The sequence below is a fragment of the Larus michahellis genome, chromosome 2, assembly GCF_964199755.1.
Source record: "Larus michahellis chromosome 2, bLarMic1.1, whole genome shotgun sequence".
Taxonomy (NCBI): Eukaryota; Metazoa; Chordata; class Aves; order Charadriiformes; family Laridae; genus Larus; species Larus michahellis.
In genome coordinates, this window is record NC_133897.1 from 106366910 (window position 1) to 106428443 (window position 61534).

At 45.1% G+C, this 61534-nt stretch overlaps 2 protein-coding genes across 3 annotated transcripts in view; one reads left to right on the forward strand and one right to left on the reverse strand.

Moving 5' to 3' along the window:
- The window catches only part of CNDP2 (carnosine dipeptidase 2), a 16620-nt gene extending 198 nt beyond the window's left edge, over positions 1–16422 (reverse strand). The window contains exons 1-12 of the mRNA XM_074576528.1: positions 16328–16422; positions 14031–14120; positions 12929–13072; positions 10238–10400; positions 8550–8638; positions 7150–7350; positions 6530–6614; positions 5796–5956; positions 3666–3830; positions 1716–1857; positions 925–1072; positions 1–490 (exon numbers count right to left, since the gene is read on the reverse strand). The exon at positions 1–490 is cut by the window's left edge and continues 198 nt beyond it. Coding sequence (XP_074432629.1) covers positions 421–490; positions 925–1072; positions 1716–1857; positions 3666–3830; positions 5796–5956; positions 6530–6614; positions 7150–7350; positions 8550–8638; positions 10238–10400; positions 12929–13072; positions 14031–14090 — 1428 coding nt within the window. The 5' untranslated portion in view covers positions 14091–14120; positions 16328–16422 and the 3' untranslated portion in view covers positions 1–420. The remainder of the gene's footprint in view (positions 491–924; positions 1073–1715; positions 1858–3665; positions 3831–5795; positions 5957–6529; positions 6615–7149; positions 7351–8549; positions 8639–10237; positions 10401–12928; positions 13073–14030; positions 14121–16327) is intronic.
- Positions 16423–34201: 17779 nt separating this feature from the next.
- Positions 34202–54639, forward strand: DIPK1C (divergent protein kinase domain 1C). Of its 2 annotated transcripts, XR_012585694.1 has the most exons (5): positions 34223–34567; positions 39889–40566; positions 44389–44553; positions 45260–45878; positions 46533–54639. XR_012585694.1 is itself a non-coding variant. In XM_074576529.1 (4 exons), the coding sequence occupies exons 1-4, from the start codon at positions 34385–34387 to the stop codon at positions 45473–45475; spliced, it is 1242 nt and encodes a 413-aa protein (XP_074432630.1). In that variant the 5' UTR covers positions 34202–34384; the 3' UTR covers positions 45476–54639. The 2 variants fall into 2 exon arrangements, 1 of the variants encoding a protein (XP_074432630.1); XM_074576529.1 differs by having other exon boundaries at positions 34202–34567; positions 45260–54639.
- Positions 54640–61534: the final 6895 nt, after the last annotated feature.

Below are 61534 nucleotides of genomic sequence, written 5' to 3' on the forward strand. Positions count from 1 at the left end.
CATAATCTGTCACTTTGACTACTTCCAGGACATATCCAGGAATAAGAACCTTAAACCTCGTTCAGCAGTTCTGCAACTGATGTGGCTGCTTAAACAGTTGAGAACAAACCTGTTCTTCCTGCTTTACAGGAAAAGTGGATGAATACAGCAAACCACAACTCTGAAGTGATACAGAAGGGACAAAGATGCAGTTGAGGACTGCTGGCCAGATAAAGAATAGTCTGTGTCATTTGAAGTAAGCATTTAAAGTATTTTTGGTATACAGTGTTCTTTGTCAAGTGGAACCGCATGCTTCCCTCTTCCCCACCAAAGGGGTGGAGTGTTGGTGGAAAAGGGGAGCCACGTAAGACTTGGTAATTGGTGACATTTTATAAGAAAATTAGACTTCTGATATGTAAGCCAGAAGGTAAGGTGTCTAAATTAGTCCTTCAGCTGGGAGACTTCATAGAGGTATGCACCAAGCATCTTCACTCCCTGGATGTAGTTGTACCTGGAAAGAAGATAGCTTCCGTTAGCATGGTCTTAGTTTGAGCTGTTATTCCTAGCAGCCGGGCTTTCTGCAGTATCACTCCTATGCACAGAACAGACACTACAGGCATTACTGCTGCAGGCAACAGCCACCACTCCGAAGCTCCCTGCGTCCCCCTGAGCAAGAGAGAAATGCTGCCCTTAGGGTAGGGGGTAGCCAAGCTTGGCTATAAGAAGTATAAAAACTGCTTCTGGTTTCAAGTGTACAAAACCAGCAGCAGTAATGAGATCAAGATCCAGCTACAGACTAGTTACCCAACCAGTCAATTCTCTGCTAGGGAGAAGTGGCACTTTGCCTTCTAGAGAAAAGAGACCTGAATTCTTCTTGGTTCTTTTCATAATACATGCCAAGACCCACAGTATAGCTCAGCCTGGCACAGGGATAAATATTCTTACCTATTTAGCTTCTCATTTTGAGAGTGGGCGCCATCATCTGCAGCTCCAACAGGAAGCAGCATGACATTCTTGCCTGTTGCTTCTTGAAAAGTAAGGGTAACAGGAATGCTTCCTCCCTCCCTCGTCAGGTCTGGTTCAACTCCAAAAACTAGAACAAAGTGATACTCTGGTCAGTTTGGGACTGCATTTGTTTTCTTTCCAACACAGATCCCTACTGCTGCTCAAGCAATCAAGTACCAACCACTTCCGTACCCTGTGCTGACCAAGCCTTGCTCTGTTTTAATCAGGCTGACTGCAGAGGTTGTAGAATTGTGGCATTTGCCCCCCAGACAGAGTACCGGAGTACCATCACTTTCAGAGTTCAGTTACACAAATAACACTTCTTCTGAAAGCCTGTTTGTACTCCAACACAGAAGTTCAATTTGCCATAGTTGCCCTGTGCAATCTAGTTGCCCTAGCATAACTGATTAAGTATGCTAGGATGACTAAGCCTTGAGGGCTTTGGCTAAGCAAGTTATTTGAACCGACAGTCTCATCCTTGTGCAAAAGCAACACCATACCAATGAACTTGTTCCAATATAACAGGAATTGAGCTTGACATCAACATTTTCCCTCCTGTACCTCAGACTCAAGTTTAAGGACTGCACTTGACACGCTTCATTACTTAGGCAAATTTATTACATCAGTGCAGAACATTAAATACTCTGCACACTTGACCTCCTCATTATTTCTTGAGGTGCTGGAACAAGAGCTCTTTAGTCCTCCCAAAGCCAAGTGGAAAACTCACTGACCTGTCTTCATAGCCCTCCTACCAGCCAGGTAGTGGGGATGGTTGAAGTCTGACACCCAGGGTTTTCCACCATGGCCTAAGTATACTCTGAATTTGTTGGGGCTCTGCAGCTCTGCAAACTTTTTGCTCACATAGTCTTCAACCTATAAGAAAGATTAAACAGTCTTATCTACTGTTAGCAATTGTATGAACACTGATAAAGACAGTGTACTAAAAGCATCTTAAGGATTTGCAGGTCACTACTACTGTGCAGCAACTTTTCCTATTACTATGTCATCTCAAGGCACGTGGAGGAAAGGAAAGCTATCAGAAGTACTCAGCATGGATTCACCAAGGGGAAATCATGTCTGACTAATCTGATAGCCTTCTACGATGGCATGACTAGATGGATAGATGAGGGGAGGGCGGTAGATGTGGTCTACCTTGACTTAAGCAAGGCGTTTGACACGGTCTCCCACAGCATCCTCATAGGGAAGCTTAGGAAGTGTGGGTTAGATGAATGGACAGTGGGGTGGATAGAAAACTGGTTGAAAGATAGAGCTCAGAGGGTTGTGATTAGGGGCACAGAGTCTAGTTGGAGACCAGTGACGAGTGGTGTTCCCCAGGGGTCAGTACTGGGTCCAGTCCTCTTCAACATATTCATCAATGACCTGGATGAGGGGATAGAGTGCGCCCTCAGCAAGTTTGCTGATGACACCAAGCTGGGGGGGGTGGCTGACACACCGGAAGGCTGTGCCGCCATACAGAGAGACCTGGACAGGTTGGAGATCTGGGCAGAGAGAAACCTTATGAAGTTCAACAAGGGCAAGTGTAGGGTGCTGCACCTGGGAAGGAACAACCCCATGCACCAGTACAGGTTGGGTGCTGACCTGCTGGAGAGCAGCTCTGTGGAAAGAGACCTGGGAGTCCTGGTGGACAACAGGATGACCATGAGTCAGCAATGTGCCCTTGTGGCCAAGAAGGCCAATGGCATCCTGGGATGCATCAAGAAGAGTGTGGCCAGCAGGTCGAGGGAGGTCATCCTCCCCCTCTACTCTGCCTTGGTGAGGCCGCACCTGGAGTACTGTGTCCAGTTCTGGGCTCCCAGTTTTGAGAAGGACAGGGAACTGCTGGAAAGGGTGCAGCAGAGGGCTACAAAGATGACTGGGGGACTGGAACACCTCTCTCACGAAGAAAGGCTGAGGGATTTGGGTCTCTTCAGTCTGGAAAAAAGACGGCTGAGGGGTGACCTTATCAACGCTTATAAATACTTAAAGGGTGGGTGTCAGGAGGATGGGGCCAGGCTCTTTTCAGTGGTGCCCGGGGACAGGACAAGAGGCAATGGGCACAAACTTGAACATAGGAAGTTCCACCTAAACATGAGGAGGAACTTCTTTACCCTGAGGGTGACAGAGCACTGGAACAGGCTGCCCAGAGAGGTGGTGGAGTCTCCAACTCTGGAGACATTCAAAACCCGCCTGGACATGTTCCTGTGTAACCTGCTCTAGGTGACCCTGCTCTGGCAGGGGGGTTGGACTAGATGATCTCCAGAGGTCCCTTCCAACCCTATGATTCTATGATTCTATTATTTCATATTATTTCTATGTAACTCTGCTCCAAAGTCAGAATATCTCCTCTAAGCAAGTTAACAGTATACTGTAGAACTGTTAGCCAATATATCAAACACTTATGCTTTTGAATATGCACTTCTAGTAATCCAAGTGCCCTACAACTAAATTAGCATTTAGAGTTAATTAAGAGAAATTGAATAACCAGGACACAACAGTCCAGTGTGGAACCATACAGCAATTCCCTAAGTTATCTGAGTTGAGGTGCAGAACAGGGAAGATGGTAGCAAAGTAAATAAACAGAACTGCTTTAGAAACCAGATATACTCTTCCCCCAGGCACAGAGAAAAGGAGAAGCTTAGAGACACTGGTTGGTTTAAGACTACCAATCCATCTCAACATACATGCTTTGTGACTTCTTCAGGAATCATGTTTGGCACAAGCCTGATTGAGAACTTGCCAATCACTTTCCTAGGAATCACAGTCTTGGCTCCAGAGGCTGAGAAGGCTCCTTCAATTCCATGGAGAGACAGGGAAGGATATCTCCACCTATGCATAAGGATATCTCTCTGGAGAAGCAAAGGGAAAGATGCAAGATTACATAAAGTTTGACAGAGTTCCCCCAAAGTAATAATTTATTCAATTTAATAAAGAGTTTGCAAGAAACAGTGCTTTCTCCCATGGACAAACGCAGCTCATTCAAGACCATTCAGTTATAAACAGAAGCTTTACTCCCATTAAGCACACGTTTTGATAGAAAAGCTGGGTTTTCAGCACCTTAAGAGATTCAGTAGCTCTAGTTTGGGTTTCTCCTAGTCCTAGGGAACTTACAGGACACAAGTCTGCTTCTGACAAGGACACAAATACCACTTGTAAGATACTCAAGCACAGTTTGTAGGGAGCGTATTGGAAGCTGTAGTCCCCATTGCCTCAAGTCAGGCAGGTGCCTCCATCACTGAGTCACATACTTATGAAGCTCCCAAGTTTTCTAAAAGCCTCACCGCTGTGCAGACCCAGGCACACAGTGTGCTCCTGCCATTTATATCAGTCACATTAAACTGGCTGAACGTTGGGTTCATTAAAGTGAGTCCTATTGCTTACCATTACTAGGGCATTTCAGATACACTTCTACATTTCCTCCTTGCTGCCTTGGACGCAGCTGTTTGCTACGCTGGATACTGTGAATTCAACATATTTGTGCCCTGCATAGACAGCTACAGTACCTCAAACCTGAACTTCACCACACAGGTTCAGGAGGCTTAGAAATGTTGTGGGCTTTAGTGTTAAGTTTGTTTTGCTCCAGGTACAACCAATCTTCTCTCAAAGAGTTTAACTGTCCCTGTTCAAAGCTTTCAAGCACATTGTTTCTCACCTGGAGATTACAGCCTTCTTTCCCATATCTCTTTAGTCCTAAGATCCTTCTTGCATACATGCAGCTTAGTTAGAACTCCCTTGGTGAGTTAAGCTAGAATTTCAGTCTATTTCTAGACTGGAAGCTGAGTGAACAGCTTTAGTTCAGTATCATACTAAGAGCATCCTGCCAGCTCCTTCTTGTAAACAAAGTATATTTCATCTATTACTTTACAGGACAAGGCCAAACAAGGAAGCCTGCGTGCCCTCAGTTGATATAAACCTGAGCATGTAAAGACAAGGTTGATGACATAAAATTGTTACTTATGCCTATTTTAGTTGAGTCTGACACCTTCTCCTGACAGTACTAGGACAGAAGACAGACCTACACATGTAGACTTGTCTTTTACAACACTTGTTTCTGCTTTTTATGATACATGTATTTATATCTAGGGTGTAATGCTTTAAAATTAGTAGTACCTCTACCTTGTAAGACTCATTGCTGTTAAAAAGCATTTATTTGGAGAGCTCCCAGGATTAAGATCTGAGAAGTTCAGACATGAGTTTATTCAACTTGAGCCTGTTCAAAGATCTGGACTGCTGCCTAGTGCATGGCTACAAAACAGTCCTTGCTTGTCAGGTCTAGGAAGATGTTCAGTATGCCAACATTAAGTTCATCACAGCTAGATCTCAAACTGTTTTCACACCTTAGGAGAAGTGACCTCTGAGTAACTACTTTATTTCTGATAACCCACTGAACTTCCCACAGATATAGGAGATCTGATGCTTTGTGTAGATGTGGTATCTGACCTCTGGAAAAGTCCTAGCAGTTCTTATCTAGCATTAAGAGAACAGCACTAGAGAAAGTTCTGTACAAGTTTAAAATGCTACTTATAGACTTAGGACCAAATCTGAAGTTGCCTAGACTGCTTGCCTTAAACATAGGATAACCTAGATTAAGCATCTAATGCTTTGCAGAGGAACTGCTAGTGTTAAGTATAAAGTCAATGGTACAGTAGGTGAAATTAGCTTCAAGGCCTTCTCCACGTTTTAAAGATGTCAAATGAATGCCTACTAAATTACTTGGTAACTACACAAGTATGCACAGAAGCTTCTTTCTGTCTTCTACTAATATAGATAGCTTTAACACAGCTAAGCAGGGTAGAGAGAGGAGTATAGCATACCTTTGTATCATGCAATAGTTTTGTTGCTCCTACATCTTTTGCATATTCTTGCAGGTCAAAATCGATCTTCTCATACAGTGCCAGCTCCTCATCAGTAACAGGTGCCACTGCTTCATTAACACCTGGTATGAGGATTTTCCCTTTCTTGTCTACAAGAGAACCTGTAAACAAACACCTAATATCAGAATTCAACCAGAACAAACAAGATGTCATTGCTGAGAGCACTTTCCACCAGAAAGAGAAGTCTTTGCCTTCTGAAAACTCTGTAAAGGTAATGAAATTCCAACCTCCCAGAGGCCATTTCACTAGGCATGGAAGGCACTTATGGAATTTGCAGTAATCTAAAATGCACTTCTTTGCAACTGTATTTAATTCTACTGCTACATGTTTAGCTGGCTGTTTGAAGTCAGGATTCCTAAGGAGTTCAATAGGGCATCCCTAGAAGAGATTGCAGAAAAAAGCTGATTTAATTAACATACAAGTTTGCAGCAGGATTTTAAGGGAAGCTTAAGTAGATAGAAAACTTCTTGGCAAGACCTTCATCATGTTTCTGTATCTAGTGCATCAGCCTGTTTTATGCATACCTGGCAAGCACCATTTCACTGGTCATTGCTCTGCTCAGTGTAAGCAGCCCTTAGGAACACCACCCCCCCACCCCCCCCAGCAAACTCACTCATGCTTTGATGGCTCTTACTCCCATTTAGATGCATTCAGTGAAACCTGCTTTTTCTTACCCATTAGAGTAATGAGATCTGTCATGGCCTCATGTACTGAACCACCATAAACTCCAGAGTGAAGGTCTTTGTCACTACATTCCACCTGGTTTGAAGTGAATTAAGATTCAGGTTAATTTTTAGCATGACCATACTGTCAAATGCACAGACTTTTACCCTAGCTTTCTGCTGCATGTATGTTAAGAATGCATCATTTTTGAAACCAGGCCCCTCAATTGTAGCACATGAAAGCAGATATGCTTTTTATTGCTCTTTTATTGCTCTGTGGCATACAAGCCCCCCCAGTACTGACTGTCCCAGCCTTGGGGACTTCAGTAGTGACATCTCTTCCTGCACTCAAGGAAATATCTGGATGAAGGTATCTGTGCCATAACATAATCCTCCACTGAAGGTGCTGGCTTCTTTTGCTTCATACAGCTGAAAGCTATCCCTCCCACCCAAGTACCATACAGCATAGTAAAAGGAAGATATTTACACAATTAGTAGAGACTGTTCCACTTAAGTAGTCACTTCCACCTTTTCTGAATAGAAGGTACTGGCATGAAAGACTTTGAGCTACCACTCTTCTCCAGCAGAAAATTCATGTTAATACTGGTTTTGCAATGTATTTCAGCACTTACCTCTATGAAGTAGTAGCAGATACCCCTCAAGCCATAGGTGATACAAGGCTTCTTCTTGCCTAGCCAGTAGTTGTCAGAAATGCAAACATAATCCACATCTTTGAAGAAGGTGTTTTGCTGAGCAAAAATCAGTTCATCAAGGCCTTCAGATCCTGATTCTTCCATACCCTCTAGGCAGAACTTAACATTTACTGGAAACTCCTTCGAAAGCAGAGAACAAGAACCAATTAAGTATGTGAAAACATTGGACTCCTTCAGCAATCAGTAATTTTCATCTGTCATATGCAAAGCAGAAAAATGGAGATGGGTAAACTAGTTCCGTGGCAGCGGAATTTGTTAATTATACACACAGTATTCGAAAGTTTGGACTGCACTTACATTGAGGGCACTTACACCACCCTTCATTTGATAGAATTCAAATTTTTAACTAAGCTCTAGAACAACTTGTTCCCAATCCTCTTAACTGTGGGAAGGCAGCAGAAATTTGTTGCCAATGGTAAGTCACAGGGCTAGGAAAACTAACATTAACCACAGAAATTGCATGCCACAGTACAAGAGTCAGAGCTACCCTGTCTATTCAGTCTACCATACTCTATGCCTAGACAGCACTTGAGAAGTATTAATTCTTCTCACAAGTAATAGCAACTTGTCTTGCAATGTAAAGTGACAATGTTAGCGATAGGACAAGAGGAAACAGGTTCAAGTTATGTCAGGGGAGGTTTAGATTGGATATTAGGAAACATTTTTTCACTGAAAGGGTTATTAAACATTGCAATAGGCTGCCCAGGGAGGTGGTGGATTCACCATCCCTGGAGGTGTTTAAAAAAAAGGGTAGATGGGGCACTTAGGGACATGGTTTAAAAGTGGCTTTTGTCAGGGTAGGTTAAAGGTTGGACTTGATGATCTTAAAGGTCCCTTCCAACCTCAGCAATTTCATGATTCTATGATTCTAAAGCAGACATTCTGAGCTATTTCTGATTGGACTTCTTCTTGAAGAAACACTGCAGAGCTCCAAGTTTGGTGTTACTAAGGTAATCTCTTCTTGAGCTCAGTGGCAGTGAGACACTAAGCTTTGTTAAAGGCCAAACCAATTTGACATCCTGACATGAAAGTGATCATACTTGATTATTCCTGCTGCTCGAGATGCCTGTATATGCATTTTCCTTCCTACATATCACATTAAAGCAAAAATGTCTAGGGTGCTATCTAAACATCTACAAGACTAACTTGTCAGCAAGTCAACTCAACCCTACTGGGACAACAGGGAACTTGCAGGACTACTGCATAGTTCCTCCAATCAGCTGAATAAGCAGGCTTGCCTCAAAGGTTTGTGGCTTGGATAACATTTATTGCTATACTCAGCTGTATGTAAAGAAGAAGGATAGATTTTGGGCACATACCTGGTTAGTTTGTTGATAAGCTTCCAAGGCATTCAGCCAGGCAAGGACCGGACCTTTGTCATCTGTTGATCCTCGCCCATACAGCTTTCCTGTAGAAACAAGATACAAATTAATCACTGTGGAGAAAAATTAGGATGAAGCTTCAGTCATCTCTTGCCTTCAGGAGAAAACATCCTTTTGGATGAGCTTTTTAGCCCTGCTTATATTAACTTTCATCTCTGATTCTTCTGAAGTAGCAGTTTTACATCCCACTTCATACACCCATGCAAGTGGGATAGGTACAGGACTGCAATAGTTCTCCCACTTAGAGCTAAGCCACCTCTTCCCTCACCTGCTCCCTGGATAGGAGTTGAACACAAGCCTGGAAAAGACGTAACTGCCTTGGGCTAAGTTGTTCCTATTCTTTCACAATGACATCACTTTCTACAAACACAGCAGAAGAGGTACAGGAACAAGCTACTTCCTTTTAACAGAAACCTATCCAATATTAGCTTCAATTCAATAATTCTTTGTTTGAAGAGTAAGACTTTAGTAGCTAATGAGCAATCACTTCTCTGGATTCTCCAGATAAATGTGAACGTCCCCAGTAAGGCCTTTAGTCAAAGGCAAGTTTTATAGGCTACAAGGAAGTCCCAGGAAAGGTAGCACATGGGATCACAGTAGAGGCAGATATTGCTGCAACTCAGAGCAGTGGCTACCACCCCATAGCATTAGGTGTAACCACAGTGACAGAACAAAACAGACAGCTTGCAAGGTAAGGAGCCATTGATAAATATGCTTTTTATGCTGCCAGGCTGCAAAGACATAAGACAGAGTCTAAGGCAAGTCTAGCTCTTGCTATCAGGTGAGATAATCCAACTTAGTAACATGGACTCTGATGCCTATGACCAAATGTCCAAGTCGAAATACTAGTTACCACAGATACTTCTTTTCTTGGCAATGATTAACAGTTATGCAACAAGAATGGTTAATGTCCTTCTATTTGTATGACCTTTGACACTAAACACTGAGCAAATGAAACAAGGAAGAGGCTGTTGGTAGCACCAGCTTTAAATAGAAAAGAAAGTTTTAGTCTCCCCTTGGCTACTGGGAACATGTTGTTTCAACAGGAGTTACTGCACAATTTCTTCATCCCCATTTATAGGAGAAGGATATTTGTCTGTGCACTAGCTCTGTAAAACACAATTTCTGCAGTACTCATTGTAGCACTGTATGCAAAACCACAGCAGCAATTCAGGGAGGCTGCTGCACCACTCCTGTCTCCAGGCATAAAGAGGCTGTGTTGTGTTTGTCCCTCACAGTGGTTCAGAATCCCTGCAGTCTGACATGACCTTACAGGCTGCAAGTTGTGAACAGCACAAGAAACTAGTTTTAGAAAGCTTTCTGGCAACAAACTGCTACCATGGAAGGCAGCAGTTAAGACTTTGCTGTAGCTACACGGAAGATAACATGCAAGTACAGTCTAGACTATCAGACAAGGAAACAAATCCTGACAGCAGCTGAAATTTTGCAGCTCTACTTGTTTACCATTTCCCCTCCTGCATCTTTTATGTCAACAGTATTAAATAAACACCCATGTCCATTCTTACTGTCCTTCCCCTGTTCAATCAAGGGTACAACTGCAGAGCAGTTGAGAAATACGACACTTAAGGAAGTGCTCATCAGTTTGCGAAGTCCACAGCTCTTACCTTCTCTTTCTACCAGCGTGAAGGGCTCGCTATCCCAGCCATCCTCTAGTGCTGCTGGCTGAACATCCAGGTGACCATATACACACACCGTCTTTTTCTGTGGATCTGAGCCAAGTGTTCCCAACACAATTGGCGGTAGAGGAATCTCTGATCCATCAGACAGCTAGAAATAGGAGGCAAGAAGTTTTATTCAAATGTAGAACGTCAGAGTGGGCATTCTTATCAGATGAATTAATTACTTTAACATTACAGAGGTTCTGCAGTTAGGGGCATAGACAGCTAACAAAACTAAGCTACTTAAACTGATTACCAGAAGCAATGTGCCAATGAAGGCATGACAGCACCATGCCAATAAGTTCCCTGACAAGTCCCAGTAATAGTCAAAATGTTCCAAGCCACTCAGAACTATTAGCTTTAAACTAAGCTAAATCCTACATCAGATTTTAGCAGAGCAAGCTGTCTGCATGCCAAACTGCCATATCCAATGCTGACCTAAGCAGAAGTGATAAACTCCATTCAATATTGCACTCTGCATTGCTTGTCACTGCACTTTCATCCTGTCCATAGTATAGTGCTCTAGTCAAGAGTTTCCTGACAGTGGTATCACTGAATATAACACGTGCCTACACCCAAATAAGATCAGCATAACAGCTGTATTTCTCTGTACCAGCCTATGCTGTAAAGCAAAGGGCAGGGTAGTGCTGATGAACCTAGTTCAAGAGTTGACTTTTCTTAGTCCTTTGCAATACCCCATAAGCAATTATCACACAGTATTCTCTGTCAGCATGTATTTCCCTTCCAGTGAATACATACTCCTAGACACTGATCAGCAGATCAAGATCAGCTTTGATTTTTGCTCATATGGGCTCTAAGCTCCAATTTCTTATCAACAGGTTACATGGTCCTTGGCGAGCTGCAGCTCTAAGCTATTAAAGCATTATTGCAACAATTTACACTTACAGTAATCAGTACACAGTACAAACTGCTGTGCAGCAGTAAACTAAGATCAGACAAGTTTGCCAGTTGCTTTACATCATCTTTCACTGATATAGCAGCAATGTACATAATACAGACTACTTTTGTCTACACTTAATATAAAACTCAATACTAAAATTAATTTCAATCCAGTGCAAGAGTTTCCTAAATAGAAATGTTACTTGTAATAAACTCTGTAAAATGCGTCCTTGCCCCCCAAAAGTTACACTGATGAAAGGAAAATTTTGTCTCTGAATTAACTGAAACACTTCTGATGGAATTTTAGGCTGTAGGTAGTAGCACAACTAGAATTATCCTACAGGTTCCCTCCCAAGAGGGCACACGAAGTCAGCTGCTTCCCTACTGGGACCTCTAGCACTACAAACAAGTGTATTCCAGTTGCCAGAAGCAAGAACAGCTCAGAGGGTCCCAATACACACAGATTTCACTCTGCAATCATTAGCACAAATTACAATGACAATCTTCTAAAGCCAGCAAACAGTCCAGTACAACAGAATTTCAAATCCCACTATCCAAATGCTAGTCTAACAATTTTGGTATGGGCCTTATTCTGTGACATGTGGTGACTAGGCACTTCAAAGGAGAAGCATATCAAGTGGATGCTTCCCTGGGATAGGGTTATTGTCATAAGGACACTCATTTCTCAGGTGAGGAAAAGCAGTCCAGACAGCTGAAAATAAGGAGGGGACTCATCCTATAAAGGATCCTTCTGTATCTGGTAAGGGAGCAGTGCAATCTTGTGACAGATGTAGCACTTCTGGAAGAGCCTAACAGTCTTTTGGAACACTTATTGAAACTTCAGTAAGTATCTTAACAGTCCATGGGGTCTAAGATCCAACACCAACCTGCTGTTGGAAGTGTCTAACATTTTTATTTGCAGGTGCTCTGCTCATGTTCAGTTAGAAGAGTATTTAAAATACATGTAATACACAGTCCAAAGTGTAATGCAACATGCTTAAAAGATCTGGACCCCAAGGTTTGCTATAAACAAAAGTTTTAACAGGAAGTTCAGACTGTGTGACAGGAAAGACATTATCCTACACCCCAACCGGCTACTGCCTTTCTAAACCACTACCCACAAGACCCTTGTGTGGTGATCCTGACCAGAAGACCATCAGACATCAAGGAATTAGTGGTCCACATAGTTAGCCTGAGTACACCCAAGCCCGTGCTGTGCTATGCTGTGCACACAGCTTTGCCTTCCTGCCTGTACTGTGCTGTACAAATCCTTGGGCTGCAGCATAAACTTAGCCAGTTGACTGTAGTTTGCAGGCAGCTCCCACTTGGTACTGATGATTACACCACCTGCACGTCCTTGTCTTTATCTAAAAAAGTGCAGCAAGAAGTTCTCATGTAAATATTCCTTTTGTTTGGCAGCAGAATTGAACAGCTTGAATAAATGAAATGGAATAACATTTCCACGAGTAGGATCTACACAGCATGCTGCACGCTGATTGGATGCCCACTAGATGCCACATAGCTTGGGGTTCCAGCATCTGAAGGGACATAAGATTATCTATAATATCCTCTTCCTTTATAGTGGTAGCTCCAATAAGCAGCATTTTAAAATTATACTTTATGGAATCTAAGTGCCTTTCTTACTAGGATCATAAGAAGCCAACACCTCCTAGTGCAAAACACCTTGTCTTCTAAAGAGACTTTTTCTACTAAGCTGACACAGAGATGCTCACATACCTTTTGTTTCCCAATATCCATAAGTTGGGTTGTGCCTCCCAGTCGCTCAATATCCTTCGCAGCAACCTCCATCATGCGTCTGATTTCAGCCCTCTTCTCTGGCCACGCTGACACACTCTGGATTGCCACCCATTCAGCCAGCCGCTACAGAAAGACAGAAGTGTTGGAGGTTTTCCTACAAATTAATTATGGCATGGGAGGCCCTATACAAATACAATACCTTGCATTTCAACTAATACCATTTTAGTCAAGCTTAAACTCAAGGCAAATCAGCTCTGTCCTCTGTTCAAAGGTGTACTCTAACCATTAATGTTACACTCAAAAGCTCTCTAAAACCTCACTTTCCTACAGGTGCCCCTGCAGTGTAGCACAAAGTCTAGAGATGCATAAGGTAAGCTCAAGAGTATAACAGCTTGTGCATATTGTGCCTTTCTGATTGCTGTTCTTTAAGTAACCAGAACCAGCTAATGTCCTTCAGGCTTCTCAGAAAGGCCGCCTTAGCTTTTTCCCCCGCATGAGAGATCAGTGAGAGCAACTGGCAGAAGTCAAGCTGAACACTTGGCATAGTTCTTCCCTAGGAGTTTACGGTGCTATACCACCGATTCCTTCACAGGTGAAAGGGACTGGAATACAAGGTGCAATTAAATAGCAGGTTAAACAGCAAAGTATAGAGGTAACTCTCCCTCTGTATCCCAACACGAATAGTTTCATATGAGAAAGCTTTATTCCAGTATTGTTCATACCTTTCTTTTCCAATCTCAGAAGGGGAAAGACAGTATAAACCTAGTCTGGCATTCAGGAAACAGTGTCAAACTTCTTGTGCCTCTAAATAAGGCACTGCTTGCACTATATGGTAATAGAGCTTTTGCTAATAAATCTACCATGAAGATTTACCTCTTTGCCTAAACTTAAGAAACAAAGTTTTCTGACTTGACTCAAAGCAGTCATACCTGATGCTTGCTCCCCTCTCTCCCCAGTTACTTGGCATTACTCTGTTATTGGGCCTGTTATATAGGTGTAACAGGCAGCTTGAAGGTGACCACCTAACTTTTCATATCCCATAGCTGTCTGTGCTGCAGGACAAAACTCAATGAAAACTTACCTGAATATAGAGCTCCTGGTGTTCATCAATGTACTTAAAGAGGGTTTCGAGAGCCGACATTTTCTGACCAGAATGGTGTTGCTGAAGATTCTGTGACAGAAAAATAATTTAGTCCTCACAGGTTTAAGGAGCAATGGTCAGTTGTAGTGTGCTATAGGCCTGAATGATATTAGCTAGGTCCAAGCAAGCAGCACACTTTTGAGTTCTACAAAGCAGGCAGCTTAAAAACCTGTGTTTTCTTCAGCTTTAAGGTCCTAACCTGCCACTCAGCCTTCCCAAAGAAGGTTGGAGTGAAGCCACAGGAACAGACACCAGCCCCAGCAGGCCATGAGCAAGTGGTCAGTGACTAGTTCAGTGCTAACACTTCCTTTTTTTAGTTTCAACTGAAATTCACATGAGAAAATCTAAGACCTCTCTTCTCCTCAGTTTTCTGTCTTCCTTACCAGTCCAAAGTCCATATTTAAAAGACATACTGTCCATTCAATCAACAATCCCAACAAGTTTAAACCTAGTTCTCAAGTTAGAACTAAAGAAACAGCACCTCCTCTAAGCCACGAAAATAATGAGCTCTACAAATATACCTCTGAAATCCAACTGCCTGGACCACGAGGAAAAACTCCAGTGTCTGTGTAATAGACTGAACAAGCATGTTCAGCAGCTGCTGTGATTCAGTATTTTGTTCAGTCAGCGTTATGCCAGATCCTTTAAGCCTTTCTTCCCCTTCTATGCAGAAGTCACAAGACAAGTATGATAGTTGTTAAAACATTTGACTATTTGTCTTGGGATTTCTTGAACAGCTAGCTACTCCACAGAGCTGAAATTAATACTTCAAAGCTGCAGGTTGTCCCACACAACATACTGCAATATAGGGACATCCTGCCACCCTAAATCTACAAGAGACTTACAGAACGCATTTTCTTTCAAGCACAGTTGTACTTACACAGATCACTGAAGTTTGACTTTCACTCACTGGAGATGGCTTGTATTTAATTTACAGCATCCATCATTTGGATAATGAGTTTTAAGCACCGATTAGAACAACAGGAAATTACCAGACAGTTCAAGTATTCTCCAATAGTCATGAATGGTGAAAAGTTAACATCTCAAAAGGACTATACAGACATAACCAAGTTAAAGCAATGCTTCTCACTGAAGCCTGGTTTTCCTAGAGAAGCCACCATCCTCACATGCAGTTAGAGCTTAGGCATGATTCATCTGGAGCTTCTCAGAGAAGCCAGCACACAGGGCATCTGACCCTTCCCTTCACTCAACCAGTTCCTACAGCAACATCAGGGCTTTAGCTTCACATCACAGGCACAAAATACAACATATTACATGGAGGATAATATTCTGTCCAACACAAACAAGATCTGAACTACTTGCTAAGTCAGGGACTACTTTAAGTATTGCCTTAAACATAGTTAAATATTCTTAAAAATTAGAGAGGCATTGAATCACTCAAGTCTCACCATGGAGCTGCAAAAAAAGTGTGCTCCAGAGAGCATCAAACTTGGAAAAGCAAGTGTTGCTTACTGCATAGGGCTGGATAATACTTCCCCGTCCCCCTTAAAAACCAGAGCTAGAACTCCCTGCAGGTACTTCATACTGGAGAACTGAATCGTTCCTAGCCGTGTGGAAAAGGCTCCACGGTTCTAGCTTTTCCCAGCCCTAGAGCAGCTGCACTATGAAATAAAATAACAACCCAAGGAGCAAAGTACTTTGTGCACTATGACCACTCTGCCCCCCTTACCGGCAGGGAGGACAAGCGCCCCCGAGGACAACATTTCAGCAGGCCAGGAGAGGTCTGCAGCCACCACAGAGCGCTCACCGCCCCCCCGCAAGCCCCTACAAGCGGCACCACCCAGCCCCCTGCCCGCAGCGCAGGCCCTGCCCTTCGGGCTGAGGCGGACTCAAAGGCCAGATTCGGGACTTTAGAAGGTTTTGCAGCAGAAGGGAACGTTCACCGCGGCTCCCCGGCCCTCAGGCCGGGAGGAGGCTGACAGGGAGAGGCGTGGGTCAGGGGACGGGGGTGGGGAGCAGCGGCAGGTTCCCTCTGAGGAGGGGCCACGGCTGGAAGAGCCGGCCGGGCCGCCACACGAGCCGCTTCCTACGGCGGGACACCGGGCAAGGCCCGGCACCCTCCGACGCCTTCCCGCAAGGCCGCGCCGCGGAGGCAGCCGCCGGCGGGGGCCAGGGCGGGCCAAGCGCGGCCCTGCGCGACGGGCCACGGCGCCACATCGCGAAGGAGACCCGGCTCGGCGCCCCCCCAACCCCTCCGCGCCGGCGCCGCCACTCACCCACACACACCCTACACGTTCCCGGCTCCCAGGCACAGGCAGTGGAGACCGCCGCCGCTGCGCCTTAAATAGCACCGCGCCGGCCCCGCCCCCTCTGCGCCGCGGTGGCCAATCAGCGGGCAAGGAGAGGGCGGGCCGGCGCGTAGGGGCGTGGCTTACCGCGAGGAGGGGCGGGGCCGTCCTGCCCCGGGACGGGGCGCGGGGGTGAGCGTGGGTCCGTCGTGCGTGGGGCGTCAGCGCGGGGTGGCCGGGGGGGTAACGGCCTTCCCGCTCTGCAGTGAAACGTGGGGAGTGAGGGGCGTTAAACGGTGCGAGAGAAATATGATAAATAGCAATGATAATGGGGGGGAATGTAATAGGGGAGAATACGATACGAGAGAAATTCGGGAGATCTTGGACAGAGCCTGTCTGGGCAACTGGTTAGAATCATAGAATCGTCTAGGTTGGAAAAGACCTTTAAGGTCATCGAGTCCAACCATCAACCTGACACTGCCAAAACCACCACTCAACCACGTCCTTCGGCACCACATCTACCTGTCTTTTAAATACCTCCAGGGATGGTGACTCAACCACTTCCCTGGGCAGCCCCTTCCAATGCTTGATAAGCCTTTTGGTGAAGAAATTTTTCATAATATCCAATCTAAACCGCCCCTGGTGCAACTTCAGGCCGTTTCCTCTTGGCCTATCACTTGTTACTTGGGAGAAGAGACCAACACCCACCTCGCTACACCCTCCTTTCAGGTAGCTGTGGAGAGCAATAAGGTCTCCCCTCAGCCCCCTTTTCTCCAGGCTGAACAACCCCAGCTCCCTCAGCCGCTCCTCATAAGACTTGCTCTCCAGACCCCTCACCAGCTTCGTTGCCCTTCTCTGGACCCGCTCCAGCACCTCCATGTCCTTCTTGTAGTGAGGGGCCCAAAACTGGACACAGTACTCGAGGTGGGGCCTCACCAGGGCTGAGTACAGAGGCACAATCACTTCCCTAGTCCTGCTGGCCACACTATTCCTGATACAAGCCAGGATGCTGGGATGCTGTCAGCCTCCTTGGCCACCTGGGCACACTGCTGGCTCGTATTCAGCCAGAATTCAATCAACACCCCCAGGTCCTTTTCTGCCAGGCAGCTCTCCAGCCACTCTTCCCCAAGCCTGTAGCGCTGCATGGGGTTGTTGTGACCCAAGTGCAGGACCCGGCACTTGGCCTTGTTGAACCTCACACCATTGGCCTCAACCCATTGATCCGGCCTGTCCAGGTCCCTCGGTAGAGACAAACCAAATTATTCCAACCAAAGATGGGAGTATCCTTTCAACCTTCCTACATTTGTGGTTTAGATAGATTAAATAGATTTGGGTAGATTTTAGATGTGGTTTAGATAGATTAGAAAAGGAAAGTGTAGTATGAGCAGTAAGATGCAAAAGTGAAGAGTTTTCTCAACTCCTAATAATGGCAGAAAGGCATCAGGTCATTCCACATGCAGAAACATAAAAGTGCAGTTGAGGCTTGCTATTACCCTGAGCCTGACCTAACTGAAACAAGGCCTTATAAGATGGAAACTGCTGATGCTGCCCCTGATCATGAGTAACTGAATAGCTACGTATAGCTGTTAGCCATGTATGGATATAATAATTTGGAAATTCACATCGTTTCATAGACATTCTTAAAAGAACTGTAGAAATGATGGTTGGCACCCGGCTGTAGTAAAAGTATTTGTTAGCTGAGTTACTGAGGGAGTAACCACTCAGTCACACCTGTTGGGCAGTGTGGTCCTCACTGCCACAAATATTAGGAAATGTGCCAATAAAATCTGCTGAAGGCGTAAAGCCGGGATGTGGAGTCAGGGCAGAGGAGAAAAATGATGACCCTGAGGATTGCAGAAATTTAGTAGCTGGGAACTCCTGATTTGGAAATGAGAGAGAAGGAGCAGGACATACTAACTGGTCACAGGAGGTCCATCAGCTAGCAGGAGTTGCCATGGGAAAGAACAACATAATTTGGGAGTTCAGAGGGTGGTGGCTGGGCGTGAGGTATCTGCTAGGACCTTGAACAGGGCTGTGGTGAGTATTGTCCCACGTGGGCTGCTGGGTACAGCTCCAGCCACCCATGGACGATGAGCTGGAACCACAACAGAAGGTCTCTGGGGGGCTGCTCGGGTGGTCAGAGAAACAAAGAGTCTCTGAGCTTGTGGAACGACGTGGTTGCAAGCGCTCTTTATGCTGGGGTTAATGCACAAGAAGGAGGAAATTAGTTACCGATAGTGGCTGTAAGGGCCTGAGGATGTCTGTTCCCCCTGCAGGTCTGGCTGCCTGGGTCAGGGGCCAGATGGGGATGGGGCAGCGAGGGCTGCCCCGTCCAACTGGTGTTGGTGGGGAGCGGCTCCAAGGGCTGCCCCCAGCTCCCACCCGATCATCACAGCCCTGCCTGGCCTGGCCATGGGCCATGTTGAGCTGGGGATTCACGGGCTGACCCAGCCTTAGCCCATCCCCAGGGAGGTGTCCCATGCCCAAGGCTGGAGCTGCTCCGGTGCCCCCCAGCTGCCCTGCTCCTGGCTGGGGTGGTGGGATGGGCCTGACAGACCCCCATGGGGACCCACCACCACTCCTGGGCCTGGCACCAGGACACCCGGCACTGCCCTGTATTGGTGGAAGAGCAGATGGCAACATCAACTGCACATGGACAAATGTAGCTTAGAAACACGAATAAAGTTTCTATCCCCACTTACATTAGGGAAAACCCTGTGCAGGAGCAATAGGAAAGAAAAAGATAAAAAAAGAAGAAGAAACTGCTTCTAAAAAGTAGTTTGTTGCACTTATGAAAGGTATTAGCAACATGACAAGTGATTATTCCTGGTGAGCTCTTTCCATTCCCATGTTCCTACATGGAAGTAATTTTTGGTACTTTTTCCCACACCCAAAATAAACACCACAAACCGAAAATACAAATCAAGGACACAAGCTAAAAACAAAACCAAAAAAACCCCAACAAAACACATTAGGGAAACATACAGTGAAAATATTGTGTACTGTATTATCAGAGTTTTCTACAAGACTGTATTAATCTAAAATCCACAAAGGATCATGTGAAGAACAAACACGAAAACCACACAGCGGCTTACCAAAGTGAAAACAACAAAAACTTTTTTGAAGGATAACAGGCGCAATTATCAGCTTTGAGGGCCTTGTCAATGGTCTTTAAATTTTGTTTCACAAGGCTGGTAATTTGGAGGTGAAAAGAATATGAGCATACATAAAAGTCGTCTGAGAACTGAGGAGAAAAGAAGGGTAGGAAAAGACATATTTATCAGGAATGATTTAAAGACAGAAGGTGACAAAGCAAGATACTTTATAAAGAAAATATAAGGATTCTCGGCCTTTCCTGGTCTAGGCGAAGCTATCTAAACATCTAAGATGCTCTATTTCTTTTTTTAAATATGTTCTCTATGAAGTAGTTTTGTTTAAAGAAACCATTCGTAGATTGCTTTTGAATGATGGGGGTGTAGCATGTACGAGGCAGCAGAAGCAACAGCAGCTGAGTAGGTGAGGAACCTGAAACCGGAGCAGTGGTCTGAGGAGAGGACAACTGTGTGAATCCTTTTTGTGGGATGGCAGCGGACTGAGAGCCACAGGCTGTGAGAGGCCGACAGAGATACCATTGCCTTAGTACCTATGTCCATCCTTGATGAAAAATTGCATGCGAAATGATGGAACGGACCAGAAAGCTTCTATAGGTGCCACAGTAAACGTGTGAAACGTCACTGTCATTTCTTTTTTCAAGTGGTGGTCGTGTCCCTATATGCAGGTGTATGGCATCTAAAAATCTCACATTGCTCAACTTCTTTGTCCTTTTTTCTAAGTCAGATGAATATGCAACAGTTACTTTACTGCACTTTTGAGGGGAAAAAAATAAAAAACACGAAAAGCTGTAAATTAGTTGTCTTCAGCCTCTTTAATTTATCTTGCTGTTTCCTGCTCTGTCTTCCCCTTTTCCTCTTTATTTGTATGGTTCTGCTTAGGTGAGTCACAAGCCCAACTTTCTAAACATCAGGCGCTCACACTACGTTAGACTGAAAGGAAAGATCATGTATATGGACTTGCAGAGCAATGCAGCTTTGTTGGGTTTATTCGCTTCCCTGCACACAGCAGTTTTTGGACTAGTGGCAGTAAATTTAAATAGGCAGGTCACAACCGATGTTTAAGGAGTTCCTCACTGATTGCTTTAACCCCTTCTAAACTTAAGCGTGTCCTATTTATATCACCCCCGTGTACATCCACCTATACGGACTTTTGACTCCATTAACGTTGCTTATCTGAAATACACTGACATGGGTAATGACTTGAAAACTTCAAGATAGCAATTTTTGCAGGGTCTTCCTTCCTTTCATACTTTCAAATGCACAAGAATTCTTCTTGTGGGCCTTCTCTTAGGCCCATGATCCTTGGGAATACCACATTACCGCTGTGTTAAAAAACGTGCTTCCACTCTTCTGGAGTCTGAAAGTCATTAAGATGCCACCAGATGTTCTTACTGAAAGGACTTAACTAGCTTGATGTAGCTATAAGATTTATGTATGTCAACATCTTATACCAGCCCTTCTTGGGTTTTGTACCCTCTCTGCAGATGTGCCTATTAACATAGAGACTCTCTGGGATGAAGTCCATATCCCTCTGAGACACATCAGATTTTCTTCCAAACCAATTTCTGCTCTCCTCCTGATACAAGAAAGAGATTAGAGATACTGACAAACTGGAACAAATTAGATATGGACAAACTGGATTGACTGGTAGCAGCAGACCGCCAAGGTCATTAACTGGGATGGAGAACATGATATATGGAAATGACTAAGAGAGCTGGGGTTGTTCAACCTGAAGATGGGAAGGCCAAGTGGTATCAAATGGCTCTCTACTGCTAACTAAAGGAAGAGTGTAGAGAAGGAGAGAAATCACGCTCAGAGGTACACAGCAAAATGGCAAGAAGCAACAGTCACAAGTTGCAGCAAGAGAAATGCTGAGTAGATATAAGGAAAAAAAAATTGTCAGGGTGGAAGTGGCTGAGCCCTGGAACAAGTTGTCCAAGGGGCTGTGGAGTTTCCAGCCATGGAGACATTTGCCAGGGAGCAGCAGGGCCTGGCCGAGGTGACCCAGCGAGGGTGACTCAGCACAGGGGAGCAGTCCCACAGCATCTGATCACAGCAGGCGGAGCCAGGGGCTGATGACAGGGTCCATCGATAGCCCTCGACATGGCAAGCGATGAGCCAGGTCCAGGGTCCAGCCAGAGAGTCCCATCAGGAGCAAAAGGAGATGGGGCTGGAGATCAGCCTGGAGGCAAGGGTGCAACATATGTCCCAAGCCCACCCAGGGGACAGGGACAGGACTGGAAACAAACAACAGCTCCCTGAAGCACTGCCAGCCCTGCCTGTCCCTGCCCAGCCCCAGGGGTCCCCTGCCACCCATGGACAGGACCCCATCTCAGACCCCCAGAGCCATCGGCTGCTGCCCCAGCAGGACTGGTCTTCAGCTCCCCAAAGCCCTGCCCTTCCCAGCCATGGGTACCCCAAGCCCAGACCACCCCTGGGGCAGAGGGATGGTGGGACAGGCCTTGACTGGAGAGGACATGCCCTGCCAGACCACCTGGGGAGTCGTCACTGCTACTGGCCCCAGGCCCACAGGGAGCCCCTGTCCCACCCTGTGCCCTGGCAGTGGGGTCACCGAGAGACAACCTATCTACAAACAAAAGTCTAGGGTCTGCCCAGGAAGCAGGGCCAGAGCTTTGGGCAGGGTGCTGGACGGGGTGATCTCCAAAAATTCCTTCCAACCAAAACTAATCTGTTATGCCAGGAATCTAAAGTCTGACCAGACTTGAACAGAGTCTTAGAAGTCTTAGAAGAGATATCAGTCAATATTTGTTTCTTCAGCTTGGGTAAAGATAGAATCCCATGTGAAAGCATGAGACTAAATTAATTTTTTTTTTAAATTTAAAGGTAATTCATTTGAAATGTTTAAAGAGCTGCTACAGTAAAAAAAAAAGAGATCCCCAAACTCCTGGCCCAGTCGTTGATGCATTGAACCTTTCTGCAATTCTGGTAGCCCCTATATCAATAAGGTTGTGATTTTCCTGGTAAAAAAAACACACTTAAAAGCTTGTTGCGACTTCACATCCTCCAGAGTCTTCTCAAAATACCAAAACTTGATTACTCTAAGCCTTCAGTAGTCACTAGCTGCTTAACTCAGCCAATTCAGGATACCATAGACCTTGAAATCTCTCATCTCAGGCACTAGATTTACCTGCAAACCACGAGAGCATAAGTAGAATACAAGGGTCTTGCTGTGCATTCCTGGATAACTCTTCACTCCTGTTTTCCTGGATTTATACGAGGTGGCTTTGCCCATCCCTGTAAGTGCTATTTTGCTGAGTCTGTACACTATATTGCAATCTGTGTTTTCCGTGTACTATTGTCAAGATGCAGCAGTGACCTGTTGGAAATGTCACTGTTAAGAACCCAGATTAAACCTGAAGACTGGCTAACCTGTCTGGAGGGCTGGAGAGAGTGTCTCAAATTAGAGAGAGTGGCAGAGAGCCAGACAAAAAGAAACTCTTCTAAATTTAATGTGCAGATTGCCCAAATATTAATGCGCTTTTGGCAGCATGCTCCACGTTGCACTGCCCCAACGTTGCCCAGGAACAGGCAGTCTTTCTGTTTTGGGGAACTTAGGCTCAGAGAGGGCAGGTGCTGCTCCCTCTTCTGATTTTGAGGCACAGATGAAAGAACAGTGGCAGAGGCTGTTAGTAAATTGTTCTTCCGCAGCACCTTGGAGGACTGGCTCTGCATATCTTGGAAAGTCATTGAATAGGCCAGATTCCTTTGCTGAAGTGTCAGGCCAGCTGTGCCACTGCTCTAAAAAGAGTGAGAAAAGCACCTACGTCCCTTTGCACAATGTCTGTTCTGCTGCCTAAGCGTCACCAATGCCCTCTGTGCTTCTGCCTGCTTGTCCTGATACTCTGCATTAATATCACAGAATCACAGAATGGTCGGGGTTGGAGGGGACCTCTGGAGATCATCTAGTCCAACCCCCCTGCCAGAGCAGGGTCACCTAGAGCAGGTTGCACAGGAACACATCCAGGCGGGTTTTGAATGTCTCCAGAGATGGAGACTCCACCACCTCTCTGGGCAGCCTCAAAGTAAAGAAGTTCCTCCTCATGTTGAGATGGAACTTCCTATGTTTAAGTTTGTGCCCATTACCTCTTCTCCTGTCACTGGGCACCACTGAAAGGAGCCTGGCCCCATCCTCCTGACACCCACCCTTTAAGTATTTGTAAGTGTTGATAAGGTACCCCCCCAGTCTTCTTTTTTCTGGACTAAAAAGACCCAAGTCCCTCAGCCTTTCTTCATAAGAGAGACGCTCTAGTCCCCTGATCATCTTGGTAGCTCTCTGCTGCACCCCCTCCAGCAGTTCCCTGTCCTTCTCGAACCGGGGAGCCCAGAACTGGACACAGTACTCCAGAATATAACAAGTCAGTGGCTCAAATGGGGACGGTGGGACTCATGTCACGCAACAAGCAAGTGTAAGGAACAGGCAAGCAAAGGGTCAATAGCCCGGCTAGGTGCGGCCTGACTGCAAATGAGAACCACAGCCCTTGGAGACTGCTTCAGTCCAGCACTCCTCTTTGGAATGACCACAGAGCCCGAATGCCAAAACATTTACCCTTTTGCAACTTAATCTCCACTACCCTGTATTTCATCCAAACTTTTCATCCCAACACCATGCCCATTGTATCCATGCTGAAAGCGCACGGAATGTGCCGTGTGTGAGAGCAGATGTCATTTTCAATTTCTCTTTGAATGTATTTTGGAGTGTTGGGAGCCTTTATTTCAGTCTTTTATAAGTTGTTGATTTGCCAAAGTGAAAGAGAAATATTAGAGAGACTTGGCCAGCACCACGCTCTCCTCAAGGAAATGGAGCTTAAGTGCTTCCCCAGCTGGAATTTTCCTCCCGGGTTGCAGCTTTGCAGGACTGCTCTTCAGTGTCTGCTGCGGTCTCACCGTGGTTCCTTTCCCCATCCTTTGGTGGATCTCCCCTCTTCCCAGGCTGAGGATCACATCCAGAATAATGCAATCCCTCTTCATCGTTTTGAGAGACTTGCAACGCGTTCTTTTGGTAAGAACACGTGTGTGTGCATCTGTGCAGCATGGCTGAGAGCGCAGTTTACTTACAGTTAGGAAACAGGGAGTCGCGAAAACAAGGCATGTTAAATATTGTCGGGTAATGGGCATCTCTGTGTATTCCTCCTTTTATGTACCTTAGTATAAATCAAAAGTAATTCCACTGATATTGGGTCAGAATTAAGGCCTCTTTTTTTTTTTTTTTCAGAAGAAGCCTCTTGCTAAAGATGTGGAAGGGGGGCTTCCTTCTACAACACACAAAGTCCTCTGAGGAGAGAGATGATGGACAAGTGCTGGTGGTGGTAGATAACTAAAGGGCTAAGAAGGATAGAAAGAGTAAGTCATTGAAAAATAAGAAGAACCGAAAGAATGTAAGTAGAGGAGAAAATGGGATTGTGCTGAAGAAAAATGTCAGAAAACAGAAGACAGGAAAAGGACGACAGCACATCACTGCAGAAAAAAATAAGAAAAGTAATGCCAATTTAATTATAAGAAGTTCTGGAGCAAAAGCTTCATTACAGGAGGGCATTTTCCAAGCTTTTATGAAGTTCTGCTTTTAAGAAAAAGGACAAAACTTTGATAATCCATTGCACAAGTGTAGATAGGGGCAACTGGGTAGCTAACTTAAGCAGAGATTTCTGCAATCACACATCCTAAAAGCTGAAAGATACTTGTACTGCCCAAGCCAACTGAAAACCGTGGGATGACGCCTGCTAACTGCCGTGGCCTTTGGCTCCAACCCATAACAAATTAAGTTTGTTCAAAAGATACCTTATTGCCTTATAAAGTATTTCTCAGTCAATTTAATTTCTCATCAAAAGACAGCTTGTGGCTTGGTAGGAAGAGCTGACTCAATGCCAGATTTTAAAACATCACAGAAAGCGACGGAGAGGAATGTTGCATCTCCTGAAAGACCCATCTAACGAGTAAACCATACACACCAACTTGGCTTTGATGAGAAACAAATTCTCCTCTCTTTCTCTGTTCTTTTTTTGTGTGAGGAGGCGCATTGCAAATAGGGTACAAAGATTGTGCCTGCGGAAGAAGCTATGGAAATTCACTTCTGAGGCTTCTCAGGCACAGACAGCTGTGCTCGAAGTAGGAGGCAGCGCCGTGGCACTCTGTTAGGGTTTGAAGAACTCACGACAATTTATTGTCGTTTAGACAATTATTGTATCACCCGATGACCCCTCCCCACCCAGGAAGGGGAATCGGGAAAAAACAAGAAAGCCTGAGGGTTGAAATATAAATAGATTTATTAGAATAATACTAAATAACTAACATTAATAGTATTAAAGAAACAATATTGATCCCGATAGCAATATAAAATATACAGGATTATACTCAGCCAAAGCTATCAGCAGGAAGCTGTGCACTCCCAGCAGGGACAGCAAATGTCGGACACTGAGCACTACGCTTCGGGAGGAAGGGAAGAGATCAGGGGTCTGTCACTGGGGCACAGAGTTCTCAGGATGGCTGCCATCACAGAAGAGAGAGACTCCTCAGCAAACTTTCTAATTTATATTGAATGTGATGTTCATGGTATGAAATAATTCTGCTGGCCAGCTTGCGTCAAGTGCCCAGGTCTCGCTCCTCCTCATCCCTGCACCTGGCAAGGCTGGAAAACAGTGAGACTTTGAAACCCTCATACCACAGCTGGCTATAAAGTAAATATTTTCACAAATTCAGACACTTGAGTCTTCTAAAAATGCAATTTTCACAAGCATTAGAACAGACCTCACTGAAAAGTAAAATTACTGAAAGAGGAATTGATCCTGTGTCGCTCAAACCAGGACATGCTCCTTGTTTATTATACAGGGTATTGATGACTTTGTACCAATGACCCCTCCGCCCCCAGAAATAGGCCTGGCCACCAGAACCACTCAGGTTCCTGGAGGATGCTTCTGTGTAACAGGAGGAACATCATACAGCAGTGGCACCGCCGCGGCTCAGGCAGCTGGACGGGGTCCCGCACGCAGATTTCTTGCTCAGGAGTAACATGGGGGAGTCACTCGCGCTAATGGTATTTAACCTTGGTGTAATTATGAGCGATCTGTTGTAAGCAGTACAGCAACTAAATCGTCTACTCTTCCCTAAACAAATGTCATACCACACTGGATGCGCGCAAACTAACAATACATTACCTAAAGAAAACCTCATTACTTGCAAAGACTGATAGAAAATTGAATTTCCCTAATGGATCATTTTGCAGTTTGCTCCGTGCCCGGCCATCCATCGTTCACAAAGAAACTGCAAAGTACAGCTTCAAGGAAACAGTTGAAAGCAATTTTTTGCAGAACCGATACTGAAAGTCTCCCATGATCTTGCTAAATCTTCATTATTTTTTTTCTATTTCAGATTTGGATTTTTAGAAGAGAAATCAAGAAATCAAGAATACCCACTTGTAAATGAGCTATGATCTATCATACATGATAGCTACATTTAATTTGACTTTTAAATGTAGAATACTATAGTACACAGCCCTTGAGCCAAAGAAAAAAGCAAAACAATAAGAAATATGCTATAAATTCTGATTTGCTTATGTGAATGGAGAAAAGCAACAGAGTTTCTCTCTGGAAGATCTGTTTAGAGTTTACAAAACCTTTCATGTGCAATATCGAAAGTATCCACTTGGTGGTCACTTGTGCCTGCAATGAAGATGCTTTTTTCCCATCTCCAGGAATCGGTTATTTGCTTTCCATTTCTCTTCTAGCAACAGGGAGCGTGCAGGCCTCTGGAAACAGCTGGGCTGCATTTTAAAATCTCCGGCGTAACAAGATGCAAGTGTGTGGGCCTTGGCTATCCTAGACCGCTCTTGACAATGAAACAAATTTAAAATCAGCCTGGTGCAAATTCCTAACTTTAACACACTTCAGAGTCTGCAGCCATAAAGCTGGGCTAATCTTATTCTGTATGACAACACGGTAACTTTTCGGACTCTATCAGCTGTAGAAACGTCATCTTAATCAATACACTGCAATGTATAATCTAGTCATTGGACTAAAAAAGATGACACTGAACTCTCTTATTCTTTCGAGCTTCCACATGTCTAAATGATCACAGCCTTGTGAATGCCATACATATATTGTGTAAAATAATCTGCCTGTTTAAATGACTTCAGATCAGTCACGTAAATAACTGCACAATGCAAGAAGCCGCAGGGAATTAGCTTGTTAGATGGTGGGTTTTTTTCCTTTCTACGTAACCCTAGTGCGACTTCAAAATATTTCTGGAATTGCTTCAGGCTTCTCATAAAGGGAAGCTACAAGGAGCCAGATCCAGTATTGGTATAATGAGATCACGTGGCCTGAACTTGGTGCAAAGAATAGAAACTGCGTATAAAAGACTGGAAAAGGATTGCAGCATTTTGCCGTCTTTGTTTCACATGCTATGGGTAGACATTTCTCCCTTTCACACCCTGTGGACGGGCATACAACGCGCCACACAGTAGCAGATTCCATTGGGGAGCATCCTCTTAGGCTAGAAAAACTGCTCTCAAGGCACTGACTCCAATCCCAGGCAAAGACAATTCCACTTGTAATTCCACTTACAAACTGATTAAGCTTCATCTTACAGCTAATTAAGCTGTTTTTCCTGATGGTGACTGGTAGCATGAACAGACAAAGAATGTAGCAGGGAAGCAATAGGTGATGCTGTGTTTGGCGTCATTGTTGATACGTGGACAAAAATTCCTGAATATTTTTACATCTTCATTGTTCCATCTAATCTGAAGAATTACAAGCAAACTGCAGTCTGCCACAGCCACTGCCAAGGCATCTCACTGGCTTCTCCAGATGATGCTGTTTCCAAATGAGAGGGAAAAGTTGACATGCGGTTAATAAAGAGATTAATTGGAAGGGAATATATGAGAAGTGCAGGCCAATTAAAATTTGCGGTGTAGAATCCAAAAAGTGGTAAAAGGGAAGAAGAAAATAAATATCTTTGGCTTTTGTGGGCAACTCTGCCTAAGGAATATCTGATGGAAGTACAAAGCAAACAAAACATAGAACAAAATACATCATTACAAATTCTTTATTCTATATACACATGGGAAAGCTTTTCCTGTCTAAACACTTGCCCTTGTTTAAGTCGGTGAATTAGTCTAGACTTTTGCCTTGTCCACAAAGCTACACTCTGTATTTTATATTGTGCCATTTTTCTACTTCTGGTGTGCAATGTGACCCAATACACTCGCTGCACGCTGATGCAGTAAAACTTCTGCGAGTAGTTTGCAACGTATTCTTTTTGATTAATGGCATAAATGCAAAAATACGTTTGGATTCCTCTGGTAGACTCCGTACTCTGCAGGGGAATTTCGCTGCCTAAAGGACGTGTTCAAACGTATGTCAAACCTTGTGATGTTTTTCAGTAACTCAGCTTCGCCACGGGAAATCAGAAAGAAATATTTATACGTTAAAATATATTTTCAAGGTAGATTTGAGCAGCCCTTGAAAGTTTCCTGAGCTTGCAGTGGGAGAATGGGAGATTCATTTGTGCCCTGAAAAAGATTAACAGAAACACCCTGTTCCCATAGACAGCCTAGTGCTAACGACAGAGGGTGATGAAATCAATCAAACAGAACAATGATTCCTAATGAGCCAGTTTTACATTTCATTAACTTGAGTGCCAAGGTAGTCCTTAATGTCTGTTTTTTTTTTTTTTTCTTTTAAACTCTCATAAAGAATTAAGTAATTAGGAAAACAAGGACTAACAGCCTAATGCAGCTTGAGCCTGCGCAACCCAGTTTGTTTCTGAAGGCCATGAGGAACGTGTGGGCTCCGCAGCTCCGCGGGCTGAGGACTCCTCACATCCCAATTTTGGGATGTGCCCAACACAGCGATGAAGAGGAGACCAACTTGATGTCGGCATCGTGCTCTAAGAAGTAATTCAAATGCTTCAGCAATTTAATTGGGTAGGATTATAGTACAGTTAGTCCAGGATTATTTTTACCCCTCTTGACGTCGCTTGCTGTAATTCAACTCCTACTAATTAATTTCCATCAAGCTTAATTCTCAGTTAAAATGAGGACAGGGATATAGCTTCCTTTAGGAATACAGGAATGCGACGTGAAACAGTCGCATTTTAATACATACAGGAAGCAAAGTTTCTCTGAAGCAAAGGGTTTTTTTCAAGGGAAAATTGCTATGGGACAGAGAGACACTTAGATACGTATTTCACAGAGGATGGACTAGAATTAACTTTGTTAGTCTGAAGAACCTTGAAGTTTAGGGAAATCTAAAACTAGCTTTGAATTTTGCAGCTAGCAAAAGATTGTTATTAAAGGCTAAGTCCCCTGATCCTAAAGCATCCAGGCTTTTGTCTTTTACTGAATCCAGGCTTTCTGGGTCAATTCTTGATCTGTTCTGAAGATGTCTATGTATACGTATGTATGTGTACAGGTGTACGTGTACACACATGGGTATGTGTACATGTACACACAGGGTATGTGTACACACACACACACATATTTTTACCAGAATTGTCCAACTTTTCACTCTCACTAAAGTCAGTGTGATATTTGAAAGTTCAGAGACTGAATAACTCGATACAAACCCTTTCCCCTGTCTGAATGCTGGATCAAAACCTTTTGGGAAGACCGGGCTTTATTCCCTGCAAATGCCTCCCGTGGGATTTACCATAAAATGAAACCTGTGAACAGTCTAGTGCGAGGGCCATGGAACTTGCATTTGCTGCATCAGATTCCTTTCACCTTGTACTCTTATTTTTTATTAAAACTATAAAAAACTTTATTAAAACAATATTAAAAACTTTCTCAGTCTATTCCTTCTTATTCTGTAATTTCAAAGCAGCACACACCTGTATGTTAAAGATAGAATTGCACTTGGTATGTGTTAACAGCTCTTCCTAACCCAAAGATAAGGATGCGGGCTCCTTACCTGCCCCAAAATCCAGCGAATTTTAGCTGGTATCTTGGCAGGAAATGCAAAGCACACTCAGAAACCTACAGGTGCTGCCCACTGGGCTAACTACCCTCATCCAGCTGCCAAGGAAGCAGTGGAAGCATATGGCTGTGGTGAAAATGGGAACAGGACTGGCCTTTTCAACAACCATTTCCCTTTAGACCCCCTTATCCGTGATACCACATTGCATCCGTAAGATGCAGCCATGTGATACAGCTGAGCCAGCAGGGCAGTTCTGCATCCAGCATCCCAGAGTGCCTGGCCCTGGGATGCACCTTCCTACAACAGCTCTACCACTGCGTGCCTGGTGGCATCCTCAGGACTTTCATAATCACAGAATCATTTTGGTTGGAAAAGACCTTTAAGATCATCAAGTGCAACTGTTAACCTAGTACTGCCAAGTTACCACTAAACCATGTCCCTCAGCACTGTATCTACACATCTTTTAAATACCTCCAGGGATGGTGACTCAACCGCTTCCCTGGGCAGCCTCTTCCAATGCTTGATAACCTTTTTGGTGAAGAAATTTTTCCTAATTTCCAACATAAACCTTCGCTGGTGCAACTTCAGGCCATTTCCTCTTGTCCTATCACTTGTTACTTGGGAGAAAAGAACGACCCCCACCTCACTACACCCTCCTTTCAGGTAGCTGCAGAGAGCAATAAGGTCTCCCCTCAGCCCCCTTTTCTCCAGGCTGAACAACCCCAGCTCCCTCAGCCGCTCCTCATAAGACTTGCTCTCCAGACCCCTCACCAGCTTCGTTGCCCTTCTCTGGGCCCGCTCCAGCACCTCCATGTCCTTCTTGTAGTGAGGGGCCCAAAACTGGACACAGTACTCGAGGTGGGGCCTCACCAGTGCCGAGTACAGGGGGATGATCACTTCCCTAGTCCTGCTGGCCACACTATTGCTGATACAGGCCAGGATGCTGTTGGCCTCCTTGGCCACCTGGGCACACTGCTGGCTCATGTTCAGCCAGAATTCAGTCAACACCCCCAGGCCCTTTTCTGCCAGGCAGCTCTCCAGCCACTCCTCCCCAAGCCTGTAGTGCTGCATGGGGTTGTTGTGACCCAAGTGTGGGACCCGGCACTTGGCCTTGTTGTTTCTAACCTGTCTGAAAATAATCTCAGCAAAGAACATCTTTTCAGTTTTCTGCTCTGTTAGTGAGTTGAGTAAACTCACCAGGCAGCGAGACACGTCTTTCACTGCAGGAAGGGACGGGACCAGGCAGGCAAGACCAAGAGGAAAACTGGGAGGTGATGGTGGAGGAGGAGGAGAGAACATCCTTGTTTCTTTCAGTAGCAATTAGAGCAGCTCAGTCATGCCACCTAACCAGATCTGAAATCTCCATACTTTGTTCCTAGCTCAAAGTCAGGAGTAATTAAGATTTTTTTTTCAGAACTATTGTTAAAACACAGATGATACACAGGCAAAATTTCACAGACATGAAATAATAATGCATAATATCCTTTGGGGAATGCTGACACGCAGAGAAGTCAAGATCCACACTTTAAAAAATAAAGTGTAAAGTATATATAGTTTTGGTAGCATCTAAACTATTACACAAGGAGGGAGATATTCTGATGCCTGAGTTTCCCCTACCATCTGTGTCCCTCTTCCATGTGGGACACATCTCCTGCCATCTTGAGATTGTACCAGGCATTGCTATGGCAGATGGGCGTTTTTTCCTCCTCGGTGGCCACGGCAGCTGGTGATGGTTGGCTGTGTTCAAGCCGAGCTGGTTCTCCCTACAGAGGAATGGCTAAGTAGCTCTCCCTCTTGTCCTTCCTCTCTTATTGTCCTTTGAATTTCAAGAAGAACACCCAAAACTGATCAGAGACAGCTTCTGAGAGACTGTATCAGACTGAGAAATGGGATTAAAAGTTTTCAGTTCCCAGTTGCCCGGACAGTCTTTGCGGCTCGCTACATTCCCAAGAAACAGACTGTATCACCAGTGCCTCCAAAGGAAGGTTCCTCTCGGTAAAAGGATCAGGGGGAATAAAAGCAAATATAAAAAGGCTGGCCATAGACAGTCTCTGCAGGTGAAGAAATGAGATAGTGGAGAGAGAGAGAGCAGAACACTGTAACGACAGAAGATGTGGCTAGCGATAACGATTCTGCCTCCGAGACTCTTTGGAGATGAAATTGGTTTTGCTCTTCTTTCAACCCCCTCCCCACTGCCGGTCTCTAGAAAGCTGTAGTATTTTCAGCAATGTTTTTATTTTCCCTTTTTCCTTTCTGCCATACTCTGCCATCTACTCAGAAACTGTATTTCAAGCCCTGCTCCACCACGTAGGGCAGAATTGTCCTGGCCATACAAAAGGTGTGAATAGCAGCAAGTGTGCTGCACCTGTGCTCACCCCCTCGCTCTTCTGAGAGGTAGAATTCCATCATGTCAATAGGCACATCTTCCTTTTTAACACCTTGGACAGGGAGATATTTTTCATTAAGCTGGACGTGATGGTACAGAACACATATCCCTGCACCCAGCTCTCCAACAGTGAACTCTCCCCTTATCACATTAAATTAATTTACTAACAAAGTGCACACCAAAACAACTTACACAAGAGGCACATTAAAATATGTCTATTGAATTTTTCATCAGTTCTCCATTCGTGGGCCAGATTCTGCTATTCTTACTCATTTGGGTAAATAATTTACCCTCTGAGTGGTTTCATTAACTGCAATTCGTCTTCCTGCTATGAGATTGCAAGTAGCCTGAGGTAACCATCCACATAAGGGAAAGAAAATGAATCTGGTCCTTTTTCATGATATCTGACAGTAAAGTTGAATCAGATACCCTTATTACATTGGGCTGTACTTTAGAATATGAATTTTCCCTTTGAAAACTGTGATGGCGAGATGCTATCCAGTGGGAGCCAAGGGACAAAAAAGTGAGTGTGGTGGTCTAAACAGAGACAGGGAACATGTGCACCTGGACTGAGGAAAGGATGCCAGGATCTTGTTTGCCTCATTGGAACAAACATCTGGGGTCTTTGACCCTTTGGAAATGTTAACAAAAATATATGAGAGACTCGCATGGAGCTGACCCCTCCTCAAAGAGGGATGTAGCCGCTGATATTCTCTCTGACGGAGGGCAGGGAGACAATTTATTGTCCCCAACACCCTCAGATCCAGTAGACCCTGGTTTGACAGCATGTTCAGTGGGGCTGCTCTGCTGGCTTTCTCCCCCGGTGGCCGAGGGATCCCGGCCATGGGGTGCCGGGCAGGAGCCAGCCCCCATCCCCGCGGCCGGCACTGGGGCGAGCAGGGGATGCTGTGGAAGCTGCTGGAGAGTCAAGGGGTGACCCACCATGAGGGGACCTGGGGGGTGTGTTAGTGAATGGGCACCTGAGTTGGTTCTCTCTTCCTCCTTTAGCCCAGGGTGGATAGAACTGGAGAAATTACTCCAGAATAAAAAAAAAAATATTTTTTTTTAATATTTTTTTCCCCCCCATTTGACAGTAGGTGAAGTTTTCACCAGAAGGAACCGTCCGTCTCCAGGCTGCCTGGATGGGGAAGGGCTGGTTCCCAGGGCAGCCTCCATCACCCTTCAAAACCCCTTTTATTCTCGGGTGAGAAACTCAGAGGGGGAAGGACGCGGCGGGGGCGGGGGGGGGGCGCGGGCAGGAGCCGCTTGGCACCGGGGAGAGCAGACAAAAGCCGGCGGAACTACGTGGCTTAAATTCAAAAAGGGGCGCTCCGGGCTCCGTAAGGGCAGAACCGGCCCGGGGAGGCGCGGGGGGAGCCCTCCGCAAGGGGGAGAGTCCCCACGCCCCGGGGCCCGGAGCGGCGGGGAGGGGGATGAGGGGGGCGGGGGGGGACACGACAGGACGGCAGCAGCGGGGCGGGGGAAATTGGGCGATGGGCTCCGGCGGGGAGCGGGACAAGCCTGCGAGGGGGGAAACGCGGCGCCCCCGGCCGCCGCCGCCGCTCGCTCGGGGCCGCAGCGGCTGAAGCGTCCGCCCGAACCCGGGCCGGGCGCCACGATGAGGGGCATCCCGGGCTTGAAGCGGCTGCGGCTCAAAATCTGGCGGCGATGCACCCTGGTGCTCCTCCTCCTCTGGGCTGCCTGCTGGATGCTGGTGAGCGCCTTGCTCTTCCTCCTCCACAGGAGCGTCTTCTCCGAGCGCTGCACGGACGAGAAAAGCCGCCGCATCCTGGCGAGGCTGGTACGTGCCCCGGCGGGACAAGGGGCATCCCCCGGCAGGGGGACAGGGGGGAGTGTGTGGGGGGGTGTGCATCCCCGACAGGGTAAAGCGCCGGGAGTCCGATGCGATGAGCCGAGCACCCGCTTTCGGCCGCCCCGCCGGGGCGCTCCTGCCCGGCTCCGTCCCGCCGGAGATGCCGCATCACCGGCGGGGACACGGGGCCACCGGGCGGCGGGGGGGCGGCTGCTTCCCTCCTTCCTTCCTCCCTCCCTTCCCGGGGCAGGTGCAGGCAGCGGGCCGGGGTGCGGGTGCGCTTCCCCGGCGCTTTGGGAAGGGCAGCTCGGCATCCCGCACGCTGCGGAGCGGGACGAAACGTCCGTCCGGGTTTTTGTTTTGTTTTGTTCTGGTTTGTTTGTTTGTTTCGTTTTTGTTGTTGTTGTTGGGGGTTTTTTTTGTTGGTTTTTTTTGTTTTTGTTTTTGTTTTTTTTTTTTAAGTAGCCGAAAAGGTGTTTGTACAAAAGTCGTTTTTCAGAAGCTCCACACAGCTCGTAACGCCTCCTTTACGCCTGGCAGGGGCTGGCATTTAAGATGTAGTTACTCGACATTCAAGAAAGGATTTGCGAGTATTCATTAAAATCTCCCTTAAAAAAAAAAAAAAAAAAAAAGCTGGTTTAGAATTGTGTAGAAAACACTTAGAAAAGAGGAGCAGCGTGGGTTAATGACTTCAGTTCAATTTTGTTTCTTAATTAAGGTATTTGTAGTGCCAAGGGAGGAATCCTAATGGAAATTAGATAATCTGTTACTGCAGCAAGCAAAACCTGATCATAGTTTTTCTGAATTCTGTGTAATGAAGGAAGAGGAACTATAGGCATTGGTCCTGACAGCGTGTTTTTAGTGGCAGTGGGATTCAGTTTCTTTACCCCAGCAGTCAGCTTGAAGTACAGCTGAGCTCGGGATTGCAGCTGAAGGGATGAATCCTGCCCTCTCCTTACGTGGCTGGGAAGAGCAGGGAGGCGAGGAGCTGCAAGGGGCCGCCGAGCTCAGGGAGGTCCAGGCCTTTGCCATCACACTTGCCCGTGAACTGATGGACACAGACTTGTTGCTGTTCTTCAGTTTGGAGAGCGTTAGGCATGTCTTCAAAAGCCCAGGCAGGGATAAGAATTCAGGCGCAAGCTTGGAAAGTTTTCTCCATCGCCGTGTGATAGCTCAGTTTTGGACCCTCCTTCCAGAGGAAGAGCAGCTGAGATTGCTGTGCTCATCTGTTTCCACAGGTGCGTCTTCAGTAGTATCGTTCAGCTGTGTAAGCAACAGTTTTCCCAGATGACGTTAGAAAGGAATTGTCCTTCTAAGTGGAACAATTAGAACATGAGCTCATCTTCCTCAGTCCTGAAACAAGTCTTTATACATCTTCTGAAGATGACATGAGTTTTGCAAGAACAGAAAATGCAACTGATCTATGAAACAAATAATCTGATAGCTTGAGTCTCACGCCTTTTATTAAGCAAAATTCGTCTTCCAAGAAAAACTATTTTACTAGTCACCTGTCGTATTTCCAGTAGGAGATAAGATGAGCTATTTTAAGCAAGTGGGTGAAAATTGCATGGTCATATACGCTTGCAAGTGGTATTTCTGAAGGTTTATTTCCTTCTGTTGAGTACAATGTACATCTGTGCAGCTGTGCACTGCACTGGGAAGGCTGAAGGAGCATTGGGGATTTTGCAGATACCAACTCTAACTCTCCAAAAACCCACTTACTCTTTCCTAACACGGGTCTCATCATCATTTACACTGAACGCACTAAATCACAGTGATCAATTTCTGTTTTCTCTGGAGAAATTAAATAGGTTTGATGCCTTCCAAAACCTTGCTCAGTATTGCATTTACACGGGAGAAGTACTTGATATAAAGGCAGGACTCAGTCTCAGGCCAGACCTACACAAAAGTGATGGTGGTACTGTAAGTTATTTAAATTTATATAAATCCTGAGTGGGGTTTACATTAATTTAAACCTTTACATTAATTTAAACACAGCTTTTTTAATTTCTCTTGAGAAGTGTACAAAGGATATTAAAAATTATGTAGCCAATTTTAAGCAGAAACAGATGAGCGAGTCCAAACCATGCTTGTGTTTGCATTTTTGTGTAGTAGAGCTGCTTTTCTATACGGCTTTTGGCTTAGTATCACTTTCATATTTTAGTTTGAAAAATCTGGCACTTGGTGGCATTCAAAGGGCACTCATTAGGTAAATTTAAAACTGTCTCATCGACAGATCTCAAAATGCAGTCATTAGGACAGGGATGGCAGCGTGGAGGACCACTTCTGGAAGATTTCTTTGGGGAATCAATTATTCTCTTTATCAGCAGTCATCATGATGATATAAAATATTGCATGGTAACGTTTGCAATTAGTGCAAAAGTTCCTGGGTTGGTAAATAAGAAAAAGGCCATCTTTTCATTGCAGGGTAATCCGAATCGCCTGGTCAAATGTTTCCACTTCCCCAAAATGTGTTTTAATACAGTAAAATGCAAGCTAGTGCACCGGGGAGCACAAGAGTACGAGCTATGCCTATAGGATGGAAGACTGTGTTGTAAAACCATATGACTTTGGAAAGGACACAGGGGTCAAATAATTGCTTCAACTTGAACTACCAGTGCAGTCTGTGCCTAAATGGCTGATATGATCGCCAAATGTCCCCAGAAAAGGAGCACTGGGGAAGGGCTGTTGGCTGTCTTTGTGGCACTGGACAACAGCATTCAGTTCTGTCTGTGCTGCTAAGGTCGGTGGAGGGAAAAATAGAGAGAGGAAACAGGGAGGGAATAAAAAGCACAAAAGTCATCTGAGGGCTGAAAAAATAACCATTGTAGTGCTGGGGAGCTAAGCTTGCTCAGTGTATTGTGTTTATGGAAAAACATAAAACACCAGAAGTTGTAATAACATGAGTTATGGAGGACGTGAAGGGTGCAGCCAGTCTTTGCTGGCCTTTTGGGTTGTAATGACAGGAAACCGAGGAGATTTTTAAAGCCCTTAAGCAACTCACAACTCCCTACATTCTGTGAGTAGAGCTCTCCCTGCTCCAGTCGTCTTTCACAGATCCTAGTTTGCAACACACTGTGCAAGTTCAGTGTAAGAACAATCCAACTCAGAGAGTGTCAGATACCACGTTAATAGACAAAGATTTATGGGTTCAAATGGAACAGCGGACAAGTCCTAAACAGCAGCCAGGTTCAAAAATGACTCATCTCCTATGTCTGGGAAATGTAAGTGAGACTATTTTTTCCACAACTACTTTTTCTCATTAATGCCATTAAGAATGACGTGATGGCAACACGAGAAAATAAGCTGCACGTTCACATGTTTGACTGCAGGTCTTCTGGGCATGTGTTCTTCTAGAAGCAAGGGCTCCACGTGTATGGACAGGACCCTCTAAGAGTGAACTTGAGGGACCACAGTAAAATTGTCCACAGGGGCAAGTATTCACCCATGTGGACCCAATTACAGGACTAGGTCCTGTATTCTCTCACTGTAGCAGAAGAAGAGTTAGGTTGTGGTCTTCTCAATAGGAGGGCAGTGATTTTAAATGTGATTATACTTATGCTCCAAACAAAACCCCCCAAATTCCTTCTGTTTGTAATCTTTCTAAAATTGCTCAGAGTTCCAGATGGAAAGAACTGCTAAACCACTTCCGTTGAGAAAAATTACATTTCCTACTTAAAAGGAGAAAATAAATTCGTCTTACATTCATAGGAGCGGATTTGCAAAAGCAAGGAGGTTGGCCTGCGTGCTCTGAAGGCTGTGGACAGCCCAGGGAGTCTGCCTGACCATCCCCTGCTGTGGCTGTGGAGGCAGATGTGTGTGTTTCACACGTGCACACCACCCTGGACTCGGGGGCAGGACATTCATGCCAGAGGTTGCCTACCTGGCTCTCCTTGCTGGCACTGCATGTTCTCATTTGGAGTGTGAGAACATCAGGGTATACATAAATTTTATGCCTGTCTGAACTGCCCTCGGTGAGCTGTTTAGTCAATTTATCACCATCCCTGGATTTTGGACTTAATCCTCCACCCATTCCCCAGTGTGTTGTTTAAGGTTGGACTCTGAACGTTGCCTGGCATCCAGAACGTATTCCTCTGGTGCACACCTCAGAGACTGTCCGAAGAAAATACATCACTTGAATTTTATGATCGTATTTTCTGTGTGTGTAACAGCAAGTCATAAATGAGGTGGGGGTCAGGCTGCCGTTGCAAGTACTCCACATGCAGGGGGAGCTGCCAACTGGTTTGAATGAAGGTTCAAATGCCAGAAAGCAATGAAGAAGGCTGACGCTGTCAAGCCGCCTCCCAGGTGTTTGGCTTTCTACACCACCACAGTCTATTCCCCTTTCACCAGAGACCTCTGATCATCCCCTCTACTGATTCACCCAAAGGAGTCCCTGCAGCTGCACTTTTGAATGCCCGTAGGAATATATCGACTGCCTACACTTTTGGAAACGATGGTATGGAAACAATTATGGGTTGAAGGAAGGGCTGGTGAGGGAATCCTTGCAGTTCTTGTACGAATTTGCAGTGACCACGTGACTATCAAACAGCAGTTCCCATGTTTCCATGGGCTGATATTTTTCCAGTTAAGAAAAAACAAAGTATTTGAGCAATTCATATTAAATATGTCACTTCTGATAATTACATATGAAAACTGGAAAAGTAATCTTGTCCTACAGCATTTACATATTTAAAAATTCCAAAAAGTTCTTGTCCCACGAGGCATTGGGTGCAACCTCTGTGTTTCCTGGTAGTGCAGAAGGAGGTTCTTGCAGCTTCATTCAGGGCATGTTGAGTGCAAGTTTGAAACACTGTGGGCTGTGGAAGGTCCCAGCAATCCAGCTACCTATGGATTTTCCTGTAAGTTAAGTGGCGATGTCTCAGTTACGCTGCGCTGAACCTTCCAGAGAAGTCCTGAATTACACTGGAAGTTATCTCTTGTGCCTTAAAGTGTTGCAGCCCAGAATGTCACATAGCACAGCCAAGTGTGTTCAAAGCTAGTCTCACTGAATTCATATGTGGCAAGAACTTTAGAGTAACAGGTCATCTAGTCCATTTCCTTGCCCCAAAAAAGCCTGTCCTTTACCACCTCAAGAATCCCTGTTTTGAAGCAAGACTCCCCCTGGTAAAAGGTCTCTAGAGACTTCTGAAAAACCATTGAATAACGCGATGGCTGTAGGAGGTGTGTACTTGCAGTACAACCACTGCTGCAAGACTCTTGAGCTTAGGACTATTGCTGATTCTTTTTCTTCTAAGTGGTCCACAGGTGTATGGTCCTGCTATGAATATTCTGCTCTTTCACTCCAGTGTCTTGACTACAGCAGCGGAGCCCTGACTGGTGACCTCTGTGAAGACCTGTGTGTGGCACAGAAGCTGGTATACAAACACTGCCTTTACTATGACAGAGGTAAGAAGGTCATCCAGGCTGACTGGAGAGGCCAGCCCATCATCCTGAAATCCAAAAAGGAAATCTTCTCCAGCTACCAGCATCTCAGTATGCTAGAGGAGGTGGAAACACAGGATATTCCTGAAACGGAGCTTCTGCTGATGGTAGCCTTGGAGGTCAAAAATGTCCTGGGGCTAGAACTGTCTAACAATACCATGGGGCCCCTGTGGACAAGGAAAAAGGGACCACGTTGGAAAGCACAGGTGGCCAGCATGTGGTCCTTGCTCCAGCAGGAAGAATATATCTACTTCAGTTTGCTGCAGGACTTCAGCAAACACGTACTACGAATTATTGGCTCTTGTGGACACTTTTATGCTGTGGAGTATCTCACAGCTGGACATGCCTGGCACAAAACTCTTTTTCCCTTGGAAAACGTGGTCGGTCCCTCCCTTGCTGGCCACAGCAGCAGGGTGAGAGCCATCATTGACATTGCACTCAGCTTTCTGGACATGGTGCAGCATTTTGATAATGATTTCTCTCACCGACTTCACCTGTGTGACATCAAACCAGAAAACTTCGCTATCAGGCACGATCTCACGGTAAGCTGGGTCTTAGGGGTGGGGTGGCATTGCGGCAATTTGAGGTCAAATTCTAGTGTGAAGGTCGCTGTGTAAAATTGACGCTCCCCTCCTTGTACAACTTTTGGCCATGTTTTTGCAAAACAAATGCATTTACGAGTTACAGGGGAGCTTCTCTACTGCTTTTCCTCTTTGTAATATGTGCAGCCACTTTTCAGAGCGCTAAGTCCATCTACTTGTTTTGAGAATTGCTTTCTCAGTTCTGGTTTGTTTCACCTCCAAAAAGGCACCACCACCGAGAGAGTCCCTCGGATGTTCTGAGGGATGCCTCATGAAAGCAAGGAGATCTCAAAAGATGTAAATGAAGCTGTAATTTGAGTCACCGTAACTATTTCTGGTAGCGATGCTGAAAGGAAAAACTGAATTTGAAAGCTAAGGCTGAATTCTGTAGCCTGACACAAGGGGAACTCCCCCCATCCAAACACATCTTTGTGCTTTAGTCTTCAGCTTATCTGGTCTGGAAGTGATCCAAGGACAGTGACACGAAACTCCCTGGTACTTTTACTGTTTGACTTTTCTTTGTACAGCTGTAACTCAGACCTGAATAGCTGTGTGTGTTTCCTAAGTAGTGATGTAGCTCAGCACCAACTTGCCCAATGTATCTCCCATTCATCCTGCCAGCAGAAATCCCGCTGGATTCGGTGGGAATTGTGTGTAGGGACTGGAGGCACTGCGCAGTAAGTAAGTGTTTGAAGCAGGCTCACAATTTGCAGAGGCATCGGTGGAGTTTCTGCACTGAGTGAACATAAAGCATTTTCAGAGGCTTGAATCAGTGCTCGCTGAGTGCTAATGTAACCCTCACATCTTCAGAGTGCTAGACAAACATTGCCTAAACATATAGCCATTAAGAGCAATTAGTGTGCTTCCCCTTCACCCTTCCTTTCCCTCCCACTGTTTATTCAGGTGCAATAGAGCAGCTGAACTGGGAACGGGTGAGGAGCTACAGCGAGATGCTGGAAAGCATACCAGTATTTAGGCGGTGAGGTAGGGCAGGGATTCCTCAAGGCAGGCTTTGCCTGCCTTTTTCAGTCAGTCACACTGGCTGTGACTGCCGGTGGCTGGGCACACACCAGAGCATCTGTTTTACAGCCTACTTACAGGAAAAGAGATTTTATTTAGGAAAAGAGAAAGAATATTTCTTGAGTCTTTCCTTACGAGTCCTTTTGATGAGGCTTGCTTGTCTAGGACCCTCTCATGACTTCTGGGGTCCAAAGAGACAGCAATCACCTTCAGGTATAGGAAAGTACTCTAATTTAGTCTTTTCTAGGATAATTAATTTTAAAAAAAAGTGAGTTGCCGCTCACGCATGGCTTTCCCAGTTGTACAATACTGATACAACAGCCTGTTGGTACCATCTGTTACCGCCCCACTGGGCTGGGGGACGAGAGATACACACAGTCAGAAAGCTGCAGCGGGGGAACAGACAGAGCTTCTGATCAGTGAAGAAGGAAGGAGAGTGAGAAGCAGAAACTCTAGGTGCTTTTATCAACCAGTTCTAGAACAGGGACACAGCAAGGTGGCCTCTTTTTTGTCCCTCATGGTTGCTTTAAGCAATTTTTTCACTTGCTTGTTTCTTGTCCTCTGCCTAGGATAATAACTAACACCCATAATAGTAGCGCTATTCCTCGTCTCAGACTGCTAATGCCCAAAGAAATGTGCCTGGAGTGCAATAGTTTCACTTTGAGGATTATTTTCAAATGGTGGGGATAAGCTTCCAGCCCTCACTCTGGCCTTGGCAGGCTGTTCCTGCAGCACAGAGAGGAGAGATCCCTGCCTGGTAGATCATCCAGGGGAATTTTAAGCTGCCATGGAGCTGCATAAGGGGCAGAGTTGGAAGGAGGTCTGGCTGAATATACAGTGCTCTGGGAGAGCTTCCTCTTTTACCAGCGCCTCAGAGACAACTAGAAAGATTACAGCACCTTAAACATGACTTTAAATCAGGTCAGGAGCCAAGCTGGGTCCTTGCTACATTTCCTTCAGCACCTTCATCATCAATTACAATCATAACAACCCCCACCAAAATGTAGCTGTTTATAGGTGGAGCGTCACCCAGATCTATCTTCACAGGGTCTGGCTGGATGCCCACACATTTTTGTAACAGATGATGAACTTCAGTGAAACCACCGAACCCTTTGGCAGCCGCATGTTTGGGATCCAGGGCTGTTTTTTCTTAGCGAGCAATTGATCAGATGATTGTCAAAGGTGCTTGGTGCTGGCAGAGACCCCACCAGGGAGCTGATGCAGCGGCCCTAGGACAGGGGGGAAGCCCTGCACCGCTTCTGCTGTCTCTTCTCCAAAGAAATGAGCAGCAAAACTGCAGAAAGCTTAAGGAAGTAAAGAAGAAAAGGAAAAAAAAAAAGTTGCCTGTCCAAACGTGTGAAATTCCTTAGGCTGCGTCATCATTATCAAGCTCTCCAAGAAGCTTAAAAATACTTGAGTTTTTAAGCTATACCTCATCTCTTTAAGACTTCTTCCCTGGGGAAAAAGGAGTAGAATAAAATGAAGATTAGACCATGTTCTTTCTTTTGCCTGTGGAAGGTTTATTTGGCCTTCTACCAGACCAGACATCTTTAGATCCTGGGGTTGATCCAGCTGCTGCTCCAGCCACGCAGCTCAGCTTCCCCTCTTATTTGGGAGGTCAGATCTTAAAAACAGGACCATCCTTTGAGCCCAAGTAACTCTGCTTTGTCCAGTTCCCAGGCATTTCCCTCCATGAAAACGTGTGTCAGCTGCTGCAAGGGAGCGTCCCTGACCCCGACTGTCCAGTGTTAAGCGCAGCTTGGAACGTCCACTGGGTGCTGCATCCATGGCGCTGACGGCAGGCTGCCTTCACTGTGGTCACCCACAGCTTGTCGCACGTCAGCCAGCTGCCAGCCCACTAGTGGCATCCTTTCTTTCCCTCTTTATTGCTGTGATTTTTTAGAGTGAGTATTCACGGGTGGAGTGGCGCTGGCAGAAACTGAGACTACAGCCCTCCGGTCCCAGAATGGTCTCAAACCTAGCACGGGCAGCAGCTCCGCAGACATCTTTGTGCTGCTTATTCACTTGTGTCAGGGTGAGAAAATGGATTGATCCCTTCAGTCCTTGCTTTTTCTGCTGAGACCACCTGCTGGCTGGACTCTGTTATGGAGCATATGTCTGGACAAGTGGAACAAGAACCATGCACAGTAAATGAGTCGAACCACGGCGAACAGGACCGGGCAAAGCCAGTCCTGGCTTTTCAGCAACGTCAGGGATCTCTTTCTACAGCTGAACAGACGCAAACCCACTGAATGCAACGGCAGGTTTGCAGGGGCTGTAGCAGGTGCGGGTACTTCTGCCCATCCCACTGCTCCTCTCCACAATGATAAAGTCAGGGGTTCAGTCTGAATGGTGAATTTGAAATTACACTGTCTGGGCTGTGGATAATTTGGCACCATAATATAATTAAAAGGTGGAGGTGCTATCTGCATAAGCTGCAATAACAAGTAGATCAATCTTCAAGTTGGATTGTCGCGGTGTAAGGCAAATGAATCCAGTTGACCCCAGGGACACATATTGTCCACAGATAATTTTCCCTTTCCTGGTGTTGTAAGCATTAGCTGGTTTTGTTTAAGAAGTGGTATTCATAAAACTAGCGCAGCTCAGTTAAGCGAAATAAAGCCCTTTCATTGTGATCCCAGTTCCCCACTGGCAGATGCTCTCAGCACAGCATTTCCAAAAGCAAGCAGCACAGGAATGCTTCCTCAGCCCTGTCCCACAGGCTGTGCCGTGCCAGATCTGATGGCTTGTTTTGATCCACAGGTGGTGGCCATTGATGTGGATATGGCCTTTTTTGAACCCAAAATGAGGGACATCCTCGAACAGAACTGCACACGAGATGAAGATTGTAATTTTTTTGATTGCTTTTCAAAATGCAACCTGAAAATCAGAAAATGTGGAGCACAGAGAGCCAATAACAACTTGCAAGTGAGTAGACACAGCTGCTTTATGCATCCATTTCTTTTAAAATCCCATTGACTATAAAATGCATGGTATGTACTAGCAGACTGTGAGATGAAGACAGTCGGGTTTTTAAACGTGGCCACGTAAGTGCCAGTTCCATTCGGAAATCCCACCTTAGAGCATGCAAACAGACCGTTGTATTCAGTAGTGTTTATCTGCCACGTTTTCATGTAGCTGTTAGCCCAGTGCCTCAGACAGGGGAGTGGAGGAACCAGGAGCAGGGGACTGTCATTACTGTCTCCACTGATGGCAAAGTTGTGGCTGTCCACCGGTAAGCAGTGGGGGGTTATGGCTGCGATTCTCCACTCTGCAGGTGTAGGATCTGGATGTAGTGGAGAGAGGAGTCTGGGCTCTGGGATGGGTGTCTTATGGCTCACCCTACTTGTGCTGGTGGGTGGTATTAATGCAGCGGAGAGGTGGCCTTTTGGCTGCTTCTCCCTCCCCCTCCCCCTCACCATTTGTTATGCAGAAGTGCAAGAGCAGTCTGAGAAGAAGCGGGGTTCTGCAGCTGGAGTATAGCCTTTGTGGATGCTCCTGTTCCATACCTTCCTCTTGGAATGGCTGGTGGCATTTTGGATTCAGGCGACATTTTGCTACAGCCCCAGAGGAGCAGCAGGGCATTAGTTGTAGCTCCTGAAAGACGACAATCTGCTCTTTTCCCTTTCCTCAGGTAATTTGTGACAAAATATTCCGTCGCTGGTTTTCCCCACATCTCAGAGGACCGTTGGTTTCCTTCCCCCTGCAGCTGCAGCTGCAGAAGGCAGTGCAGGAGTGTGCCGAGCCGCGGCACATGGACGCTGCCGGGCACCAGAGGACTCTGAAATCTCTCTCCGAGTTATACCACCTGCTTCGGGTCACTCGGCGAGAACTGCAAAGGGCAGAGTAGACACAAAAGGCAGAACTGCAAAGGCCACGTCCCAGACACTGCTAAGGGAGGCTGTATGTGAGGCAGCCTGTGCTCGGCTTTCTCTCTCCCTCTCTCTCCTCCCTCCCACCCATTGTATTACATTCACAGCGCAGAGATTGTTTTTCCCCCATGCAAATGAAATTAATGGCTGCAGGTGCAGCACGTCCTGGTAATATCCTTTCAAGTGTAAAAATTGTTTCACATTTTACCTGGATTCTCTCCTTGCTTATTTTCCTGAGCGGGCGCCAGCCCTCTCCATCAGCATTCAGCACATCGTTTGCTCACCAAGAGCTGTAGTCACTGCTCAGATAGCATCTGTCGGAGTGCTGTGGTCAGGGTGAGGATGCATTTACGTACGGATGGTGCTCTGAAGAAGAAAAGGGTAAATGCAGTAAAACTAATATCAGTAGTTAAAATAACGGGGGGAGTGGGTGCGGCTAAGTATGTGCATGGTGTTTGTTTTCGTTTCTCCGTAGAGTGAGTTTTTTTTAAAAGTAGGGACAGAGTGTTCTGTGTGAAAAAAAACCAACCTCAAATAGGGAAATGTATTGCCACATGAGCGAAGAGTTGTTTTTGTAGAAAGCAGTCCTTTCTGGTGTCCCCAAATGCATTTTCTTTGGTGTGTTGCATTACCTGTGCCATAGCTAACTTTCTGCAGAGAAATTATATGAAGGTACTTAGGACTTTTCTAGAGCAAAATAATTACACCCTTGTTGAGTTCCCATGTGGGTACTCATATTCTGCAGCTGAGAGGTATGAATAATGCCACTGAATTTTCCCATGTGAACAAGCCCTCAGGCACTTGAACATCAGAGCCCTTGATAAGAAGCACTCCTTTGCCAGAGAGCAGATTTACCCAGGAATGCCAACAATCTGTCCTTTGCACTGAAGAGAACAATATCCAGACACAGAGTTTTCCTACACGGTATTTTTTAATGAACAAAATGAAAATTTTCATAAGAATTCATTATCTTGTAATCAGTTACATGAATAAAGATGCCTAGATTAACTTAAAATCATTAACTTTGCTTTTCAGACGTGTGTAGCTGTGGCTGGAGAATCTTAACACGTGGGTTCAGAAGACATTGCATATATTTAGGCCGAATACTGGGCAATATACCCATCAGCTGGTTTTGAAATGAAGACATTAAAAACTCCACAAACAAAAAATAAACCAACACCCTGTGACAGCCCTCAGCTCAGAAGGACTCTTCAATATTAAGACTAACAATACTGGTTTGTGGAAGTGAGACACATAACAGCACTTAATCTTTTTCGTCTTTATATCCCTCAGCCTTATGACAGCCCTGAAGGCTGTGCGCACTAATTATACTTAAACTTCCAATTTCTGGAGTGATTCTTTAAAGTGATGTTAAAGACTGCCTGTGACTAGAAAAATGTGAGCTGCTTAGGAGACCTTGACAGTTATCCAAAACTAGCTCAAATTTTCAAACTAGTGCTAGTTTTTTTCTGTTTCTTGCCATAAACCACTGTAATTTTAAAAATCACCCAAGCCCTCAAGAAGCTCAAAGGGAGGGAAAGGTCGGCTGCCGTGCCTGAGGCTGTGCCGAAGACAAGCTGCTGCTAAACTACAGCTACAGTTTAGGAGCTCCTGAATGGTAAAGTTGTTCTCAGTCCCCTCTTCTCCTCTAACCAGGGAGACAGACAATGTTTCAATGCTTTAAGATCATCCTTTGCAAAAGCAGGAAGGAAAAGCAGAATAAGAAACCCAAATTCCAGAACAAGACCTGTTACAAAATCGTGAAATTGATAGAGGAGAAAATAATTAAGGATAGAATCAGATTACGGTAAAGAGTTGGAGGCAGGTAAAGTATCAGAGTGAAGATGAGGAAAAAAGTGATGAAGGAGAAATAGCAAAAATGAAGTAAAAAATATGGCCCACTTTTTGAAAACTTGATTTATGATTGGATAAACTGTCATTTAGTCTGAGGAAGAAGAGACTGAAGAGAAGCACAGTAACATTCTTTAGAAACAGAAAGTGGCTGGTAACAAGAGAGTAGGAGCGAACTGCCCTGTCCAGATTTCCTTGGTGGATGTGACAAGCAATGAGCTTAAATTGTAGCAAGGAAAATTCAGGTTAGACATTTGTTACAGGCTTTCTAATAGTAAGGAACAGTGGAGCTATGGAATAGATCATTTGGGAAAACTTCAGACTTCATAAGTTGTGATTTTTGACTACGGGCAAGAGTGAGTGCCTGTCAGGAATGATGTACATGCAGTTATGTCGATGATCCTGCCTTGAGGTAGCCTTTTATCCCCAAGTCCTGTGATTTTGTTCTTACCAGCTTATGTCTGTGCTCTTGCCGCTCCCTCACAACAAAATCCACCCTTTCGAGACACAGAGATTGGTAACTCTCCTTTACTTTATATGTGCAAATCTGTGGGGTCCCTGGGGAGGGGAAGGCACAGAGATCTCCAATTGCGCAAATGATGCGGCAGACCCTGGTGGTGTGATCAGGGTTTGCGTGTTCCCCACACGGCCTCCCTACTGAAGGCACTCATCTTTGCTAGGTCAGGAGCAACTCAGTATATACCCCAAATGCTCCTGGGGATCCTGGAGATCTTATATATTATCGCTCTCCTGTTTCCCTCCTGCCTTTCATTCTTTCCTCCTTCCCAAGCCCAGAGGGTACCATCAGGGAAAGGCCAGCATCACGTAGACACTCAGTGCTTTGCCACAGTGTCCACCATGTCCATGCTCCACCACGGCAGGACCCCCCCGCCCAGTTTCAGATTTGCATTTCAAAGAGTCAGGTGAAATTTCTGTTGGAAGTGATGTTTCAGTTTTAAAACAGGTGGGAAAAAAGATAGCAAAATGAAGCCTGGTGGCAGCTTAAACGTGGGTGGAATGTCACTCTGCTCAGAATGTCCTTCTCCTTGGCAGGATTTAGGAAGGGAAGCTGCCTTTGACAGATTTCTCCAAACCCCGAGGGCCTGGCTGCAGCCACCTCCACCTGGCAGGGAGCTCCACCCCCCACGCCACACAGTTTCCCAGGTCATTAAGTTTCACTTCTCCTTTTCAGAATAGACAATAATCCTCAGAAACCTCTCAAGAGCGGCACAAATGGGTTATTTGTACTTGGCTGGGCTGTGAGATTGCGTATCAGTTCCGTACCAGTTCCGTCTGGCTTTGGTACACCTTCACCGTGGGTGGAAAGACAAGGAGAATCTGACAGGCTGTGTGAACACAGGGCTTGATTCTTCACTGCCCCCCGTGCACCTGGTAAAGTCACTAAAACCTGGGAAATGGGAGAAAAAATACCACCAGTGAAGCAAGTGAAATATTTCAACTTACTTAGCACAGGTACCAATGATCAAACCAGGAACAAAACAGTAGTCGTGCCTTTATCTCCCTGGGACAGAAAGAAAAGAAAATGAAGACACTGGTTTAGTCGTCACCTTAAGGAGGCAAGTACACACCGCAGTCATTTAAGACTGTTATTATTTTACACCCATGTTTCATGGTGGAAATGTCTATACAGGTGTTTGAGGAGAAGAACTGGGCTCACAGGGCCCGGTGCCCCCTTCCGACAGAGCACTTTTCATACCGCCTTGGCAGCGCTGCCCACCAAAAATAGCCCTGGCATGAAGAGACACCCAGCTGGCTCCTGCTTCGGAGGCCACGGCCAGGTCAGGATGGTGTTGAATGAGAGTCCTGTGTGCTGCCGAACCCGGGCTGCTGGCACCGTGTGTCGCAATACCACTGCCAGCAGCGGTCGCTGGGAAATTCTGCAGTGAGGCATTCCTGGGCTATGGTCAGAAAATAAAAAGTTGTCCAAGATGATATCATGCACTATAAGAGTCTAATTAAAAGAAACAAGACACTGAAACCCTCAGTTTAAAATGCTTTTGAAGTTAGTTTTGAAAATGTCTAACATATTCAGTTTTGGCAGTTTCTATATTGAAGAGTCTGCAAGTTATTTCCCTAATTTTAGTTAATTCAAACTGAAAAGGTTTGCAAAGTAAAAAGATGAGGATTGAAATTAAAATTTAAAAAACAATGTTTTGTCTGACCTACGCAGTAAGGCTTGTTAGCGCGCTCATCACTTTCTGGTGTTTACTTTTCATCCCAATTAAGACAAGAAATTTTATGAAAGCTCAAAATCTTCTGCAGAGACTTTTTCACCTAGCCCCATTGGTCAGATCCAGAAAAGAGGAGGTCCACATATAGTTTTTGAAGTCACCTTTGCTTCCCACTTCATTCCTGTGTACTGCTTGTGCTGTGAACTTTGGCTGCAATGGTTTCTGCTTCATTTCTCTCACTATCAGGTATCTTCAAAGCTCCTGCCTACTGGCATCCCTGTTTGGTATCTAGTTCATCACAGCTTTGTGAAATCATAGACTACATAGACTACATAAGATTCTTCACGCTGTTCATCCCCTCCATATAAAAAGATGACGCCTCTCATACAGGTTCATTAACAGCATTTGCCTGCACTGGGAATGGCCACTTAGTCCTAGAAGTCTGTTCCCGTTCAATTGATCTCAGCCCCATTTCTTTGCTCGGTCGGTCTGTTCCTGAATCCTTTTCACCCTATAAAAGTGACACTACCTCTTGATTCATTTCTACCACTTGCTGCGTTAGTGCCTTACTCAGCAACTTGCTCCCCGTATTTATGGCTCTCTGTGAAACAGGAATGGCATTAAGTCATTGTTTATTCCTTCTTTGCATCTCGGTTAGCAGCACGTGCTTCAGCTCTGCAATAATCTAAATACACTGTCTGTTCCCACATTTTACAAGAGGTGACTCCAGTCGGAGGTCTACTTCATCATCTTTAGGAGAAAGAAATTCAGCCCTTTGCTCAAGATTTTCATAGAACATCTACTTCTTAAATGCAGATTTTTCTCCAATTGGCATTGCGTGCTCTGCAAAAACATCTGCAAGCAATAGTCCTGCACTAGGGCAATGATGTGAGACAGAGCAAAACTCCTTGCCCCACAGGATTTACGTGGTCTCCCTTGTGTTTTGAGGTTGACTTCATGGTGACTAACCCAGAACAGCAGGTCATTGCTATAGACACAGCTTTTCATATAGAGACTACTGCTCCCTAGTGTCGATTCACGGACCATCCCACCACCGAGAGCATTCAGATTCATTGCTGGAGGCAGCACTACAGATAACAACAGATATTTGGGACTGGGGGAGAAGAGAGGGAAGGGTTTGGTGTAGTTTGATTAGAAACATTGTCTGAATGAAATGCTTCCTACAGGTGAAAAAAGGGATCATGAACTTGAAGGAGTTAGGGACTCCTCACTGATTTTTTTTCCTTTGTTAAAAAGAGGCCCAAGCTGCCCTATTTATTTTTCATGTAGTTTAAAAAAAAAAAAAAAAAAAAAAAAAAGCAATAAGGAAGCCACATACCATGTTGCCTATCTTTCAGCAGATCATACTGTTGTATGTAATGGGCAGGAAGGTGATAAATTGCAGCTTTTAATGAGTATCAGGCTGTAACATCGGAGCCTTGCGGTTGTAATATCAGTTTACACATCTGGCCAACCAACTGTAAAAAAAGCCTCATAACCAGTATCGGTGGAAGCATACAATCAGATTAGCCATTTTGGCAGATGCTGTCGGAAGCCTAGTAGGACTGAACAGTGAAAACCCTCTGTGGGGGCTGACCTGCAGTGTGTCCAAGCAATAAGCAGAGTCACTCTGCAGGAGCCTCAGTCGCTGCCGCTTTCCTGGATCCTCCTCAGTGAAATCAGGAGAAAGGCTGCTAGGCTTTCAGTAGCAGAAAAAGGCAGCAACATGGAGCAAGGCAAAGAACGAGTTGCTTGGAAGAATGAAAATCCAGGACAACTGAACTCAGAGCTGAAGCTAATAAGAGACCCCATACTGAAAAATCAGAGAACCTCAATAAATTGATTGGGAAAAAAATCCCAAACACTTCTACTGTAGTTCTTTAAAATAATAATAATAAAAAGAACAGCAACACAGGGGAATATAGTGCAGGCATCTCCAAAGCCATTTGTTGTATGTGTCTAAGGATCTGTCAAGTAGACAGTGGAGTTGTATAATGATGCCTGCAGCCTAAAGGCTAGACAGAATAAAATAACTTAGCAAGAGCTTTCAGAACTACTATTTACATAAATGCAGAAAACTGCCCTAATTAGTAACAGCCTATGTCAGCCAAAAAAGGGAGAAAGCAGGGCTTTCCTCAATAAAAGTGCTATTATGTGTATAAACTGAAGTATGGCAAGATGTTGAAACCCCTGAAAGGCTATGATCTATAATCCTGTGGTTTGTTTAAAGTTTTGATCCTGCCGGCTTGGGCCCATAAGCAGCAGAGCGATTGCTTGAGCTCCTCTAAACTCCATGATTATTAGTGCCTTCTGCAATATACTTTGGAGATCCTTTTTTTTTTTCTTTTGTAAACTTGAGGGGCTTTTTCCTGCACTACAAATGTGCCTAAGTGGTGATGGCAGCCAGAAGGACGTGCATACGATCCAGTGCATAATCACTTCCACAAGCATCAGCTGCTCGTGCTTTCAAGATACATGTAATCCAAGCTGGAGACTGTTGTGAATACCTCTCATTTTCCCTTGCTGGTTCCTTAGCGGTTTGCTTGTAGCTAGTTAGAAACAGAATCCCCCCGCCCGTCCTGCTTAAATTGGTTATAATCTCTCCAAGATTCGTGCTACAGCAGGAAAAGACCCAACTATTGAGTTCAGGATGGGTTCATTCTCTTAAAGGTACGACGTTCAAAGCTGCAGGAAAGAGCAGAGGTTCATTTTTGTTTCTAAAGAAGAGGTTCTCTGGCTAAATGTAAGTAGCTGAAAAAAACAGACATTTCAACCGATATCCCATGTACATTTATGAGTTGACATTTGCCTGTATTTGCATAATTTATAGCCCTCTGCTTCTTTCCCATTCAAAAGAAAATTAAAAAAGAAGAACGTGTTTACTACTCCAAATTTCACATGTACGCCAATTACTTCTTTTCCATTTCTGTGTCGGACATTTCAGGTTGTATCACCATCCTTAGGAAATAGATTTTTTTCCATTATCTCAAGTTAGTGAATATCTGGAAAAATACAGTTCTCCATTTTTCTCTCGTTCAAGGGTTATTAAGCAGCATTCTAATCTCACAGAGAGTTATCAGTGGCTAAATATTTATTACAGGAACCAGGGCCTGATTAATGGACTCAATGTCTAACAATGACTAAATAAATATCCATGTAGTTACTCCAGTGAATTTCGCTTTTAATGTAATGGTACCAGTATTATAGAATCATAGAATGTGTTGGGTTGGAAGGGATCTTTAAAGGTCATCTAGTCCAACCCCCCTGCAGTAAGCAGGGACATCTTCAACTAGATCAGGTTGCTCAGAGCCTCATCAAGCCGGGCCTTGAATGTCTCCAGGGATGGGGCATCTACCACCTCTCTGGGCAACCTGTGCCAGTGTCTCACCACCCTTGTTGTAAAGAATTCTTTCTAATGTCTCATCTAAACCTACCCTGCTCGAGTTTAAAACCATTGTCCCTCGTCCTATCGCTACACGCCCTTGCAAACAGCCCCTCCCCAGCTTTCCTGTAGGCCCCCTTCAGGTACTGGAAGGCTGCTATAAGGTCTCCCCGGAGCCTTCTCCTCTCCAGGCTGAACAACCCCAACTACCTCAGCCTGTCTTCATAGCAGAGGTGCCCCAGCCCTCTGATCATCTTCGTGGCCCTCCTCTGGACCTGCTCCAACAGGTCCATGTCCTTCTTGTGCTGACGGTTCCAGAGCTGGATACAGTACTCCAGGTGGGGTCTCACAAGAGCAGAGTAGATGGGCGGAATCATCTCTCTCAAACTGATTCTAGATTACATATGTACAAGTAAGTGCTTTGCCAATGTTTTGTTCAGATATGTTTTCCTGTGGATTGAGACTACAGCTGACTCTTGGCAAAACTGCATATCCAGACTGGAACACAGAGGAACAAAAAATAACCTTTATAAACTTATATCCATGGCCTTTTTTCTAGTCGTCATATTCAATTCTTTGTGGAGTAAAGGCAGGGTGTGTGCACACAGATACTCATGCAGCTATTTGCTGAACTGTAACTTCATGTAACAAATGCTGAGTGAATGGTCTACAAAGGCCCAGTATTTTTATTTTTCCTATTATATTCTGTATAAACTGGGAAAATGCAGAGTAATTAGCAATATGAATGAACACCACGCAGCATACAGAAATAATGAAAAGTTAATGGAATGCTTAATGAAATTCTGCATTTTTACCCGTTGATTTCACTGAGCTTTCTTAAGTGATTAAAGAGTTAAATTTGTTGGATCAGATTCTAGTCTCCAACTCTTAGAAAATATCGGATGAACAGCATTACATTAGCCAAAGCAATATCACCGAAGAGCCATTAGATAATGCAAGTATACTGCATGAATTTCCATTGCCATTTCATTAGATATCTCTCAAAAGCTAAGAAATGAAGCCAAGAACTGGACAGGACAGTGGTAACACCACCGAAATGCCTGCAAATGGACTCTACATTAAAGAGCAGGGACACATCTTCGGTCCTACCTCATTCTTTTTGCATTTGTTTTCCCTTGCATATGTTCTCAGATGAATTCACATGTGATACTAGTGTGTTTTAAGGCTCAAGTTGGATTTACACCAGCATAACTCACTGGCATATTGGTGTGTGCTCTTGATTCATGTCAGTGGGAGACCAGGAGCTCCTTGCATTTTAAATGGGCAGAGGTAGGAGTATATGAGCAATAAACTCATTTAATTAATGTAAGAATACAGAATTCTCACTATAGTCCAGTGCTTTTTCTTCTTTCCCCAGCTGTAATCTCGGTGGAAAGGACGATGCGTGGCTATGCCATCTCAGAAGCGACTCCGGGATGTCCTCAAGGACCATGGCAGAGTCTATCACGATCGCGCCACAGATGCTGGCCCAGCAATGGTGCCTGGCACGCTGGCGATGGGGACATGGCTTCGCTCACACCTCAGCCACCTCCTCTCGGCTCTAGGGCAGGGCAGGGAGCTCAGGGGCACGGGGTCTTCTGTCCTCCACCTGGATGATGAGCAGATAGATCAAGACAACCTGCTGGTTGAAGGCTGTAGCTCAGCCCCTCTCCTCTGACAGTGCTGATCATTAGGGCAATGAGTTACCAGCATTCGTTCTCCCAGTCCTGGAGTGTGAGCTCATTGGGAAGTAACAGCCACTTCTCTAATGGGGTGCTGGAGGGCGAGTCTCTAGCACTGTTCCCAGTGCTGTGGTGTCTCCTCTGGGAAAGTCACTCTCATAACTGGGGCCCTTCCTAGTCCCAGGGGCACAACGTGGGGAGCTGACCCCACTGCTCGCCGTCCTGCTCCTCCGGCACGGGCTGCAAGAGCCTTTCCCATGCCGAGACTGATGCCTCAGAGAAATGCCGCATTCATGTCAAGAAGGGCGGTGAAAGAAAACAAAACAAATGCGGCACCATGGAAGTTCCTCGTCTATTGATTTCACCCCGTTCCCACAGCTCCAGGGCTTTGACAGCCTCACGCAAACTTTGCTGAGAAAGACCTACTCTCATAATGTAGCCTGCTGCAAAAAGATTGCAGGGCTGAATTTAACACTATCTGCTTTTCCATGTGGGAAACAGATAAGAAGTGTTTGAATAACTGCTGCAAAATAAGGCAGCTTTTCTGGAAAGCGTAAAGGAAGAGAACGAATTTGTTAGGCTCCCTCCTTTCCTATTATTGACAGCAAAGCACAGCAAGGCTGTGTCTAATTTGTAGTCCAGGAGTTCACAAAGCTGTCAGCCAGGTCAGATGCCGCCTCTGGAAGCAACAGGGATTTCAGTGCAGGCACACACACCTGCTAGGGCATTTGAATAAAAGTCTGGTAGCCCGAGCGTGCAACTACACAGCTATAAATATTTAAACTATCTGCTCTGAGTGTGTGTTCTCAAGCTGTGACGATGCTGCAGTGTGCAGAGCAGAGCTGGAGCAACGCCAAAGCAATAGCTAGGGGTTTTTAAAGGGTGTTTGCATGTATCTCTGTGGACGCTTCTGCTAATATGAAGGGCTATTAAAAGCAGAAGATAACGGTGTCTTTTTGTTCACAGAAGAAAGCCATACCAAATGAATACAGCGTCTCTCTTGCATAAGAATAGGGAATATTATTATGAGAAGAGGCTGAGAGAACTGGGCTTCTTTGCTTTAAGAAGTGACTGCTGTCTACAGCTAATGGGAGCATGTAAAGATGATGGAGCCAAACTCTTCTCAGGGTGGCAGGATCAGATGCAACAGACACAAGCTGGAACATAGGAAAATCCAACTCAACATTTAAAAAAACCCTTTTATACTGTGAAGAGGGTCAAACGCTAAAACAGGGTCCCAGAGAGGTTGTGGTGTCTCCATCCTTGGAGATACTGAAGCTTGACACGACAAGGTCCTGAGAAATCTGGTGTAACTGGGCCTGTTTTGAGCAGGAGGTTGGACTAGGTGACCTCCATGTCTCAATGCCAGCATGCAGCCTTTCAAAAATGTCAACCACAGTTTAAAAATCAGAGAAACATAATGGTCTTTCTTAACTACTATTACTCAAAATACCCAAATGTTTCTTGTAACTGTGGCTATTCTTTTTGTGAAGGAGCCAAAAGCATATATTTGGTCTCTGTCTAACAAGTGCCCAATGCAGTTGTTTGCAGGCATCTTCTACTCTAAGCTGAAGCACAGATTTCTCACTCTGGCCTAGCCAAAGCCAACTCAGGCTCTGAGGAAGCTGAGGAATGGGGAAAACAAGAGTTTCACGAATGACAAGGAACCACTGAGTTGCATTACCAACAGGATGAATCTTCTGCAAAATTCTTGAATCCCAAGACTTAATCTTCATCTGAACTTCTAGTACAATATGTTCATGGTTTAAATATTTTGTTGTCTCTATTAGGCTAAGTGGACAAGGGCCTTATTGTGCCAGGTACTGGACAGGACCAGAGTAACAAACAACACCTCAGTTTGTATTCACATTTGGACCCCTCTGTCCTGGCCTAGAAAAGACCTTCAGGGGCAAGACTGGATGCCAGTAAAATCTATGTCCACTGCAAGACCTCAATATGAAAAAAAAATCTGAATCAAGCCCAATATTTGGGTGCCCTTTGGTGGGACTCAGATTCTCCCTCCCAAACAGAACCTCAGAGCTGAGAAAATCCCACCGTTCCTCCTTTCCCTTAGACACAATTGCAAGATTACGGACAAAAAGAGACCAGCCAAACCCCGGAGCTACAAAGATTTTAAAAGGTAGCTGTCATGTAACTAGCAGAGAATTATAAAATAAATTCTGCAGAAATATGAAAATAAATGCCTTTTAGTTCCTCAGATGAATAAGAAAATAGCAAGATTCTAAATAATGTGTCACTATTGGTAGAAGCTTGAATATTATTGCTTTTTCTCCCCAAAGAAGTAGTATATGTGGCAGATACAAAGGCGCTGTTGTTTTGCGTTTTGTTGGGAGGTTTTTTTGTGTATTTTTTTTTTCCTAAAGCATTATGCCAAGTTGCTGTTTTCAAACACATGTTGATGCTGGGAAGAAATGGGCACGTATCCATCTTGCCTTCAGGCAAAGCCATTTAACCAGAACTGGGAATACTGACAAACTTTCTCAACCTCATTCTCTCCAATGGAATTGTACAAAGCAGCCCTTTGCAGATCTCTCTATGAAAATGACCAGTAAATGCTGCGTGCTTCCATTTGTCAAGCAGAAAATTATTTTTAATGTACTTCTGAACAAAGGTAACAGGTAAGCAGCAAACATTCTCACGGTCATTATAAAGGGGCATGTGTCCGTCTATAAATCAATAGCTGGCTCGATGCCATTCGCTTTGGAATGGAAACCGACTATTTCTGCAGAGTTGTGCTTCCAGCAGCTGAGCATCAATGCTAAGCAGTGTGCAGCTATTAGGGAAAAACCGAGCATGACAACACAAATCATGGAGCCCCCGATGAACATCTCTGCACATGGCTGCTTCTTCTAATCACCAGCAAAATTTAATGAGACACCTGCAGTTTATAGACACTCTTGTTCCAACATAAATTCCCCAGAGAGCACAAAGTCTTCTTTTAAAAAATATTCTTCAGTAAGCCATAAACCACAAAGAGTTCATTGTTACTAATAACGTACTCCTCATTAATTTATAATTGTATGAAACCATATTCCCCCCATACATGACCTACAACAGATCTGAAGATTAAGTCAAAGGCTGTTAAGGTCTCCTAATTAGCACAGCTTTCAACCATTTTAGTTTTCAGTAATAAAACAGTGCTGGAGATCTTGAAATTGGCCCCTTGCAATGATGCAAAAATAGTAATTCTTCATAAATCTGGCCCATATCAGGTGAAGGAGAGAACTGAATGCATCCTGTGAGTCTCTAGGTGGGAAGAAGCTCAGGCAGGTTGGGATTCCTCCTCTGCTTGAAGCTGCAACGGCATCCAGCTGATTGCAGCCACGGATGCTCCTGCCTCACCTTCCCCTTCCACTGCAGTGAGATGGCAGCTTGAACTGCCAAAGAACATAGAGGCCATTCATTAGAATGCCAGAAAGGATAAAGTTAACATATAACTTGTCATATCTTACTGCATTTGCAGACAGGAGGCAATAAAAGCCTTTATGTTCTAATCAGCAACGTGTTCTTTGCTGTATGGCAGAAGAAACAGAGAATGGCATCTGCTAAAAAGAAAACAAAACTGGCTCCTCAGAATCAGTGAGCTTAGGGAGAGAGAAAAGGCTTGGTGCTGAGAATTAGGGATATTGTCACCCACCAAGCAAGCAGCTGGAAATCACTGTCATCAATTGCTGCATCTATGGTGTGCCCCGGAGTTTTGTTGTCTTGGACCAGAACATGGTGTGGCCACAGCAAAGAAGCCTATCAAACTCTCTTCAGTAGGCATGCAGACTTCCCAGGAATTTGGCTACGAGCTGTTTTTTTACCACTGACAACAACATTTTGACTTTTTAACATCTGGGATGAATACTTGAGGATCTTGGGTCTAATTTTGTGGCAACCTGCAAATATCTGGAGAGTTACGTTAAGGCTTTCCTTAGAAGGGTTCTCAAGAAATTGTTAGCGTGTTACAAATTGTGATCTGTGCTAACACAAGCCTGCTGCTCGTAGGAGGAAAAAGACGGTTTGTGGCATTAGTTAGTGGAAGAGCATTGAAAAAAAAAGTAATGGAGATTTCATTCCGCTCCTCTTTTGTTGTCAAATATAATCTATTTGCCAGTGCCTGCCTCTCTGACATTTCATATCCTCTTCCCTCCACAGACAATAGCTGCGTTTCACACTATGCCAGCTGGTGTAAATAGACACATCTCCAGTGGAGTTAATGGAGCCGGTGCTTTTTACACAGTCTGAGGACCTGGCGCTGAACATTTTAAGCTGGCTGTGCAGTCTCATCAGTTATCAAATGGGACATGTCAGAGAGCCACTCCGAGTCAGACAAAATAGTTGTCTAACAGCCCTGCTATCAGGAAAGCCACAAATGCTCTCACAAAAGCAGTTCTGGTGGAGCTGGCAAGTATCTTTTACAATATATTCCTTATGGAAAGAAGAAAAAAAGAGCAGGACATTTTTATTCCTCTCACATTGTTTAGAGATTTTGTCATCATCAGAACAAGAAAATGTCAGAATAAGTTTATTTGAAAAATGATTTTTTAATAAAGAAAATTCTCAGCTAACGGTAGTGAAAGAGAATGGCATTAATGGAATTTTCATTAAAGAAAACTTCTTTTCAAAACAGCACAGACCATTGGAAGAGAAAAATTAGCAGTCAGATCCTCACTGGCTGCAATCTGGCGTCCTTCTAGTGACAGACTAACATCTCGCCTAGCGTCGCCAGTGAAATTACAGAGTCAAGTTGTGCTCTGACATATGCATTTGTTAGGCACTACCTGATATTTGTTACTTGTTACCTCAGGGCAGACAAGTAAATTTGTTTTTAATAACGAGGAATAAGCAGGTGACATCTAACAGCAAACTTCTTGAGCTTTTGGCCTTCCTTAAAAAAACAAAACCAAAATAGCTTACAAAAAAACACAGTTCAGGCTTTAATCAAGCTTCAGTGGCTGATAACCTCATTCCTATGGCCTAGGGGAGTTTTTACATGCTCAGTTCTTACTAAGCACAGGGTCATTTCTGTATCACCTACACCCCAGGGGCCAACCCACGGGATCCCCTTTACCACCACAACTGAGCCGACAGCTGTACAAAGGGTTAGTTGTGTTACAAGCCGGGCTATCTTGATAAACAAGTTCACACTCAACTTCTAAAAGATGCAACAAACATCCTACCTCCAAATTACATAAAGGTAACCTATCGATTTGGATTTTTTCAACATTTTAGTATTTTCCCTTGCTTGAATTGCCTGTCACTGTTGCAGCCCCCAGGACACAGAGGCTGAGAACCCCACAAACATTAACGCATTTATCCTTGAGCAGTACCTCTACAAATCAGAGCTTTGCTACTGTTTTTTTCCCATGTATTTCAAACAGCTCTAATTTATAGTGATTTTTAGAGACAAAAAGGAGTAGTTAGTTAGTTCCTAGTAGTTAGTTTCTCTTATGAGGAAAGGCTGAGAGACCTGGGTCTGTTTAGCCTGGAGAAGAGAAGACTGAGAGGGGATCTCATCAATGCTTATCAATATCTAAGGGGTGGGTGTCAAGAGGATGGGGCCAGGCTCTTCTCAGTGGTGCCTGGTGACAGGAGAAGGGGCAATGGGCACAAGCTGGAGCACAGGAAATTCTGTCTCAACGTGAGGAAAAAACTTCTTTCCTTTGAGTGTGGCAGAGCACTGGAACAGGCTGCCCAGAGAGGCTGTGGAGTCTTCTGCTCTGGAGACATTCAAAACCCGCCTGGACGTGTTCCTGTGCAACCTGCTCTAGGTGACCCTGCTCTGGCAGGAGGGTTGGACTAGATGATCTCCAGAGGTCCCTTCCAACCCCTCTCCTTCTGTGATTCTGTGATTCTGTTACACTGTTATTTGTCATGGGGAGTCACAGCGAGGAAGGTACGTTGCAGGTGGATACTACAGCTAAGTACTTACATGCCTCTCCCGGCACAAGCATCTTTTAAACCTAGCCTGAACTGACATGCTGAAGAACACAAGATGCTTTGGAGGAAAGGGAAGAGTGAAACCCTGACCTCTGGGCTGGTATTTTCATCCCAAAGCCTCCAGCCCCTCTGCATGCCTTGCATTACCACCCTGGGCTGGCATCCTGCCTGGCCGGCAAAGCACCCTGAAGCCCAACATAGTGCTGGGGTTGGTGGCTCTAAAGCACCAACCATCTCCCTAGTCTGCAGCGCTGTAAAAAAAAAATAAATCAGGTGGTGGGATCTCCGTGGAGATCTCTGTGCCTCTCTCCTTCTAGTCCTTTCAGAAGGGAGGAGTTGCAGCAGTGCCTGCGCTGCAGCTGCAGAGGCTGGAGGTAAGGTAAACGTGGGAGCTCAGGCACTGAAGTCAGCCTCCCTGGGGTCAGGAGCAGGATTGGTGCAAGTTCATCGACTTTACGGTGCAGGCTATAAAGGTGAGGTGGCATTTGGCAGTGTTTCAGAGGAAAGCAGGTGGTTAAATGTGTTGAAAAGTATATGCAGAGGGCACGAACGGAGAATCAGGTGAATAAACATCAAACGGAGTCCAGGGAACAGAAACCCTTTTTCCTACCAGTTGAATCCCAGCCATGGGGCCCAAGCTAATTCTGTTAGGAAACCTGGAATACCTGTGGGGCACAGGAAAAATATGAAACTTTGCAGGAAATATGTTCACAGTTGAAGCCACGGAGTGAGCTGGTGAGATAAATTACTCAAAGGCATGGAGCAGAGCCAGGGAAAACAGACAACAATCGACCACACATTATAGAAGATTCTGAGGATAAATTGCTCTAGATAAGTGCAGAGCTTCTTAGGACTGGATTCAAGGGTCCTGAAGTATTTTTTCTTGTGTAAAGCCACCACAGACAGCTGCTTTTGATTTTTTTTTAAGCAACTTTTTAAAGACTGAGAAATACCAATTAATCAAAGCAAATCTTTTTTTGGGAA

What these genes read in the sequence shown, in the direction of transcription:
- DIPK1C (XM_074576529.1), top strand. Translation starts at nt 34,385, where the DNA reads ATGAGGGGCATCCCGGGCTTGAAGCGGCTGCGGCTCAAAATCTGGCGG. An exon ending in GCCGCATCCTGGCGAGGCTG is followed by an intron (nt 34,568 to 39,888) that starts GTACGTGCCCCG and finishes CTTTCACTCCAG; the next exon opens with TGTCTTGACTACAGCAGCGG. An exon ending in GAGCCAATAACAACTTGCAA is followed by an intron (nt 44,554 to 45,259) that starts GTGAGTAGACAC and finishes CCCTTTCCTCAG; the next exon opens with GTAATTTGTGACAAAATATT.